At 45.0% G+C, this 72,089-nt stretch overlaps 1 long non-coding RNA gene across 2 annotated transcripts; it reads left to right on the top strand.

Moving 5' to 3' along the window:
- Window positions 1-52,772: 52,772 nt before the first annotated feature.
- Window positions 52,773-53,436, top strand: LOC125556539 (uncharacterized). Of its 2 annotated transcripts, none has more exons than XR_007305122.2 (2): window positions 52,773-53,048; window positions 53,160-53,436. It is a non-coding gene; the product is annotated as an uncharacterized LOC125556539 (long non-coding RNA). The 2 variants fall into 2 exon arrangements; XR_015602594.1 differs by having other exon boundaries at window positions 52,773-53,056.
- The last annotated feature ends 18,653 nt before the right edge of the window (window positions 53,437-72,089 follow it).

Genomic DNA, 72,089 nt, shown 5'->3' with positions numbered 1-72,089 from the left:
GGCGACCCTCCATTCTTGATGTTTGAGATCACTTCCTGACAGTCTGAAGCTATCTCCAATTCCTGCAAATTTAGGTCCCAAGCAAGGGCTAGAGCCTCGCTGCAAGCTAGCGCCTCCAGGCTAGCTGGATCGATTAAGCCTTCATACACCACTGCCGAGGCTCCCAGATAGTTTCCCGTCTTATTTCTACAAACCACTGCAGCAACTCCTCTCTCTCCCAAGGTGGAAACAACACCATCACAGTTCAGCTTTGCAGCCTCACCCGACGGTGGTAGCCAAGCCCTAGCACGGGGCCGCTCCACTCGCCCCAACTGTCGACTTGGCGTTCTAACAGCTATGATCTTTAGATCTTCCAAGTACCACTTTATGGAACACATTGTTGATAACGGACTCTGAAATTCATTTTCATGGATAACCTTTCGTCGAGCCCACCATATCGCCCACATGGTCACCAGAGCGCTCGCCAGGTCGTGTTGGTTTGTGGACTCGAAAAGCCAGAATAGCCATTGCCTAGCATGTTCATTTCGGTTCGATATCACATGCTCAGGTAGTTCATCATCACCCAGAGCCCAAGCGCACCTGGCCATTCGACAACTTAGTAGTGAGTGTCTCCATGAGTCTACCTCCGCATTATATATAGAACAGATAGGATTGTCTGCCGTTTTCCTCTGGTGTCGAACCAGTCCTGTGGGAAGCGAGGTGTGCGCGAGCCGCCACACGAACACACGAATTTTGGATGGCACTTGTACTTTCCGCAACTGTGTCCATGAACTCCTGTCAGCTGTAACGTTGGAGTGTCCCGGCCGGTGCTCGAGCTAATCTTCCCTCTGGGCCTTGATTGCTGTAATTATTTGATACGCTGATCGAACTGAGAAAACACCACGCCGATCATAGTGCCAAGCCCAGAAGTCCTCCTGTACCCAATTGCTGATGGGTATGTTGAGGATCACTTCAATGTCCGGGGCAATAAAATGATCCATGAGGGTTTGTCTATCCCAAGAGCGAGTCATAGGATTAATTAGTTCCGACACCAACAAAGGTGGGTTAGCTGTTTTAGCACAGAACAGCCATAGTTTGTAGTCCCTTGGTATCCAGTTGTCAGACCAAATCCGGGTAGTCGAACCTGAACCAATTCTTTTAATCAGCCCAAGAGACAAAATATCCCTCCCTTCCAAAAGCGAACGCCAGACCTGGGAGGGGGCCTGACCCAAAGTAGCATCAAGGATGTTAGCATTTGGATAATAGCGGGCTCTAAGAACCCGTGCGCTCAGCGTCTCAGGCTCATTTAATAATCTCCAAACTTGTCGGGCGAGTAAGGCCAAGTTGAGAAGTTCTACATCCCGAAAGCCTAAACCTCCCATAAATTCTGGTTTAGTCATTGTATTCCATGACACCCAAGTTGTTTTCCTTTGTCCATTCCTACTTCCCCATCAGAACTTCCGAATTATGCCATTAATGTGTTCACAAAGCCCGCGTGGTAATTTGAAGCACGCCATCGAATATGTAGGAATAGATTGAGCCACTGATTTAATTAGCACTTCTTTACCTCCCATTGATAAACACTTCTCCATCCACCCTTGAACTCGCTTCCAGATTTTGTCCTGTAGATATCTGAAGGATCCTTCCTTTGCTCTACCCACATCAGAAGGCTACCTATATTGGTTATCTAGTTGTACCGGATGAGAATAAGCATAGTATAAGCCAATGTCTGTCTACACAATTATCTTCACCGTTCCTGCAATCGGACTAAACGGGCCGTGCTAACTGGGCCGGCCTGGTAACACGCAGGAACGGCACGGCACGGCCAGGGCTAAATGGGCCAGGCATGGCACACGGCACGCCATGGGCCATTCATGGGCCTAGAGGTTGGGCACGTGGGCCGGCACGACACAGCCTGTTTATTTTTTACACACACATATATATAAAACCTAAATTATAGTCTAATAGGCCAAAAATACAGCCTGATAGGCTAAAAAATAGGTGGCCCAAGGTGCTAAACGTGCCACGGGCTGGCCCGTTTAATAGGCTGTGCCTGGGCCAAGGGGCAGCGCCCGTGGGCCGGCACGGCACGACCCGGTTATTAAACTGCCACGGCGGGCCGTGCCTGGCCGGCCCGCTTAGCCAGGTCTGCTCCATACCATGTGTTTTTCTTCAGCTAGCTTAATTTCAGAAATCGAATGTTCATTTTAAATGGTTGTGGACTTAACCTACTGTTGGCGAGTTAATTCAAGCTTCACTCCCCTTACTCAGATCGGTACATTATTCTCCTTTTGAGAAAGCTTCATTGACGTGAAACAATTCTTTCTGACATTCAGATCTGGAATGTTATAATATGGAGCAAATTGCATGGAGATTTAAATCGGAGTAGAAAGCACAGCTTTGTTTCAATCAGTATCTTTGAAAAATTAATATTTGATAAAAGCTGAGATAATGATCCTTAGCTTATACAGTCATGTTCCGGGAAGATAGATGGCATGATGACACTCTCAAACTCAGGTTTCCAGATCTTTATTCCTACAGTAGGGATATCTACACATAGAAGCAGACATCAGGACAGCCCCCCGCGTCGCTCCCGCTTCGGGCGACTCGGGAAGGCTGCTACCCTAGCCGCGGCCGAGCTCCGATCTACTCCCTCCTCTCATCCCGTCGCCGCCTCGTGAGGACGCCGGGCTAAGCCCAGGGGCAGATGGTGGTGGTGGGGGTCTCTCCTTCTCTCCTGCGGCTTGGGGTGGGGCGGGGCCCCCGACATATGGAGGTGCGGCTGGTCGGGTCCTGCGGCGCGGCTGCCTGACTGCCTCACGGCGGCGGCGGGCGGCTCCGTTGTCGATCGGATCTCAGATTGGCGGCGGCGGCATGGAGGGCCTGGTGGATGGATCGGCTGTACGTATCCGGTCAGATATGATTTGGCCGGTGCGGCCTGCTCCATGCGCGGCGGCAGTGATTGGTGGCAGTCGCATGTACACGAGGCTGGATGGAGGTTCCTCGAGAGGATCCGGGTGAAAACCCTACTGTTGGCTCATTGCCAAGGCCGACGATGGCGGCGTTTTCTACGTCGTCCCATTTTTGAAGGCATCGTGGTGGAGAAGCTCTAGACCCCTATCTACCACCTCCGGGGGAAACCCTAGATCGGTCGGTCAGATGACGGCGATCTTCTTGTGCCGTATCCCTCTTGGGGGGCATCAATTCTTGGAGGTATGCATAGCCTCGACGGACCAGTGGACGACATCTGCGGCGGAGCGGCATTTCATGTGACGCATCGACGCCGTGGTGCAGCAGGGCCTCGGTGACGAATGTGTCATGATGGACGCGCGTAGGTAAATGTGGATATACAGGACAAAAGAAGAACACGTTTAACTCCGGGGTTATCAGATTAACATACGAGCTCCATCAACTATTATTTCTAATTGGGTAAATTTGGTACCAAGCTTTTATAAACCAGCCCTTACTGAAGATCGATTATCCCTCTATTTACCACTACCTAGTGATCCGAGTTCTCTAAAGCCCATCGCCTTCCTCTAACAAGATTCTCAAAATATGTGACTATAACTGAAGAAATGAGAAGATTTTCTATATACTGCAGACTGTACTACCAAGCAAGCAAAGAAAAAAAAACAGTTTGAAGGGCCTGTTCGGCAACCCGCCGACTCCTAAAAATACGAGGAGCTACGAAGTGAAGGAACTACAACTTCATCTTTTTTAACTACAGCTCCGCCAACTCCCGGAGCGAAGCGGCGGAGTGGACGGACTCCGAACAGGGCGGAAGTTTCAGTACTTTCAGATCCCTAAAAACCTTATTAAGCTTGGTATTTACAAATACATTTATTTTGAAAGAGCAAATCCTTTCATACATCGAACTTGATTTCTTTAGGTACGACGGGGAACACTTGCTAGTGTCCAGCATAACCTACGTTACGACTGCACAAGACACCTAGTCAGGGAACACATAATTAACCTGTACACCACCATACTGGGAGCAGCTCTATGCATGTTGTTGTCGTGGCCGCACGCAACTCCATTGACTGCGCCTTCCACGCATTGGGATCCCCGCAAGTAGAAGCATAATAAGAGGAATGATTGTAAATCCACGCATTGGGTCCTCTGAAATCCATGCATCCGATGGAAATCGGCAGGGACAAACACCTGCTTGTAAAATCTCTAGGAGCCAAAAATTAAAACAGCATCACACTCGAATTGGCCAGTGGCGGTGGATCCCTCGTCGGCGGCAGCGGCAGCGGCAGCCGAGCCCGCGTCCTCGCCCACAACCTGGTATGCGGGAGCGGCGGCGCCCGTGCCGGCCGAGTCCAGCGCCCCAACGGTGCGTCTTCCAGTGCCGCCCACTTGACACAGCGCTGCATCCGCTCAATAGCGAGTGATGTGAAGGCGGTTTCGCTCGAGCGAGGGAGGGAATGATGCCGACCACGCTGGTTGTCGTTCCTCTGGGAGGAGGGCGAGGCGCGGCGAAGACGCTAGCAGGGGGAGGGGAGGCGGTGACACGTGTGGTGTGGGAGCACGGCTGTGGGCGGCGTCAAGGCAGGCCAGGGAGGATCAGTTAGCGAACTTGTTGTTGATCGGTTAGCGGGATTGGTTCTGGGCCGAGCGGCGGGTGCGTGCGGGCGGGCCGAGCGGTTGAGATGATTTGGATCTGCCCCCTGTTGTGCTTTTATAAAGATAGTAAATAAGCACGGCTAATTATTATTTTGAAGAAGAGAGCTAAAGTCAATTTCCTTTTCTACTTCTACATGCACGAGGTTGGGTACAGGTTTTAAACCGTGGGGAAAGAGAGTTCATCTCTTGTATGTTACCTAATTGTAAAAAAGGAGTAGCACGATATTTTTTTTGAGTCTAAACACACTCAACTTTATTGATTATAAAAGTCCATGGGAATACAATGTAGACCTGGTGGATTAAGGAGCCACACATGGCGTCCTAAATAAAGGCCTAGAGTATGTTTAGCGAGGCTATCTGTCTCAAGATTAGTTTATCTTCCTTCGAAGATGAAGGAACAGCGAGAGAACTGCTGAGATGTAAGATTGATCTCCTTAATAATGCTAGAGTGTAGCCCACCCATGTCTTCGTGGATATCTTTGATCACACCTGTCAAGTCTGAAACTATCTGTATGTCTTCAAGGGATAAGTCAAGAACAAGTGACAGTGCTTCTCGACAAGCCAAAGCCTCTAATGATGTTCGGTCAATCACACCTTGATATTTTATCGCCGAAGAGCCTAGATATTTTTCATTGGAATCCCTGCAAACTGCGCCGTAAATCCCTTCCATTGTGTTGCGTGACACAGCACCATCAACACGAATTTTTGCAGTTCCTGCAAGCGGTGGGATCCATGCATGTGTGATGTTGCCCCAGAGGTGTTTGAACAGTTGCACACTTTTATTTGATCTGAGTCATAATTATCTGGGCCAATTAAATCCATGGTCTTTATTTTTTCCTTGAACTATTTTGGGCCTTTTGACTGTTTTTCTTTTGCTGAGGATTTTTTAGATTCATCTACAGCGTAATAATTGTCGGTCCCATAAGATAAATGGTACATAATTCTTGATTAACATGTGATTTTAAGGACTCTCTAATTAGTATAAGTATATATAAGTATAGAAGTGTAGATATAGATATAGATAGATATAGATGTCGTGACGCTCGTGGACATGCACACCATTGAGTTGTCATGCTTTATCCAATCCTTTTAGCCGTGAACATGTATACATTTTTTAGACTAGTCATAGTTGGGGTAACTTAGAGTATTAACATGCATATGTTATTAGTCTATATTACTACCTCTACAATGGGTAGTAACATATGTGTTGTGTCATGCATCACTTCATTTATTACATTATAGACTCATCTTTTCTTGATATGTGTGATGTTATAGTAACTAGCTATGTTATCACATGCCTCTTTTTTTTATTAATTACATGCCACATCATCTATTTTGCCTAGATAAGTATGATGTTACCATCTATATTACTCCTATTATGAATAGTCTTAGAGGTCTTTGGGCTCTCTTTCCTCGAGATTTGACTGCTGGGCTTAATTAACTTGCGACAGATGGTGCAACTGCCATGTGTATTCCAATGTTTGAATTTGTAGGCGGGATTAGGGGAGGCTGGTGAAGTGCATTGCACCTGTCAGTCGGTCGGTCATCAGCCCGTAACGTGCAACAGTGCGTGCTTTGTGATAAGGTTTCTGATGGAATAGTGCCAGGTGGTCCTTTATGCCAAAAATTCAGGCACTATGATATAATATGATATCAAATCCTCCTTTTCCTTATAAGATGGCAGTGGTGCCCGCCGGAGTAGGCTGAGCCCATATGCCTGAATTTCTCCGTCGTGTCTATGGCCGGATGGAACTACCCTAGTCTTTTTTTAGGGTTAATATTGCCACTTTATTCAATGATCAAAGTTCGGAATCTCATCTGAAATTACATTCAGGACAAAGTCAGGGGGAGACCCCATCCAAATCTTACAGAGTTCATCACCTACACCTACTTTCGCAAACTTATCCGTGGCAACATTCGCAGAACGCCTAACCATACCACCTTTACCTCAGAAAAAGAATGCATCAAGGACTTTCTTTCCTGCACCCTCGGTCCAGCTGTGGACAGATCTCTTGTTGAGTGATTCAACTTTTGCACCACCCCTTGACAGTCAAGCTCCACTTGCACCTCCTCCGCATTGATTTCTCTTGCCAGCCGAAGAGCTTGCTTGCATGCCAAGAGTTCTGTCAACTCTGGATCAGCAATATTGTGAAAATAATGGCACATACCTGCCCTGAAAGCCCCATTGTGATCCCTAAGAACAGCACCTCCAGCGCCCTTATCACCCGCTTTCGAGACTGCTCCATCGGAATTTATTTTGATCCACCCCTCGTTCGGCGGCTCCCATTTTTGTTTCTCTTTCTGAGGCGGGTTTTGATCCTTTGCTAGATGAACTTCCTTCCATTGTTGCATATGAGCCGTTACAGCCGAAACCACTTCGTGAGGGGCTTTGATTCTTTTCCCATCCCTTGCCTCGTTTCTGGCCAGCCAAAGGCCATAGATAGCCTGCACCACTCCTTCCTTCTCCTCATCGGAAGCATCAGCAAACCAGCCAATTAACCAGCGAGCTGCAACACCCTGGGACTTCATCGGGTATGGCGGGGTCGCCCCGGGCACTCCCCTCTCTGCTTGAAACAACTGCCAAAAGAGTCTTGAGTGCTGACAATCCCAAAACCGGTGGTAAATTGTCTCTTCCCTTCCACGCACGCCACAGAAAACTCCTGGCTTGATCCTTCGTCGGTGAAGCTCCGATCCAACAGCCAAACCATTTCTTAGTAGTCTCCACATATGGATCTTTGCCTTGCCAGGCGCATTGGTGTCCCACATTGCCATGTATCCCTTATGCATGTTAACTAAACTAGATGACTCCGGCCTTCCGTTTCTTGCCTTCAAGATGTTCATTTTCATGTGGTAGGCGGATCTGACTGTGACACAACCATTCTTCGTGAAGTTCCACGCCAAGTAGTCCTTTATTCCTGCGCCTCCCACTGCTATTTGTTTGATATCCATCGCATCACCTGAAGAGAACATAGCATCTAGCAAAGCATGATTCCAGCTGCACCCATCAGGAGACAGTAGGTCGGCCACCTTAGTCACACCCGGTATGAAAACTTGGCCCAAAGGTCTCAAAGATCCACTTCTGGGTATCCAATTTGCGTGGTGGATGCTGACTTTTGATCCGTCTCCAATGCGCCACACTGTACCCTCTCGCAAGAGATCTCTCCCATGCAATATACTCCTGAACGTGAACGAGGCCGAGGACGGGCATGTGGCTGACATGATTGAATCGTCCTTAAAATATCGCGCTTTGAGTACCCTTGCACACAAAGATGATGGGCATTGTAAGATCCTCCACGCCTGCTTAGCAAGAAGCACCTGATTGAAAGCTTCTGGGCCTCGAAATCCCATTCCACCTTCTCGTTTGGCTGCACACATTTTTTGCCATGAGATCCAATGCACCTTCCGCTCACCATTTTTTGCACCCCACCAGAATTTTGAAGAGATAGAGGTTAAATTCCGGCACGTCTTCTTTGCGAGGTGGAAACAACTCATGGTGAACGTAGGTACTGCTTGGAGCCCCGACTTGATAAGAACTTCCCTAGCCTTCTTGGAGAGACCCTGCCCTTTCCAACCACTCACCTTGCCCTTTGAGCTCTCTATGACATATTTGAAAGTGCCATCTTTTGACCTTCCAACCAGTGTTGGTAGTCCTAGATACTTCTCACTAAGAGCTTCTGATTCTACCCCCAAAATTGATTTGAGTTCCTCTTTGGTGGCCTCTTGACATCCCTTACCAAAAAATATGGAAGACTTCTGCAAATTTACCTTATGTCCCGAAGCCTCTTCATATATATATGCAAAATTTCCTTCAAAGTCTCCATGTTTTCCCTTGATCCTTCTAAGAACACTATGCTATCATCAGCGAATAGTAAGTGTGTTACATGGGGGCCAGTGCCTCCAAAACTTACCCCACTGAGCTTGCCATCACGTTGTGCCTTCCTCAAGAGAGCTGAAAAACCTTCAACGCAAAATAGAAATAGATATGGAGATAACGGGTCTCCCTATCACAGCCCACGGGAAGGGAAAAAACTCCTCGAGTATCCGCCGTTTAGCTTGACAGAGAAACTAGCCATCGTCACACACCTCATTATCATCTCCGTCCATTCCGGAGGAAAACCAAAACGATCCATTATTTTCTTTAGGAACGCCCATTCCACCCTACCGTAAGCCTTCATCATATCGAGCTTCACTGCACACAAAACTTTCTTTCGCTTCCTTTTCCGAATGGCATGTACACATTCATATGCTACTAGCACATTATCCGTGATAAGCCGTCCAGGAACGAAAGCACTCTGTTCCTCCGAGATAAGAATTGTAAGAATAGCCTTCAATCTGTTAGCCAACACCTTCGTGGCTATTTTGTACAAAACATTGCAGAGGCTTATCGGCCTGAACTGAGAAAGTAACTCCGGTGAGTTTACCTTCGGTATCATAACAATAACAGTAGCGTTAAAACCATCCGGAGGAGAAACTCCGTTTAAAAAATCATGCACTGCTCGGCACACATCCTCTTTCACCAACGACCAGTGTCGTTGGTAGAAAAGTGCAGGGAGGCCATCTGGCCCCGGTGCTTTCGTCGGTCCCATTTGGAAGAGCGCGGTTTCAATTTCCTTATCCTCTATGGGCGCCTTGAGTACCTCATTTATCTGATCGTAACCACCGTGTCAATGTTCTGGAGAAGCACATCAGCCCCAGTTGTTCCCTGGGAGGTGAATAAGTGTTCGTAAAATGTTGCTGCCATCTCACGCATATCAACATAAAAAATGCATCGTGTACCATCCTCCCTCCACAGCGCTCTTACCATATTTTTCCTCTTCCGATGGGATGCCCTATTTTGAAAATAATGAGTATTCCGATCGCCCGCTCTAAGCCAATCCACTCTCAATCTCTGCCTATACATTATTTCCTCCCTCTCTCAGTTGCTCTTCCACATCCCGGGATTTCATGCTGGAGCCCTGTGGCGACCGCTCTATTTTTTGCCTCCAGCAGCTGCGCCTTGAGCTGTTTACTTTGTCGTCGGATAGAGCCAAAGACCACTCGGGCCCATTGTTGCATGGAACCCGTCATACTGCTTAGTCTCTGCCAAACTGCAGCCAGCCCCTCCTCACCCGTACCCGCCCCCATGCCACGCTTATGTAATCATTGCCTCGTATTGCTCATGGCGCGTCCATGCCTCCTCGTACCTGAATGGCCGATTCTCGCTTCTTCCACGGGATGGAGCCGTCTCCAACGTGCGAATCACAAGGGCCTGGTGGTCAGATTCCTCACATAAAATGTGCTCCACTAACGTCTTGGGGAAGAGTGATAAAAACGCCTCATTGCATGTTGCTCGTGAAGGAAATATGCCCTAGAGGCAATAATAGTTATTATTTATTTTCTTGTTTCATGATAAATGTTTATTATTCATGCTAGAATTGTATTAACCGGAAACATAATACATGTGTGAATACATAGACAAACATAGTGTCACTAGTATGCCTCTATTTGACTAGCTCATTGATCAAAGATGGTTATGTTTCCTAACCATAGACATGAGTTGTTATTTGATCAATGGGATCACATCATTAGGAGATGTTATTTGACTAGCTCATTGATCAAAGATGGTTATGTTTTCTAGCCATATCATATCACTTATATTGATTGCATGTGATGTTTATCATTTATGCATCTTATTCTGCTTTGTTTGATGGTAGCATTATAAGATGATCTTTCACTAAATTTCAAGATAAAAGTGTTCTCCCTGAGTATGCACCGTTGCCAAAGTTCGTCGTGCCGAGACACCACGTGATGATCGGGTGTGATAAGCTCTACGTCCATCTACAATGGGTGCAAGCCAGTTTTTGCACACGCAGAATACTCGGGTTAAACTTGACGAGCCTAGCATATGCAGATATGGCCTCGGAACACTGAGATCGAAAGGTCGAGCGTGAATCATATAGTAGATATGATCAACATAGTGATGTTCATCATTGAAAACTACTCCATTTCACGTGATGACCGGTTATGGTTTAGTTGATATGGATCACGTGATCACTTAGATGATTAGAGGGATGTCTATCTGAGTGGGAGTTCTTAAGTAATATGATTAATTGAACTTAAATTTATCATGAACTTAGTACCTGATAGTATTTTTGCTTATCTATGTTGTTGTAGCCTGTGCTGTTGTTCCGTTGAATTTTAATGCGTTCCTTGAGAAAGCAAAGTTGAAAGATGATGGTAGCAATTACACGGACTGGGTCCGTAACTTGAGGATTATCCTCATTGTTGCACAGAAGAATTACGTCCTGGAAGCACCGCTGGGTGCCAGACCTGCTGCAGATGCTGCTGACAACGTTAAGAACGTTTGGCAGAGTAAAACTGATGACTACTCGATAGTTCAGTGTGCCATGCTTTACGGCTTAGAACCGGGACTTCAATGACGTTTTGAACATCATGGAGCATATGAGATGTTTCAGGAGTTGAAGTTAATATTTCAAGCAAATGTCCGAATTGAGAGATATGAAGTCTCCAATAAGTTCTATAGCTGCAAGATGGAGGAGAATAGTTCTGTCAGTGAGCATATACTCAAAATGTCTGGGTATCATAATCACTTGACTCAACTGGGAGTTAATCTTCCTGCTGATAGTGTCATTGACAGAGTTCTTCAATCACTGCCACCAAGCTACAAAAGCTTCATGATGAACTATAATATGCTAGGGATGAATAAGACTATTCCCGAGCTCTTCACAATGCTGAAGGCCGCGGAAGTAGAAATCAAGAAGGAGCATCAAGTGTTGATGGTCAATAAGACCACCAGTTTCAAGAAGAAGGGCAAAGGGAAGAAGAAGAGGAACTTCAAGAACAACGACAAACAAGTTGTTGCTCAGGAGAAGAAACCCAAGTCTGGACCTAAGCCTGAAACTGAGTGCTTCTACTGCAAACAGACTGGTCACTGGAAGCGGAACTGCCCCGAGTATTTGGCGGATAAAAAGGATGGCAAAGTAAACAAAGGTATATGTGATATACATGTTATTGATGTGTACCTTACCAGAGCTCGCAGCAGCACCTGGGTATTTGATACTGGTTCTGTTGCTAATATTTGCAACTCGAAACAGGGACTACGGATTAAGCGAAGACTGGCTAAGGACGAGGTGACGATGCACGTGGGAAATGGTTCCAAAGTCGATGTGATCGTCGTCGGCACGCTACCTCTACATCTACCTTTGGGATTAGTTTTAGACTTAATAATTGTTATTTGGTGCCAGCGTTGAGCATGAACATTATATCTGGATCTTATTTGATGCGAGATGGTTATTCATTTAAATCTGAGAATATGGTTGTTCTATTTATATGAGTAATATCTTTTATGGTCATGCACCCTTAAAGAGTGGTCCATTCTTGTTGAATCTGGATAGTAGTGATACACATATTCATAATGTTGCAGCCAAAAGATGCAGAGTTGATAATGATAGTGCAACTTATTTGTGGCACTGCCGTTTGGGTCATATTGGTATAAAGCGCATGAAGAAACTCCATACTAATGGACTTTTGGAATCACTTGAATATGAATCACTTGGTACTTGCAAACCATGCCTTATGGGCAAGATGACTAAAACGCCGTTCTCCGGAACTATGGAGCGAACAACAGATTTGTTGGAAATCATACATACTGATGTATATGGTCCGATGAATATTGAAGCTCGCCGCGGGTATCGTTATTTTCTCACCTTCACAGATGATTTGAGCAGATATGGGTATATCTACTTAATGAAACATAAGTCCGAAACAATTGAAAAGTTCAAAGAATTTCAGAGTGAAGTGGAAAATCATCGTAACAAAAAAATAAAGTTTCTGTGATCTGATCGTGGAGGAGAATATTTGAGTTACGAGTTTGGTCTACATTTGAAACAATGCGGAATAGTTTCGCAACTCACTTCACCCGGAACACCACAGCGTAATGGTGTGTCTGAACGTCGTAATCGTACTTTACTAGATATGGTGTGATCTATGATGTCTCTTACTGATTTAGCGCTATCGTTTTTGGGGTTATGATTTAGAGATGGCTGCATTCACGTTAAATAGGGCACCATCAAAATTCGTTGAGATGACGCCTTATGAACTATGGTTTGGCAAGAAACCAAAGTTGTCGTTTCTTAAAGTTTGGGGCTGCGATGCTTATGTGAAAAAACTTCAACCTGATAAGCTCGAACCCAAATCGGAGAAATGTGTCTTCATAGGATACCCAAAGGAAACTATTGGGTACACCTTCTATCACAGATTTGAAGGCAAAATATTCGTTTCTAAGTATGGATCCTTTCTAGAGAAGGAGTTTCTCTCGAAAGAAGTGAGTGGGAGGAAAGTAGAACTTGATGAGGTAACTATACCTGCTCCCTTATTGGAGAGTAGTTCATCACAGAAATCGGTTCCTGTGACATCTACACCAATTAGTGAGGAAGCTAATGATGATGATCATGAAACTTTAGATCAAGTTACTACTAAACCTCGTAGGTCCACCATAGCAAGATCCACACCAGAGTGGTACGGTAATCATGTTCTGGAGATCATGTTACTTGACCATGACGAACCTACGAACTATGAAGAAGCGATGATGAGCCCAGATTCCGCAAAATGGCTTGAGGCCATGAAGTCTGAGATGGGATCCATGTATGAGAACAAAGTGTGGACTTTGGTTGACTTGCCCGATGATCGACAAGCCATCGAGAACAAATGGATCTTCAAGAAGAAGACAGACGCTGACGGTAATGTTACTGTCTACAAAGCTCGACTTGTTGCAAAAGGTTTTCAACAAGTTCAAGGAGTTGACTACGATGATACTTTCTCACCCGTAGCGATGCTTAAATCCGTCCGAATCATGTTCGCAATTGCCGCATTTTATGATTATGTAATTTGGCAAATGGATGTAAAGACTTCATTCCTGAATGGATTTCTGGAAGAAGAGTTGTATATGATGCAACCTAAAGGTTTTATCGATCCAAAGGGAGCTAACAAAGTGTGCAAACTCCAGCGATCCATTGATGGACTGGTGCAAGCATCTTGGAGTTGGAATAAACGTTTTCATAGTTTGATCAAAGCATGTGGTTTTATAAAGACTTTTGGAGAAACCTGTATTTACAAGAAAGTGAGTGGGAGCTCTGTAACATTTCTAATATTATATGTGGATGACATATTATTGATTGGAAATGATATAGAATTTCTGGACAGCATAAAAGGATACTTGAATAAAAGTTTTTCAATGAAAGACCTCGGTGAAGCTGCTTATATATTGGGCATCAAGATCTATAGAAATAGATCAAGACGCTTAATTGGACTTTCACAAAGCACATACCTTGATAAAGTTTTGAGAAGTTCAAAATGGATCAAGCTAAGAAAGGGTTCTTGCCTGTGTTACAAGGTGTGAAGTTGAGTAAGACTCAATGCTCGACCACTGCAGAAGATAGAGAGAAAATGAAAAGTATTCCCTATGCTTCAGCCATAGGCTCTATCATATATGCAATGTTGTGTAGCAGACCTGATGTGTGCCTTGCTATAAGCCTAGCAGGGAGGTATCAAAGTAATCCAGGAGTGGATCACTGGACAGCGGTTAAGAACATCCTGAAGTACTTGAAAAGGACCAAGGATATGTTTCTCGTTTATGGAGGTGACAAAGAGCTCATCGTAAATGGTTACGTTGATGCAAGCTTTGACACTGATCCGGACGATTCTAAATTGCAAACCGGATACGTGTTTATATTAAACGGTGGAGCTGTCAGTTGGAGCAGTTCTAAACAGAGCGTCGTGGCGGGATCTACATGTGAAGCGGAGTACATTGCTGCTTCGGAAGCAGCGAATGAAGGAGTCTGGATGAAGGAGTTCATATCCGAACTAGGTGTCATACCTAGTGCATCGAGTCCAATAAAAAAATCTTTTGTGACAATACTGGTGCAATTGCCTTGGCAAAGGAATCCAGATTTTACAAGAGAACCAAGCACATCAAGAGACGCTTCAACTCCATTCGGGATCAAGTCCAGATGGGAGACATAGAGATTTGCAAGATACATACGGATCTGAATGTTACAGACCCGTTGACTAAGCCTCTTCCACGAGCAAAACATGATCAGCACCAAGGCTCCATGGGTATTAAAATCATTACTGTGTAATCTAGATTATTGACTCTAGTGCAAGTGGGAGACTGAAAGAAATATGCCCTAGAGGCAATAATAAAGTTATTATTTATTTCCTTATTTCATGATAAATGCTTATTATTCATGCTAGAATTGTATTAACCGGAAACATAATACATGTGTGAATACATAGACAAACATAGTGTCACTAGTATGCCTCTATACTTGACTAGCTCATTGATCAAAGATGGTTATGTTTCCTAACCATAGACATGAGTTGTTATTTGATCAATGGGATCACATCATTAGGAGAATGATGTGATTGACTTGACCCATTCCGTTAGCTTAGCACTTGATCGTTTGTTTAGTGCTATTGCTTTCTTCATGACTTATACATATTCTTATGACTATGAGATTATGCAACTCCTGAATACTGGAGGAACACTTTGTGTGCTACCAAACGTCACAACTTAACTGGGTGATTATAAAGGTGCTCTACAGGTGTCTCCAATGGTACTTGTTGAGTTGGCATAGATCAAGATTAGGATTTGTCACTCCGATTGTCGGAGAGGTATCTCTGGGCCCTCTCGGTAATACACATCACTATAAGCCTTGCAAGTATGATAACTAATGAGTTAGTTATGGGATGATGTATTACGGAACGAGTAAAGAGACTTGCCGGTAACGAGATTGAACTAGGTATTGGATACCGACGATCGAATCTCGGGCAAGTAACATACCAATGACAAAGAGAACAACGTATAGTGTTGTGCGGTTTGACCGATAAAGATCTTCGTAGAATATGTAGGAACCAATATGAGCATCCAGCTTCCGCTATTGGTTATTGACCGAAGATGTATCTCGGTCATGTCTACATAGTTCTCGAACCTGTAGGGTCCGCACGCTTAAAGTTCTGTGACGATCGGTTTTATGAGTTTATATGTTTTGATGTACCGAAGGTAGTTCGGAGTTCCAGATAAGATCACGGACATGACAAGGAGTCTCGAAATGGTCGAGACATAAAGATTGATATATTGGAAGCCTACATTTGGACATCGGAATAGTTCCGGGTGAAATCGGGATTTTACCGGAGTACCGGAGGGGTTACCGGAACCTCCCGGGGGCTAATGGGCCTTGCTGGGCCATAAGGGAAAGAGAGAGGGGCCGGCCAAGGGCAGGCAGCGTGCCCCCTTCCTCCTGTCCGAATTGGACTAGGAGAAGGAGGGCGACGCCCCCCTTTCCTTCTCTTTCTCTCCCGGCCTTTCCTCCTCCTAGTAGGAGTAGGAAAGGGAGGAATCCTACTCCTACTAGGAGGAGGATTCCTCCTCTAGGCGTGCCAACAAGGGCCGGCCGGCCTCCCCCTTGCTCCTTTATATACAGGGGCAGGGGGCACCTCTAGACACACAAGTTGATCACAAAGATCTCTCTCCGGCCGTGTGCGGTGCCCCCCTCGACCATAATCCACCTCAGTCATACTGTAGCGGTGTTTAGGCGAAGCCCTACTGCGGTAGCTTCATCAACATCGTCACCACGCCGTTGTGCTGAAGAAATTCTTCCCCGAGCTCTACTGGATCGTGAGTTCGCGGGACGTCACCGAGCTGAACGTGTGCTAAACGCGGAGTGCCATACGTTTGGTACTGAGGATCGGTCGGTCGTGAAGATGTACGACTACATCAACCGCGTTGTCATAACGCTTCCGCTTAACGGTCTACGAGGGTACGTGGACGACACTCTTCCCTCTCGTTGCTATGCATCACCATGATCCTGCGTGTGCGTAGGAATTTTTTTGAAATTACTACGTTCCCCAACAGCTCGGTCAAGTCGTACTTGTATATTTTCCTGCCCCTCCCTTTTGTTGTCCCATGTATAAGGATATCCTGAGAACCCCAGATCCGCCAAGCCACAGTCGGCTAGACAATCACAGAAATCCTCCATTTGTGCAAAGCTTCTCGAGTTACCACCAATCTGGTCAGTTTGGAAGAGGGCTTCGTTGAAATCACCTACACAAATCCACGGGAGATCATCTTGTGCCCGGAGGTACCTGATAGCATCCCATGACTTTTAACGAAGCTCCGTTCGGGGTTCCCCATAGAATCCAGTGACCCTACAGGTTTCCCCCTCGCAAACAACCTCCGCATCCAGAAAATATTGGCACCACGGTCGAACGGTAACCTGGATGTGCTCTCTCCACCATAGAGCTAGCCCTCCACTCCTCCCCTTGCAATCCACTGCTACACCACTCTGAAAACCCAAACTCCATCTCAACCTCTCCATAGCACTAGCCTTCTTTTTTGTCTCACTAAGAAACACCACCACTGGGTTGTAGGACAGTACCAGGTCTCGTAATTCCCCGACTGTCGAGTCCAACCCCAAGCCTCGACAGTTCCAGGCCAGCAGATTCATTGATCTCGGCGGCCCTGGGCACCAGGGTCCACCGCTCTATCATTGTTTTCCTGGATACGATCAAACACATAAGTTGTCTTTTGCCTTGTATCACGGACAAAGCCCTCATCTTCTCCCAATCTGAGCTTGTCTCCCTTTGCTATCCACATCTGTTTAGGTCTCCTCTTCCCGCCTTCCTCCTCACGCCAAGCATGGTAGTTCGTCCTCTGCCACTCCTCATAATTATGCCTGGGTCTCCTCACGTAGTGGCCCTTCCTCCTGTTACGGGTACCATGCATGTCGGGTTCCCCCAGTGGGTTATTCTGACCCGCATCCGCTGCATGGTAGATTGCAGGAATAGATTCTTTTTCCTTTCCCCTCCATTCCCCATTCGTCTCCCTCTGCCCGTCCCTCAATCTCTGCTGGCCATTTTCCATTAGTTTCCTCCTCATATCCTGCTCCCGTCTCTTCTCTAGACTCTCTCTCATATCCTGTCCTCGTGAATCCTCTTGCCTATATTTGTCTTTCTTTGGGATGTTCACCTCGCCCCTACACTGCCCGGACCTGTAGGCTGTCGCCAGTGCGAGCGTCTGCCGTGCATAAGAATTCAGATTGTAGGTTCCTCTTGGTTGGTATGTCTCTGGTTCTTGGCTGTTCATAGTACCTCATGGGAGTCTCACCAGTGCGAGAACTACCCATACTGTTGTTGCTGGAACTACCCTAGTCGTCTGGCTCTCTCAGACTGGCTCGCACCAGCACAATGCGTCTGGCCCCGCGCGCGAGCTTGGAAGGTACCGAGATCACTCTAACCGGCCGGGCACCACTGCAATCGTGTGTCATGGTGTGCTTGGCACTTCTATGGACCCGGTTGCTGGGTTCCTCTGGCCGGCGAAAGAAGGAGATGAGCACCATAGGCCACCAGCTGGCTAGGGTCATGTGTCGTGGGGGTGTGGTCGCTTCTTCTATGGACCGTGATGTTGGGTTTCTCTGGTCGGTGGAAGGAGATGTGCTTCTACTATTGGTAAATTTACAGGGTGGATACAAATGAAATACAAACTTAATCACTTTGAGAAAGCATCTTTGTGACAACGGGTCATCTATTTTACATAAGAGACGAGCATGGGCGATGTAGAGACAAACATCCATCAAACAATTCACCTAAATTTTCGGTTATATTAGTTGCTTCTTTTCTTGGTCTCTTGAAATAGTTCACTTGACTTCCATTTTAAGTTTTATATAGTTTTCTTAACTGGCAGGTTGGAGTTGGTCTCTGCGCCAATTGACGCAACGAGTGGTCTAGTAAAATTAATTATCCCTAGTTTATACCACGCGGAGGCAGACCAATCCGACTGGTGAAGTAAAGTTTGAGTATGCCAATCCTAGATGTTCATATATGAAATTTATGAGAGCAAGATTGCACTGTTTAAACCAATTCACAATGTTCATTTGAGAAGCAGGTATGAGATCTCATTTGCACCAAATCAAACCAAGTGAATCTAGATGAGCATGTGAGATAATTGAATCATGCGCAAATGTACAATCAACGACATTTTTTTGTTCTTCGATGATTCTGTTACCGAACTTAACTTGAGCCGTCACATTTACTATGCCCTAGAAGTTTCTATCAATATGGTTGCCTAATATACACTAGAAAAAACTATTAAAATATATGTTAGTGTATATGATTTAGAAATATCTACCATGTTATTCAATAATACTAAAAGATATATGAACACACAAAAAGAAATGCAAATATACATGTACACTATATAATTTATGCAATATTAGAAAATTAGTTAGAAATTTTTTTAACAAGAAAGATAATTTTGGGACACTATACAATTTAAATTTTACAAAATCATAATTTTCAATGATATATATTAAAATTATATAAAAATGAATTGTATAACTATTATTTGGAAATACTATTATGCGGTCGAGTAATAGAAAACTTATATTAATTAAAATTGTAATATTGTAAAATTAGTTTATGATAAGTATAAAAGTTTAATATAAAAAAACAATTATTTTGTATCGCGCCGGGCCCTTATTTCATTTATGAACAGTAGCCGAATAGCCCTACTAGAGGTTGATGGATAATTTGTTTACCACTAGATCACCTACCCCATTAGCCTATCCATTATTCTACTACTAGCCCAACTAACCATATCCCCTCTCTCATATATAGTACTTGCTGACATTATTCTACTACCGTGTGATCCACAAATTTTTACCTTTCTTCTTTGTTGCTTCTTCTCCACGACATTCTGCTCCTTCAAAATACATTGTCAGAGATCCTGAAACAATAATAATGATGCCACTTGCATTAGTACAGATAAAACCCTATAAATGCATGAATGCACTAAGCTATAACTACTTACACGAAGCTTAAACATCCTAAATTAGGGCGACAGTAAAACGCCGGTCACAATGATCGAGGTTGCATAGATGATATTCTTATGCATCTGGCTAAGAAAGTAACTGCAGAGGAAGTGGAGGACAATAATGTAGCACAACTCAACCAACATACAGATTGCAAGCATATTAATCCAAGCTGTTTTGTAGACGACATCATGTGAGTAGGCAACCATGCAAAATAGTGTAAGGCAACATAGGAATAGTGAGTGCTAGGAGCACCTGCTTCACCATAGGCCACATTCTTTTGAATTCTCTAATCTTGTGATTGTAAAACATAGTCGTCGCAAACACATTCAACATGTTTATAGAACCTACGCATACCACCGTAAAGATTCTAACACACTCAATAAATGTCTGCCAAATAACAACCAAACTAAGCATTTTTGACCTTATGTAGAGAGGATGAGTGAGTTTGTATAAAGGAAACCACTAGGGATCAGACTACTGATCTCTTGCTTCCCATCATACTAGTCCGTGGCTATAGGAATAACATCACGTAATCATCCGATCTGATATGATGGTTAAGGTGCCACTAGTAGAAAACGGCCCATTTGTCCCGGTTTCAGAGGCCCATTAGCCCCGGTTCAGGAACCGGGACTAAAGCCCAAAACCTTTAGTCCCGGTTCGCTTACGAACCGGGACAAAAGGGCTCCATGTGGCTGTTGCGGGGCGCCCAGGCAGGAGGACCAATGCAGTATTGGCAGGCCCAGTTACTCTCTTGCCCGAACTTATGCGAAGTAAAAATTTATCGAACTCGATCAGCACTATAAAAAAAAACCTAAGTATTTTATTGATCAGGCGGCATCCAGATTTGAACCGGGGATAAAGGATTTGCAGTCCCCTACCTTACCGCTTGGCCATGCCGCCAAAAAATCCGATCAAAAATCTAGAAAACAGTAAGTATTCATCCACGTTTTCTTACGAAAAGCCGCTCACGAGGTCCGGCCGGTGCCCTGGCCTCATGAACCGGGACCGATGCCCCTATGGGTCCCAGTTCGTGAGCGAACCGAGATTAATGGGCTTTTCAGGCCTGGACCTAAGTCTTGTTTTCTACGAGTGTGTTGAGTTGTTCCGTTCTAATTAAGTACCTCTAGTATCTGCTCCCAGCAAGCGCAGCCAGAACATCCAGGCTGATAGGCACCCCCATACTCAACCTATATGTGGGGCGGATATAGGGATGCCCGAACACATCCTCACGTTAGACTGGCAGATGGGCCCATAGAATACATCGGTTCAGCGGGCATCTCCTTTGGTTTAGGTGAGTACGCATTTATGCCCTTGCTCTGGCGCGTTGTCCGAGGGACCAAGTCCGGTTATTTAAGTCGGGCAGGGACGCAACCCTAGCCCCGTCCCATTCCCATCCCTCCCGCCCGTGCTGCACTGCCCCTCCTTCCCTATTCCACTACAAATCTGAGGTCCAGTGACGCCGACACCGCCATGGTCCGCAGCAAAATATCACCCACTACAAGCTTCTGATCCCGGAGCACACCGGGCGGTGATCCACGCCCGCGCCGCACGCATTGCAGCCGGGATGCCTCCTGACAGCCCGGACAAGTAAGTCAGAGCAAGAGGAGGTGGCGGCAAAGATAGAAGAGTCGGAGCAGGAGAAGGAGGATCCGTCGTCAGATGAGCAGGACACACCAGCACTCGAGAGGTCGGATTCAAGATGGAGGATGCGCTCGCAAAGTTGAAGCTCACCCAAGTGGAGGAGGCGGCCGAGCAGCAGGCCATCCTCGACTACATCCAGTCTAAGGTAGAGGTGGAGGTGAACTGCTGCTTCTTCCACAAGGTAGACATTTATCTTGAGGAGGACTTCGCCTCTGAGGAGGCGTTGGCGTTTTGCCCGGACGCCAATGACCATGAGGCTGGCTGCTGCAACACGAACGTCATCCACATATCCAATGAGAGTAGTGTAGTTGTTAGTTTGGTAGTTTGCTAGATCCTATTATGTTTGATGTATGTGGATCATGAATGTTGCATGACGCTGTATGAAAATATGGATCGTCAAATGAGTGTGGTTGTGCAGTGTGAAATATGGGGTCATCTGGCGCTTCCCACGGACATAACCGAATGCGTCCGCCAACATTTTGGGCTCACTTTTGTTACGTGTGGTTGTAGATGCTTTTAGGGTGTTGTAGCTTGGTTTTACTCCACCTAAGTCCATAAGGAATGCATGCATATTATCTAGTGGACTAGGAAGAGTGTTAGAAATCCGCCCCCTATACGTCCACGGACTCGCCCGGGTATGCCTGCAGACAGCGGAATGGGTCCTCATTTGTCCTTCCAAGACAACCACGCTCCTCATATGTCAACCCTCGTATCCATGCAAACGTTGGGTAACGCAGCAGAAAACATTTTTTCCGTAATAAAAACACGCCCAGGTCCACTATGAAGATGCATACAAGGTTTGATCTGATCATTACTGACTCGCGGCATAGTGGAAGGAGAGTCGATGGAGATCGTCGGTGCAAATTCCCGCAGCTAGGATTTTACGACCTCCCAACTGCGATGATGTTCTCCCTCCGACAGTCCCTCTTCCACCTCTATTTATAGTGGGAGCAAAGGATAGGGCTAAGGGGAAAATACCAAAAAGACCTTGGATAGTTTTCACCCCAAAGCCAGCAAAAGTGGCAGGAAGCCCCTTGGGTGCCCCTCCCCCACACCATGGACGGTTTGGGCTTCCTCATGGGGCCCCACCCACCCCAAACATGCACAAAAAAGCCATCAAACATGGCAATAGTGTTGCCCGCATCATCCCACAAATCATGGATCTTGTTCCCTCATACTGAGAAAAGATTTTTCCGCGACCGTTTAATTTGGAAAAAAATCGCGAAGGTCCAGAAACACTTCCGCACCCCCTAAAATAATATTGGACGCGTTATGAAAGTTTTTTGGTATGATGATTTTATATTTGAAACATTCTTGGTCACTCCAAAACATTCTTGTTGTCTTCGAAATTTTTCGAGTAACTTTCTCTCGGACTCCATCTCTATTATTTAGCATATAGATGACCCTGTGATTCAGTAGGTTTAGTGAAGTATAAACATGACTAGAACTCTCTCAGATCAATGATCAATAGCGGAACCGTGGATAGCCATATTGACCCATATAACCACATGAATGAATATTCAAGTGAACCTGTAATTATCAAATGTTGTTCCTTTTGGTTTGTGATACGCTACAACTACCCAAGGTGAGATTGTAGCGACCCGACCTCAGATGGTCAAGTCTTTGTGCTTCAGTGTCATCCCTGGATCGGTAATGCTGACGCACACAGTACTCGAAGGATTTACAATAGAGTAGCAATCACACACTTATTACATCGGATGTCTCAAGAGAGAACTTATTACAATAATATGGCTTAAGGCCATCTAACATGATAACAGCGGAAGGTTTGGAAGATAAAGTGAGTCCATCAACTCCAACGACATAGCTAAGCTGCACGGCAACGACCTAACGAACCTTACTCCTCGTCTGAAAAGTCTGCAACATAATACGTTGCAGCCCGAAAACGGGTCAGCACATGGAATATGCTGGCAATATAACACAGTAGAGCAAGAATAGAATAATGCTATCACTACATGCATATATGGCTGGTGGAAAGCTCTATGGTTACAATTTTGTGAAAACCAAATTTTTCCCTACAACAAAGGAATAGATTTTAATTTAACTATCATTGTGGTTGAACAACATTGAGAAGGTTCCTCCAACTGAATCCCAATTAAAATGATTAACAACCCAACAATATTAATTAAACATGATGAGATACATGTGATAACCCAAGTACTAGATACTCAAGAATTGTCCATAACCGGGGACACGGCTAACCATGATTAGATTGTACACTCTGCAGAGGTTTGTGCACTTTTCCCCACAAGAATCGATCGCCTCCGTTGGATTTCTCGCACTACAGGGTGTTTGAGAAACGGATGACCGAGACACAGTCTTTCAGAAACATTAACTCTCTACTCCGGTCAGACCATACCAAACCTACACCCCACTACCTGCTGATCTACCTCTTCAAGAGCTTCACGTAACTTACTCAACTATGCTAGAGCCCATAATAGCTTGTGGCTACACACGAAAGTTTCTATCCTGAATCATCTCAGTTCCCTTTCATCCTAGGTGGCGGTCCATAGGAAGATCACACGGGTACTCCGGGATTTCCAAAACTACAGGCAACACTTGGTACTCCAGGTGCCTCAATCCACCCAGATGTTTGATTAAGTTGCCACCTTAAGTTGAACCATTAATTAACAAACTCACATCTGTCATGGATTTCACTCAAACCCAAACCACGTCTACGAGCATAACATAGCATAGTAATATAAGCAAGCATAGAAGTAACTCCCAAGGGTTTGAATATAACAGGGCAATAGGTTCTACCTCATCAACTACTTCACAACCCACAAGTTAATGACATCCTAATCATGCAATGTTTGAGGATTGGAACTAATGCATAAAGCTGGGTGATAAAGGGGTATGATCAAAGTGTTACTTGCCTTGCTGACGATCCACGAATCCTAGAGACTCGTAGTAACACGCTTCGCACTCCGGAAATTCTATCGCAAGCAAACAAAAGCATACATAAGTAACAAGCAATGATGCACAAGCAAAACTCAAATAAAAGAGGTTGACCAGAAAGTTCAACTTAAGAACTCCAGTTCGCAAAAAGAATCAAATCAAACGGAGCAATGAAACTCAAACGGCGAAAGAAAGAAGCTTCGTTTACTAATCTAAAACTAGGTCAAATTTTACAGTAGCAAAAACTTGTTTGAGTTGGTTAAACGGAAAGAGGGTTTCAAGATGAAACTCCAGGCGCTTGAATCGCCTGATTCCGATAAACGAGCGAAAAGATAAATAGAAACTAAGATCGGATCAGAAATCACGATCAGAAAAATCGCGGAATAAATCCGATAAAAAGAAAAAACGATGAACAGATTAACGAATGGACGTTCGTTATCTGGATCTAAACGAAGAACGCGTTCGTTAAAACGAATGAACAAGCGAACGCTCGCTAAATAAATAAATCGGAGAAAAACCGATCTATTAAAAAAAATGAAAACTAGGGTTTCGAAAAAAATCTAATGGTTTTTTTTTGAAAAACCGACGGCTCAGATCCGGCGGATACCTCCGGCGAGAGGTCCGGCGAGGCGGGGTGCGGGGCGGCGGGGCTTGGCGGCGGCGGCGGCAAGCGGCGGCGGCGGGGTTGGCGGCGGTGGTGGTGGTGTTGGGGCTCGGGGCGGCGGCGTATATAAAGGGGGAGGGGGCGGCGACTTGGAGGAGGGGGCAAGGCGCGGTGGAGGCGGTGTCCAACTCGGACTCCGGTCCGAGTGGCGGCGGCGGCGGCGCGCGCGCGCAGGAGGTGGCTGGGCCGGCCTTGCTTGGCTGGGCCTTAGGCCCAGTCTGGCGCGAAACTTAAAAAATAATAATTCTGCCAACAGAAATAAAATCCTAAAAAAATAAATAAAAATCTAAAAATGCCAAAACAAATTTTCACCGTCTAAATAAAATATTTAGAACAAGATGAACATTTTCTTGGCCCTAAAATGCAATTTTGAAAACATGCAATTTTTTTCTAATGCAAATAAAATCCGAATAAAATAAAAATAAAAATAAATTTAATGATTTTAATATTTTTCCTCCAATATTTCATTTATTTTGGAGAAGTCATATTACCTCCTCTCTTTAATTTTTAATGTGAAATATTTTTCGAAGAGAAATATTTAAAATCAAATCCTCGTTTCATTATTTGATAAAAGAATCAAATATGAAAACCGGGAAATCCCCAACTCTCTCCGAGGGTCCTTGAGTTGCTTAGGATTTTGAGGATTACTGAACGAAAAAGCAATAAAACATGATATGCAATGATGATCTAATGTATAACATTCCAAATTGAAAATTTGGGATGTTACAAACCTACCCCACTTAAGTTGAATCTCGCCCTCGAGATTCGGGCTGGCTAGAAAATAGGTGCGGGTGGTCTTTGCGGAGATCATCTGCTCATTCCCAGGTGGCTTCATCCTCGGTATGGTGGCTCCACTGAACTTTGTAGAACTTGATAACCTTACTGCGGGTGACTCTGTTGGCAAACTCAAGAATCTTAACTGGTTTCTCCTCATAAGTCAAATCACTGTCCAACTGAATCGCCTCCAGGGGTACTGTATCTCTTAGCGGTATATCTGCCATCTCTGCATGACACTTCTTCAATTGTGAAACGTGAAACACGTTGTCGGTGTCAAAACCGGCGGATCTCGGGTAGGGGGTCCCGAACTGTGCGTCTAAGGCGGATGGTAACAGGAGGCAGGGGACACGATGTTTTACCCAGGTTCGGGCCCTCTTGATGGAGGTAAAACCCTGTGTCCTGCTTGATTTATTTTTGATGATATGGGTATTACAAGAGTTGATCTACCACGAGATCATAGAGGCTAAACCCTAGAAGCTAGCCTATGGAATGATTGTTGTATATGATCTATCGAGTAGTCTGTCCTCGGTTTATATAATGCACTAGAGGCCTAGGATAACAAGAGTCCTAGCCGAATACGCCGGTGGGGAGGAGTCCTTGTCTTGATCACCAAGTCTTGTGGAATCTTCCATGTATGTGACAACTGTACGAACTGGCCCATGAGTATACGGCCATGGGGGTCCTCGGCCCAATCTAACAGATCGGGAGATGACGTGGTGAGAACCCCCTAGTCCAGGACACTGTCAGTAGCCCCCTGAACCGGTCTTCAAGTTAGGGACGCTCCTTGATTCTTCTGAATTGTTCTTCATCTTCGGTTGTCGATCTTGAAAACTGGTTCAACAAATCTTCTCATCTTTGATCTTGAGGATCGCCGAAATGCATTCGGCGAGTTTACACGTCGGGTATCCGAGGAGCCCCTTTAAGTTTCCGGCCTTTATCAATGCCTTGTTATTTTTATGCCACACCTCGGGTTTGAAGTTGTTCCCGGGCGGCAGCGTCCTCTTGCGTCCGAGCTCCAACGCCGGACTGCATTCGAGGTATCTTTTGCAGCCGAGCACCAATGCTGGACCGCTTTCCGAGCTCCAACGCCGGAATCTATCCGAGCTCCAACGCCGGACTGTATCCGAGCTCCAACGCCAGACTATGTCCAAGCTCCAACACCGGACTATCATAAATCAGCTTGGTTCAAAAAGGTTGAAGGAGTTTAGCCGAGCTTAATGCCAGAAATGCCCTCTATGGAGCCATCCGCGAGCGCCCGAGCTTTATGCTGGACTGCTTCCGAGGTGGTGCACCACCCCGACTGTGGGCCGATTTTTTGTCAATATTTTTTATTGGTGCAATTTATTCTCCGCCGAGATATATAGCCAGTAGCCCTCAAGGTGTGTATCGGTTTAAAACCCGAGATGCACCTGAAGGATGACGTAAGACCGTTGATCCTAGTAGCCGCTGAGACTCAGGTTGATTTGTAAAATCGGCCTGAGGATCAAGTCCTAGCTCAGCAGGATACTTCGGGACACAAAAAGCGGCGTGCTCAGTCCTCGAGACTCAGGTTGGGTGCGGCCGACCAACCTGAGGATCAAACCTCAGAAACTGTATTGCACTTAAAATTTTCTGCATTGGATAAGCAATGCAGTAGCCCCCGAGACACTGGTCGGGTGGCAACACCAGATCAGGGGATCGATGTGCCCCTTTAATATTTGTAAACAATAAGCCCGAAGCCCAGTAGCCTCCGAGCCTTATTGCAGGCACGGGTGGCCGAATTAAGTATCAATATCCATAGTAAAATCACAAATTATGTGTAATGACTCTATGTATCCAAGTACTTTACGTCATTAATGCTCGGATCCGCATTGTGCAAAACTTTGTTGACCGACCATCGGCTTCCACCTCCTCGGCCAGTAGCCGAGGAGTGTTTGTCCTACTTTATAAAGCCTTTATGAGGGCAAAGATTTACGACAAACCAGGCAATCTGGCCATACGGTTTTATAAACAAAGGTACGCAGAGAGATATGTTATATTACTGTTTAACATAAGAAATGTCTTCCAAAGAAAATAGTCCCGCTATCGGTTCCTTTCTTTGGGTTGTCATGCTAAGCATGATCATGAAACCTCAGCTCCAATGTAAGAGCAAAATATCAAGGATTTAGTTTGGGAGGCCAGTTAATAGCCCCCGGTAGTGTTCGGCGACAGTCGAGGTCAAGCCGTAAACACTTCGACCATTGTTATGAATGGCCCGTCATTTAACATAGTCATCGGATCCCCGACCAGTTTACGCTTATTGTGACAGTCAGTTTTTGGCTTTCTCCACTGAGGTGCTTAACCAAGTGAGCTGGAAGCACAATCACAGTGGTTCTCCCTTTGCACACCTAGCCGAGCAGAGCGGAACGTAGGAGGCAAGTGCAGGAGCCGGGCAACCCAACTATTGACCGAAGACACAATTCGACACCGATGCATATATATCAATATCCGAGAATGTTTTTGTCGAATCCCTAAAGGTGTCCGGCATTGCACTGTGAGACTTGTGCTGGAAACACACAAATAGTTTAAAAGTGCCATAAGCTTGGAAAACCAAAAACGTCAGCAAAAACTTGACGTCCGAACAAGATCAAGTGTTCGGTGCCAATCCGAAAATTGGAAGAGAAAGAAAAAATTGTGCTTCTGTTGTGTTTTGACAACGACCAAGAAGGAAACACATTTACAGCTTATATATAAATTTTAAGAGCCCCCAAGTGACTTGGGTAAGAATTTTATGTATAATGATTGTATGTACCGAAGTACTTATATCATATCTTTGTTCAACTGAACTTTAAACGCGTCTTAACCGACCGTCGACTTCTCCCTCTTCGGTTAAGGACCGAAAAGTGTTATGTACTCCACCTGTCGAGAATATCGACAGTGTTTCCGATAACCAGGCTACCGGGCCATAAGGCTGTAACAGACAAAGCACGCTCAGGGAACTTATGCTATATTACAGACGAAGTGTAAGAAGCATCTTCGAAGAAAATAGTACCCCCATCGATACCTTTCTTCGGTGCTCATTATTACTATGAGACTTGTGCAATAGATTTTTTGTACTCATGAGTACGTTGTGTGCCGACCATGATTGAAAACAATAAGAGCGCTAGCTTTCGGTTTCACCCAGTCTGAGGTCAGAGCTCGGAGGACCCGGTCGTGACAATCGCAGAGGTGCTCCCATTACTCCCTAGCCGAACAATCGGGAACATAGGGGTAAGCACAGGAGCCAGGCAACCCAGCTTGCAAATCGCTTAAGTTAATATGGTGCATATTGTGGCGTAATACACAAACAAGGAACGAAGCCGTACAAGTATAATCATATGCAAGAAGAAAAGCTTCATAAAGGAAGCCCCCAAATAAACGGGGTATTTGAATATGTGTGTCACAAACAAAGTTTGGACAAGGAAATTTTTTACAAGCAACTTTTTCCCAAAAAAGTTAATGTGTTCGGCATTGATGACGCGGTCCGAGCTTGATGCGAGACAAGGTTCCATCCCCCAAGCCGGTCCCGAGGTGGCGGAGCGGAGAGCTCGACATGCCGAAGTGGTGACATAGCACGGTCAATGCAGACCGGCAGAGTGATGCCGAAGTCCCCGGATCATTTTCCTATGCACAAAAAGTAATGCAAACCGGAGATAATAGTAATAATAATTATTAAAAAAAATCGTTGCATAGTAAATAATTTATGCAAAGTGAGTAATAAAAGAAATATGGCCTGGCGCCGAAGTCAATGTCGATGCAGGGCGTCAACGTGATGCGGTAAAGGCGTGGCAAAGCCTGAATTCACAGGTCGGTCCGGGTTCCGGATGCGGCGTTCGCCGGACTATGTACGGAAACTGACCGAACCACCATGCGACCGTCGTTAATGCGGCCATCATTTGATAGACCTGTGTACAGATGATGGACAAACCAGAGTAATAATTTCTTGGGAAAAATAAACCCAAACAAGCAAAAAATACTAGGATTAATAGCACCTGGTTTATTTGTTGTAGCAATCCGAAGAAAAGCGACTCCCAAAATCGGGAATCGATCCGCACACCCATTGCCTGATGTGTGATAAAGCGATGGCCTGGCGATGCTAGCAAATGTTGGCTCGCCGAGGAAAAGCCCGTGGTTCGGCTAATGCGATGAAGCTGGTCGGCTGGTGACGCGGAAGTCTCCGAAGTAAGTTGATGAAGAGATGGTCTAGCCAAGGAGACGGAGCAGGTCGGTAAGGAGACGTTGCAGCTGCCGTGTCAGCCGAGGTGTTGAAGCAGTTCGGCATGATGAATATCGGCTTGAAGAAGCAACAGTGCGGCCATGCCGACGCAGGTCGTAACTTGTGACGCGGACAATGCCGGTTTGATAAAGTGACCATGCGGCGATGCCTGTGTTCCCGCTCCGTGTAATCCGTGGGGCGGCGGTGTTGGTGATGATTTATCCTTCGCGATGCCAAACTCTTGTTCGGCTTTCCGAGATGATGATCGAAGGGATTGAGTTTAGCTCAATAATGCGGCGACGTGTGTAGCGCAGGTCGGCAGCCATGGAGCAATACCGCCGGACTGGTTTGACACCAGCGTGATGGTGAGATTACCTCGAAGGCGGCTTAAAATTTTATGGGTACGTGTTTAAAAACAACGCACAATACCATAAAAGAATTTTTTTTAAAAAGGTTGTCCAATATCACGTTCATAAAGAAACATGAATTCGGGTCGGATCCGTATTCGCACAGAAAACAGATCCGAAAATTGGTCCACTCATCGGAAGTTTCCCGGAGTTTGAACCGTTGGATCGAGCTGAAATTTGGAGGAGTGGTAGATATGCGATTTCCGCAGTAGATGAACGGTTGGATCTTCCAAAGGATATCCGAGCTGGGCTCTAGAGACCACGCCCTACACTCGTCCAGATTCCCGTCCAGATTTGACAGGGCTCCGGTATATCGTAGATTGTCGGAGATTCCTCCGTCGAAACTCGACGAAATTTTCCAGGGTTGTTGTAGACTCAATTGCACACAATTCCACCAAAGGGATCGTCAAAGTGATGCTCTAAGAGGTGGTGGCAGCGGATACAAGTTTGCTGTTCGGAAAAACAGCACGGTCGCCCGAGGGCAATGTTGACGTTGAGCCCCCAAGCTCCATGGATGATTCCTCCATGATCTTGATAGAGATCGGAGTTGAAGTTGATGAAGGCCCTCGTCCGAACATGATGATCGGAGATGGAGCATGATCCTCGGTCGAGCCGACGACGAAGATGCCGGCATCGCAGTTGACCTGCAGACGAGCCATCGATCCTTTTGCCGATAACACAGCGGAACTCTCAATGAAAGCACCAATGTCGGTGTCAAAACCGGCGGATCTCGGGTAGGGGGTCCCGAACTGTGCGTCTAAGGCGGATGGTAACAAGAGGCAGGGGACACGATATTTTACCCAGGTTCGGGCCCTCTTGATGGAGGTAAAACCCTACGTCCTGCTTGATTTATTCTTGATGATATGGGTATTACAAGAGTTGATCTACCACGAGATCGTAGAGGCTAAACCCTAGAAGCTAGCCTATGGAATGATTGTTGTATATGATCTATCGAGTAGCCTGGCCTCGGTTTATATAATGCACCAGAGGCCTAGGATAACAAGAGTCCTAGCCGAATACGCCGGTGGGGAGGAGTCCTTGTCTTGATCACCAAGTCTTGTGGAATCTTCCATGTATGCGGCAACGGTCCGAACTGGCCCATGAGTATACGGCCATGGGGGTCCTTGACCCAATCTAACAGATCGAGAGATGACGTGGTGAGAACCCCCTAGTCCAGGACACCGTCACACTTCATGAACTCCCGACAATCCCTCGGGTAACTCCAACTTGTAGGCAATTTCTCCCATCCGTTCCAAAATACGATACGGTCCTACAAATCTCAGGGCTAACTTTCCCTTAACTCCAAAACGTTTCACTCCTCGCAAGGGTGATACTTGCAGATATGCTTGGTCTCCAATTTCATAGGTTACCTCCTTGCGTTTTGAGTCTGCATAATTCTTCTGCCTGGACTGAGCAATCTTCAGTCTGTCACGAATCAATTTAACCTTCTCCTCAAACTCCTTGATCAAGTCTGGTCCAAACAACTGTCGGTCTCCTACCTCATCCCACATTAACGGTGTTCTGCACCTTCGTCCATACAGGGCTTCAAACGGTGCCATCTTCAAACTGGCTTGATAGCTATTGTTGTATGAAAACTCTACGTATGGCAAATTGTCATCCCAACTAGATCTATAATCTAGCGCACAGGCTCTTAACATGTCCTCCAGAATTTGGTTGACTCTCTTTGTTTGTCCATCCGTCTGCGGGTGAAATGCTGTACTAAATTCCAATCTCGTTCCCAAAGTCTGGTGCAACTGGTGCCAAAACTTTGAGGTAAACTGTGTTCCTCGATCTGATATGATGCTCCTCGGAACTCCATGCAGACATACGATCCTGGACATATATATCTTGTCCAACTTTGCACTTGTATAGGTGGTTTTCACTGGGATTGAGCTACTTTGGTCAAGCGATCAACTACTACCCATATGGAATCATATCCCACTTTGGTCCTGGGCAATCCGGTGATAAAGTCCATGCCCAGTTTATCCCACTTCCATTTGGGTATCGGCATAGGCTGTAACAGTCTTGCTGGCTTCTGATGCTCTGCCTTCACGCGCTGACATACATCACATACGGCTACATACTCGGCAATATCCTTCTTCATACCGGTCCACCAGAAATGTTCCTTCAAATCCAAATACATCTTGGTGTTTCCGGGGTGTATCGAGTATGGTGAGTCATGGGCCTCTTGAAGTATTAACTTCCTGATCTCCTGGTTATTGGGCACATAGATTCGGTCCTCAAACCCTAAGGTATCATGCTCATCCTCACGAAAACCTTTGGCCTTTCCTTTGCCCATCTTCTCCTTTATCTCGGCAATCTCTTTGTCATCCTTCTGAGCTTCCTGAACCTTGTCCAGCAATGTCGACTGGACCTCCATTGTTGCAATGAATCCTCTAGGAACAATCTCCAATCGAAGTTCCATGATGTCCTCTGCTAATTCCTTCGGCAGTCCCTTACTTTCAAGGATATTAGCATAACTCTTTCGGCTCAAAGCGTCTGCTACGACATTAGCCTTTCCTAGATGATAGTGTAGCTTCATGTCATAATCCTTTATAAGCTCCAACCATCTCCTCTGTCGAAGGTTCAGCTCCTTCTGGGTGAAAATGTACTTCAAACTCTTATGGTCCGTGTACACATCACAATGGTTTCCAATAAGGTAATGTCTCCAGGTCTTCAATGCATGCACTACGGCTGCTAACTCCAAATCATGCGTGGCATAGTTCAACTCATGAGGTTTTAGTTGTCGTGAGGCATACGAAACAACTCTCCTGTCTTGCATAAGCACATATCCAAGTCCTAAGCGTGAGGCATCGCAGTACACTTGGAACTCCTTATGTATATCTGGCAGTGTTAGCACTGGCGCTGTAGTCAAACGTTTCTTCAACTCCTGGAAACTTGCCTCGCAATCTTCTGTCCATTTAAACTTAGTATCCTTCTTCAACAGTTCAGTCATTGGCTTTGCAATCTTGGAAAAATTCTCGATGAATCTCCGGTAGTATCCTGCGAGTCCAAGAAAGCTGCGGATCTCGCTAACTGAGGTGGGTGCCAACCATTCAGTGACGGACTGAACTTTGCTAGGGTCTACTGCGATACCTTCTCCCGATATAACATGTCCAAGGAACCCGACTTCCTTCAACCAAAATTTGCATTTGCTAAACTTAGCATACAACTGGTGTTCCCTGAGTTTCTCGAGAACTAAGCGCAAATGCTCCTTGTGCTCCTCCTCGTTCTTAGAGTATACCATAATATCATCAATAAACACCACAACAAACTTCTCCAAATACTCCATGAACACCTTGTTCATCATGCTCATGAAATAGGCGGGGGCGTTAGTCAGTCCAAATGACATGACCGTCTACTCGTATAATTGATATCGTGTTGTGAACGCTGTCTTCGGTATATCCTTCTCTCATATCTTCAACTGATGATACCCCGATCACAAATCGACCGTCGAAAACACTTTAGCTCCTTGCAACTGATCAAACAGATCGTTGATCATCGGTAGTGGGTACTTGTTCTTAATTGTCACTTCATTTAATGCTCGATAATCAACAACCATCCTCAGGGATTTATCCTTCTTCTCAACCAAAAGTACTGGGGCTCCCCAAGGTGATGAACTTCATCGGATGTATCCTTTCTCCAATAACTCCTTGATCTGTTTCTTAATTTCTTCCAGATCATTTGCGGGCATCCGATAGGGTCTCTTGGATATTGGTCCTGTACCTGGCAACAGCTCTATCAAAAACTCAATGTCTCTATCCGGTGGCATGCCTGGTAACTCCTCTGGAAAAACATCTGGGTAATCCTTCACTACAGGCACTTCCTCCTGAACAACTCCCGTAAGGGCATTCACTTGACTCCTCCTAGGCACATGTCTAGATACATACTTAATCCTTTTTCTTTCCGGGGTGGTGAGATAAATCGACTTACTAGCACAGTCAATGCTTCCTCCAAACTTTGACATCCAGTCCATACCTAATATCACATCCAATCCTTGTGACTCCAAGATAATTAGGTCGGACGGAAAAACATGTGTACCAATGGTTAGGGGTATCTGGTCACACCATCGGCTAGCCATATACTCTGCTCCGGGTGAACTCACTAAAAGAGGGGTCCTAAGGGTTTGGGTTGGTAGTTTAAACTTATCCACGAATCCCCTTGATATGTATGAATGCGATGCACCAGTATCGAAGAGAACAAGAGCGGTAAATGACTTAACCAAAAACTTACCTATTACCGCGTCCGGCTGCTCTTCAACCTCCTCCATGTTAACGTGGTTCACTTGTCCTTTGTTGAATGGATTTGGCTTCTTCCCAGCGCTCCCATTTCCATTTCCATTCTTTCCTTCGGGGCACTCCGTGGTGTAGTGTCCAGTCTTCCCGCACTTGAAACAAGTAACATGACTTAAGTCCCTTTTGGCGGGTGTGGCTGGGTTGGGGCGGTTATGATTATTGTTGGTTCCGTTCTCATTCCCATTCTTAGAACCATTGTGGTTATGCGATCCTCCTCCAGTGTGGTTGTGACCTCCATGGTTATGAATAAGTCCTCCCGAGTTCGGGGTTAGGCGAGGCTTCTGCTGAGCTCCTGAGTTATACTTCCCTTGTCCATACTTTCTCTTGCGGCTCTCAATCTGCTGATGCTTCCCTTCAATCATAAGAGCCTTATCTACCAACTCCTGGTAGTTGTTGACGGTTGCTACCATCAACTGCATACTCATCTCATCATTCAGCCCTTCCATAAACTTCTCCTGCTTCGCGGCATCTGTGGCCACATCATCAGGGGCGTAGCGAGATAACTTGCTAAACTCATCCATGTATTGAGCCACAGTACGGTTCCCCTGTCGTAAGTTGCGGAACTCCCGCTTCTTCATTTGCATAGCTCCAGTGGAGACATGGGCTGTGCGGAAAGCTTGCTGAAACTGGTCCCAAGTGACATTGGCTATAGGAAAAGTGGCTGTGTAATTCTCCCACCATGAGGCTGCTGGTCCATCCAATTGATGTGCAACAAAGTGCACTCTCTCAGCATCTGTGCAACCTGCGGTGGTCAACTCCCTTCCAATACGACGTAGCCAATCGTTCGCAACTATGGGCTCGATGCTACTAGAAAACACCGGCGGCTGTAACCTTAGAAAACGGGCTAGGTTGTCCACGGGCGGCGTGTTGTTGTTGTTGTTGTTGTTGTTGTTGCCCTGATTCTGAACTAGCAATTGCATCAACGCATTCTGCTGTTGGATCAAATGGGTGAGCTCCGGTGGGAAGGCAAAATCGATGTCACGTCTCGGAGGCATTTGAGGGGTTTAGATGGAAGATATTAGAATAGAAAAGAGGTCTAATGAGAAAACACTACCCATATGCACATGAGACAAACACAATCATTTCACTCAATCAATCAAGCAAGGGCATACAAATGATCTAGAACTATCGCACAAGTGCTCAACTACTACTAAATGCATGGGGGAATACTAGTAATATATGGTAGTCATCTAGAAATTTTGATCGGTGGAAGACTCCATGATGTCTGCTCCAGCTTCGTCTTCAAAGTCATCATCACTAGGATCGGAATCGGTGTCGTCGATGATGATGTAGTTGTCCGGGCAAGTGGGATCTTCGTCTTCGTCTCCCGGTGCTGGTCTTGCCATGAATACTCCGATCTTCTTGACTAGGTCGTCATTCTTCTCCAGTAGTGTCTTGATTTCCTCCTCATATCCATCGCGTGTAAACTTGAGTTCTTCCTCCAGTTCGATGATCCTAGTGTTCGCCTTCTTCAAGTCCGTCATGTCTGCGCACATCTGGTTTTCCTGACGTCGGATGTGCGGGTTTAATTCCTGGATGAAAGCTGTAATGGATCTATCCGTCCTGGTGTTGATTACTTCCCATTACTCGTCTCGGCGCCCACATATTTGGTAAATAGTGTCCTTAAGCTCCCTGTTGTAAACTTCTCCAATGCGTCCCATGGTAATGTGGGCTGGCATGCTCTTGCCTAGACTCCAGGTGGGTGCTTCGAAAGAAAACTCTATGGGTTTACAAGTTGGCGAGAACGTCCTTCCTGGAACTTGTACTTGAATCATTAAGCGCTCCTCTTCAGGTAAAGTGGCGTTGTATGTCCCGGTGAAGCTTGGTATTCCAATGTTCAAGTACCTAGTGACTTCCTTCAAGTGGCGTCCAAAAGGTGTGTCTTCATCCGGTTGTGCAAACTTGTTCTTCATCTCTGTCATCCTAAAGAGTAGAAAATGGAGAGGAGTCAGAAATGAGTAGAGAAGTGTGACCTAGGGTTTATCTTAGTGGTCATGTCCTACACTCAGCATGTGCTCTGATACCATCTTGTAGCGACCCGACCTCAGATGGTCAAGTCTCTGTGCTTCAGTGTCATCCTTGGATCGGTAATGCTGACACACACAGTACTCGAAGGATTTATAACAGAGTAGCAATCACACACTTATTACATCGAATGTCTCAAGAGAGAACTTATTACAATAATATGGCTTAAGGCCATCTAATACGATAACAGCGGAAGGCTTGGAAGATAAAGTGAGTCCATCAACTCCAACGGCATAGCTGAGCTGCACGGCAACGACCTAACGAACCTTACTCGTCGTCTGAAAAGTCTGCAACATAATACGTTGCAGGGTCAGCACATGGAATATGTTGGCAATATAACACAGTAGAGCAAGAATAGAATAATGCTATCACTACATGCATATATGGCTGGTGGAAAGCTCTATGGTTAAAATTTTGCGAAAAGCCAATTTTTCCCTACAACAAAGGAATAGATTTTAATTTAACTATCATGGTGGTTGAACAACATTGAGAAGGTTCCTCCAACTCAATCCCAATTAAAGTGATTAACCACTACTAGGGAAAAGCCTAGCAGCAGCGCGGGTTTTCGGCCTTCTAGTAGCGCGGGGGCCAGCGCTACTAATAAGGCGCTACAGCTAACGTATAGCAGTAGCGCTGGTCCACCCGCACTACTGCTACACAAGTGTTGCAGCAGCGCTCTTAAAGGAACCTCGCTACTGCTAATAGCTATAGCGCGCTTCCCCTGTGCGCGCTACTGCTACAACCGCGCTGCTGCTAACTTTTCTCCACTCGCTACTGCTAATTCTAGTAGTTTTTTTGTTTTTTTGGCATATTTGTTTTGTATTTGAACAGGCTTTATAGAAGAATCTTTAGCACATACAAATGTCATCATGATAAACATACAAATGCCCGCGAGACCACAAATGTAATCATAGCATATACATACAAATAGTCTCGTCATAATCATCATCCAACACAAAGTGGTATCTTGTCATCATCTCGAAAATAGCGATACATGCAAGTCTCGAATACTTGCAACTACAACGTCATCCATCTAAACAAAGGTATACGCGAGAAGAGCTATCACTATGAGTGAGAGCAGAACTATGCAATACATGAGATGGCGGTTACGAGTCCTCTCTCGCGCTAGCGTGAACCTCAAGTAACTAGCTTCTCCTTCTTGTCTGCTTTTGAAGCCTTTATGGCTGGCGTCCGAGAACCCATTCACTTGCGCCTGACACTCATGCCACTCGTTGTACACCCCCGGAACCTTTCCTTTGTACACGACATAGCAGTTCCATCTCGCCATCAAGAAACTAGGTACCTGTTAGAGATGCATGTTCATGAAGAGGATGTACAATCATATATATGCAACAAAATATACTAGAGAACACCGAAAAAGAAAGGGTTAGCAACTAGATGCAACATACAGTATGCAAATTAATTAACTAGAGGTACGCAGGTCATCGTACGCAAACTAACAAAGTAGCGTTACGCAAGTTCGGCAGGAATCATGGACATCACAAAGTTGCATCGCTACAAATAGTATACAAGTTCAACCGACACATATCATCATCATTGGCATCATAAATCACTAGAAGTTCCATCCTTCCATATCATCGAGGATGGACCCTAGCTTCTTGAACGGCGTGAGGTCTAGACATTGCATGCCTATGCGAGTTCGGACGTCAGCTCGCGATATAGGGCCGTGGTGGAACATCCCCTTCTCATCGACGACTTCTTTCATGATGATCGTCGCAATGTCACTTTGGATGCGAAAGAAGTCATCTCTAAGTTTATAATCCGCTTCTCCATGAGATTCTAGCCACTTGTGGATATGATCATCATTTCTACTTCTCATGCGAAGCTTTTGGTGATCCTTGTTGAACTGAATCATGAGACGGAGGATGTAGAATCCATCCTTCTTGCTTGGTTTTGGGACTTGGATGCAGGAGAAGTTAGTTTTATGCGCGAAACCCATCTTCTTGTTCCTTTGTTTCGTGATCTACATGTGGCCACCTCTAAAGCTGAAGCCTTGGAGAGCATCATCTAGAATATTCATTATGTGGGTGTAGTCTTTTTTCTCGTAGTCTCTGGAAGGGTCAAAATACACGGCGTGGGAGACTTGCGGATAAAGAACGATAAGGACGGCGCGCCCATTGCTGCGGGGAAAAGACACCTCAAATTATTCCCCATAGAGAGAGAAGGAATGATTGAAATGTATGAAAGGGTTGTTCGAAACTGACTTACTTTGGATGATAAGGCACGAGGACAATTTCGGCATGACCTTTGCTAAAAAATGGACATATCGAGCGCTTGAAATTCACCGGAACGGAAATGAATCAACATTCCGGCGTAACATAGGCAACTCGGATCATTTACCAAAACATGACATGTCCAAAACATGACATATCCACATATCACATGTCCAATTCAAATTTGCATATAAATTCAGCAAATTTTGAAACCTATCTAAATTCATAACTAAATAGATAACCTAATTAACATAACTAAAACCTAAGTAAATTAACCCTAGCTAGCAGAGAGAGAGAGAGAGAGGGGGGGTGGTTTACAGAGGGTGCAGGGCGAGGAGGCAGGCCCGACGACGGCCAAGGTTGGGAGGGGAGGAAGCAGAGGAGGGAGGCGAGGGCCGACGGGTCGGGGGCGAGCACCGCCGGGGTCGGGCGCGGCGGGGTCAGGGGCGAGCGCGCCGGGGTCGGGCGCGGCGGGGTCAGGGGCGAGCGCACCGGGGTCGGGGGCGGGCGCGGCGGTGCGACGGGGCCGGGGAAGAGAGAGTGGGGATTTGGGAGAAAAGAGGCGGGATGAAGCAGGGAGAGGGAGAATTTTGGGTTAAGTGGATGTAGCAGTAGCGCGTTTACACGAAACGCGCTACTACTATTACGAGCAGCTATAGCGATTTTCTGCAGAAACCGCTACTGCTACCTTGACTAGCTGTAGCTCTTTTTCACTAAAGCGCTACTTCTATAACCAGTTTCTCTTTTTCTTTTCCTCAGCATAATAGGAACATATATATTACATCATTGGACCCTTGCATAATAATGGCTAAGTGTGTATACAAAATAGGAACATATATATATTACATCATTGGACCCATGCATAATAATGGCTAATTAAGTGTGTATACAAAATAGGAACATATATATATATATATTACATCATTTGACCGATTCCTCAGCGCTGACGTTTTCGTTTTTGAGTCAGCTTCTTTCCCTTCTTGTTCGTCAAAGAATAATTGAGCCCCTCATTGTGACTTTGCCTTTTCCATGGAGTACGATTTTTCTTTGGTAATGTAGTATTGATTCTTCTTTTGACGTATACTTCATCATCATCGTCATGTTCCCTCATTGGGTTGCCGTACTGATCATAGTCTTCCTCGTTGGCGACTCCATCCATTCCAATGATGTTTCTTTTGCATTTCCTCACGACAACACGACAGGGATTGCATGGGTCTGTTATGAAGAAGCATTGTGTCACGTGCTTAGCGTGTACCCATGGCTCATTTTTTGCGATAGCGTTCATGGTAGCGCTCTTGGCGTCGGGTATAGTCATGGTAGTGAAAATCCGGCTTTCTCTTTCGACATTCTTAGCCCATCTAACACGGAACATCGTCGTGTTGTGCAGTCCAGAGTAGTCAAGCTCCCAGATCTCCTCGACCCTTCCATAAAATCGTTCAGTTGCGCCGTTGTCGCTGCTGGTCATGCATTCCATCGTCACCCCTGAGTTCTGATATTCATCACTGTCCATATCTTTGGCCTCCGTGTAGAACATGTATCCGTTGATATCATATGCCTAATAGGTTACGAGGTTGGGCGAGGGGCCATGTGCTAAGGCGTATATGAGCAATCCGTCCTTAGAGCCCTCCTCCGGGGGATTAGCAATAATATGCTCTTTGAACCAATGCAGGAAAGTGGAGCTGTGCTCTCTAGTAACTTTAGCGTCCGTCCTGCATACCCCCCGGTCATGATACTTCTTTGCGATAATTTCTTTGTGCAGTGCCACGAAAGGATCTACCTCGTCTAGGTGTTGTAGCACTACCAAGTTTGCTCTGTCAAAGTCACTGCGTCGATCTGAGTATGCCACGTGCAGTTCCCTGTGACTGTTGCAGTGACCTTCTCCTTCGAGCCTCCCATCGTGCTTGTTAACGGGCAAACCAACACTAACACTAGGCGGCTGGTCTGCACCATATAGAAAATTCTCACAGAAAGAGATGCACTCTTGTGTCAAATAGCCCTGGACGATGCTTCCATCCGGATGGGACATGTTATGAACGAATCCTTTGATGATCCCATTCATCCTCTCAAACGGCATCATGTTGTGCAGGAATGACGGCCCCAGGTCTATTATGTCATCCACAATATGGACACACAGATGCACCATCACGTCAAAGAACGTGGGCGGGAAGTACATCTCAAGCTCATTCAGTATCACAACGATCTCTTCCTGTAGACTTCGGAGCTGCTTCACACTGATCGACTTTCGAGAGATGACGTTGAAAAAGTTGCAGAGAGCAATAAGTGTGTCACGGACGTGCTTGTCCATTATCCCTCTAAGGGCAACAGGTAATATCTGCGTCATCATCACATGACAGTCATGAGACTTCATCCCGCTGAACCTTTTCTTGTCCGTGTCTAGATATCTACTTATCTTGCCACAGTAACCGGAACTAACTTTGACTCCGGTAAGGCACTTAAAGAATTGATTGATCTCATCCCGACTTAAGGTGAAGCAAGAAGGGGGGCAATAATCCTCATTCTTTATTTTCTTGCCCTTCTTCTCCCGTGCCTCTGTCTCCGTCTCTGTCTCGTCTGACATTTTACGGGGCGGCATGTGCATATCTTCCCTGATTTTCAAATCTTGCAAGTCTTTTCTTGCCTTCGGCCCATCCTTGGTCTTATCCGGCATGTTCATCAGTGTTGCGAGCAAGCTCTCAAGGACATTCTTACAGATATGCATTTGATCAAGGCAATGAGGTGTATCGAGTTTGTGCCAGTACTCCAAGTCCCAGAACACAGACCTCATCTTCCATACCTTCAGCAGCGGCTCCGGCGCCTTTCTCATCGTCTTTCCTGGCGCGGGGCACTCCTTCCGGTTTTCAACAGCTCATCGATTTCGGCACCGCTCTGCTTATGTGGAGGTCCTCGATGCTCAGCGTGACCATTGAATAGATCTCCATGGTTTCTCCACGGGTCGTCCTGTTCGAGCCATCTTCGATGCCCCATGCACACGATTTTCCCAGACCCGCCATCTTTCCATGACGTTAGCTGCTGAGACGTCGTATCATCCATGCACCGCGTGCATCCGCAATATCCATGGCACACCTGGCCTGCCACATATCCGTAACCAAGATAGTCGTGCACTGTCATGATCAGCGCGGCTCTCATGTTGAAATACTCGCCTTTGCTGGCATCCCATGTCTTGGCCGGTGTTTTCCATAACGTGTCTAACTCCTCCTGAAGTAGCCCCAGATACAAATTAATATTATTTCCTGGTTGTTTCGGCCCTTGAATAAGCATGCTCATGTGAATGTACTTCGATTTCATGCACAACCAGGGGGGAGGTTGTACATCCATACAAACACGGGCCATGTGCTATGGTTGGTGCTCTGGTTGCCAAACGGATTCATGCCATCGGTACACGCACCGAGCACGATGTTCCTTGCATCACATTCAAAATACCGATAGAAGCTGTTCAACGCTCTCCACTGGCTTCCATCCTTGATGTGTCTCAGCTTCGGATCATCTCCATCGTCGGGCTTCTTCTCCGTGTGCCAGCGCATTAGCTTTGCTTCCTTGGGATCTACAAAATACCTCTGGAGACGGGAAGTGATCGGTAAGTACCATACCACTTTCTGGGGGCATTTCTTCCCGGCCTTCTTGTATCGAGAAGCATTGCACACCGGACAACTTGTTTTTTCCGCGTGCTCCTTCCGATAAATTATGCAATCGTTGATGCATGCATGGTATCTAACGTGTGGCAGATCAAGAGGGCACACGATCTTCTTGGCCTCATCAACACTACTAGGACATAGATTACCCTCGGGAAGAACATCCTTTAGGTACTTGAGATGCTCATCGAGGCTAGTGTCGATCCATTTGTTTTTAGCCTTCGTCTTCAGCAGTTGGAGCGTGAAACTCAAGCCGGTCACCTCAGGATTGCAACCATCATACAATGGAGTGTTCGAGTCTACCACCAGTTGCTCCAGCTTAGCCTCCTCTCTAGAAGCAGCTCTCTCAGTACTTGTCTCCTTGCGAAGCAATGCTTAAACATGAGGGTCCCGCACGATTGAATTTAGTACCGACGAACTCTGCTGCGTGGAGTCCATGTCGTTCTCTCCGCCGCCATGTCCGGCCCCTTCTCCGCCGCCATGTCCGGCCTCTTCCCCGCCGCCATTATCGATCATCTCTTCGTCTTGCCCCGTGTCATCATTGCCTGCCCCGTCGGCATCCTCAACATCATCATCCTCATGTTCAGTTATCCACCGAGTATAGCCATCCATGAAACCAGTCATGAGCAGGTGCGCTTCGACACGACCATCGACATGGGGGTCAAGCCAAACTATTCCTTTGCATTTTCGACACGGACATAAAACCTCGGTCACGTTATTTTCCTTCATGTCCTGCACCGCCGACCGCAACCACCTGTCCACCATCGTTCCACTGACCATTGTCAACTCTGCACGGTAATAATAAACAAATTGATTATAAAAATGCGTGCATTCATCAAAGTCATACAAAAATTCGGCATGACCTTCCTTAAAAATAGGACATATATAGATCTAGAGTTTGCCCGGAATTCGCCGAAACGGAAATAAATCGACATTTCGGCAAAACATAGGCAACTCAAATGCACAATTTGGCGTCAACTCATGCCACACACACAATTTCCATAAAAATATCACACACACATGCATAAACATATTTCCATTTTGCAAAAGCATGAAATATTAATCACACCTCTATCTCGAGATCGAGCACACGGTGGAGATGATGATGTAGGGATGTCAAAAGTGCACAAAGCTCTTCTTGACAAAGAAAGATCTAGTTAGGGGGCAAATAGGTCACTTAACTAAATGCTACATCTACCTAGCTAGCTAATTTGGGAGGAGACAACTTCAACTAGTGGAGGGGGGAGGAAAAAGAGAAAGGAGATGAATTAATGGAGGTGGTGTAGTTATAGCTAGGAGTAATGAAGAGAGAGAAAGGTAGGTAGAAGAGGGAGAGTAATGGGGGGAGAAGTATTGAGGAAGAAGAAGAGTGAGAGAGGGAGGATGTGGGAGGTAGGGGAAAGGGAGGGGACGAGATGGGGAGGGGGAGGTGGAAAAGGTGGTGGGTGCTGCGTCTTAGCAGTAGCGCGGGAGAGAAAGCGCGCTGCTGCTAAGAGCGTAGCAACAGCGCACTTTCCTGTCACGCGCTACTGCTAAACGGGCCAACCCTGTGCACAATTTCAAAATTAGCAGCAACGAGGTGACAAAAAAGCGCACTGCTACTATGGCATTAGCAGCAGCGGGCTCCCTGGCGCCGCGCTACTGGTAAACTTATGTCGTTGTGTACTGTCGGTGGATTTTTGTAGCAGCGCGGTTTAAGCGTCACGCGCTACTGCTAAGTTTGCACCAGTAGTGAGCTTTCCGTAGCCGCGCTGCTACTACTTAGCGGCAGCGCCTGTTTTTATGCCGCGCTGCTGCTAAGATTCTGTGTATAAGGTTTTCCCTAGTAGTGAACAACCCAACAATATTAATTAAACATGATGAGATACATGTGATAACCCAAGTACTAGATACTCAAGAATTGTCCATAACCGGGGACACGGCTAACCATAATTAGATTGTACACTCTGCAGAGGTTTGTGTACTTTTCCCCACAAGACTCAATCGCCTCCGTTGGATTTCTCGCACTACAGGGTGTTTGAGAAACGGATGACCGAGACATAGTCTTTCAAAAATATTAACTCTCTACTCCGGTCAGACCATACCAAACCAACATCCCACTACGTGCTGATCTGCCTCTTCAAGAGCTTTACGTAACTTACTCAACTATGCTAGAGCCCATAATAGCTTGTGGCTACACACGGAAGTTTCTAGCATGAATCATCTCAGTTCCCTTTGAGCCTGGGTGGCGGTCCATAGGAAGATCACACGGGTACTCCGGGATTTCCAAAAATACAGGGAACACTGGGTACTCCAGGTGCCTCAATCCACCCAGATGTTTGATTAAGTTGCCACCTTAAGTTGAACCATTAATTAACAAACTCACATCTGTCATGGATTTCACTCAAACCCAAACCACGTCTACGAGCATAGCAGAGCATAGTAATATAAGCAAGCATAGAAGTAACTCCCAAGGGTTTGAATATAACAGGGCAATAGGTTCTACCTCATCAACTACTTCCCAACCCACAAGTTAATGACATCCTAATCATGCAATGTTTGAGGATTGGAACTAATGCATAAAAACTGGGTGATAAAGGGCTATGATCAAAGTGTTACTTGCCTTGCTGACGATCCGCGAATCCTAGAGACCCATAGTAACACGCTTCGCACTCCGGGAATTCTATCGCAAGCAAACAATAGCATACATAAGTAACAAGCAACGATGCACAAGAAAAACTCAAATAAAAGAGGTTGACCAGAAAGTTCAACTTAAGAACTCCGGTTCGCAAAAAGAATCAAATCAAACGGAGCAACGAAACTCAAACGGCAAAAGAAAGAAGATTCGTTTACTAATCTGAAACTAGGTCAAATTTTACAGTAGCAAAAACTTGTTTGAGTTGGTTAAACGGAAAGAGGGTTTCGAGATGAAACTCCAGGCGCTTGAATCGCCTGATTCCGATAAACGGGCGAAAAGATAAACAGAAACTAAGATCGTATCAGAAATCACGATCAGAAAAATCACGGAATAAACCCGAGAAAAAGAAAAACGATGAACAGATTAACGAATGGACGTTCGTTATCTGGATCTTAACGAAGAACGCGTTCGGTTAAACGAACGAACGAGCGAACGCTCGCTAAATAAATAAACCGGAGAAAAACCGATCTATTAAAAAAACGAAAAGTAGGGTTTCGAAAAAAATAAACCGAACGTTTTTTTAAAAAAACCGATGGCTCGAATCCGGCAGATACCTCCGGCGAGAGGTCCGGCGAGGCGGGGTGCGGGGTGGCGGGGCTTGGCGGCGGCGGCGGCAAGCGGCGGCGGGGTTGGCGGCGGTGGTAGTGGTGTTGGGGCTCGGGGCAGCGGCGTATATAAAGGGGGCGGGGGCGGCGACTTGGAGGAGGGGGCAAGGCGCGGCGGAGGCGGAGTCCAACTCGGACTCCGGTCCGAGTGGCGGCGGCGCGCGCGCGCAGGAGGCTGCGGTGGCTGGGCCGGCCTTGCTCGGCCGGGCCTTATGCCCAGTCGGGCGCGAAACTTTTTTTAAATAATTCCGCCGACAGAAATAAAATCCTAGAAAAATAAATAAAAATCTAAAAATGCCAAAACAAATTTTCACTGTCTAAATAAAATATTTAGAACAAGATGAACATTTTCTTGGCCCTAAAATGCAATTTTGAAAACATATTTTTTTTTCTAAAGCAAATAAAATCCGAATAATATCAAAATAAAAATCAATTTAATGATTTTAATATTTTTCCTCCAATATTTCATTTATTTTGGAGAAGTCATATTACCTCCTCTCTTTAATTTTTAATGTGAAATATTTTTTGGAGAGAAATAATTAAAATCAAATCCTCGTTTGATTATTTGATAAAAGAATCAAATATGAAAACCGGGAAATCCCCAACTCTCTCCGAGGGTCCTTGAGTTGCTTAGGATTTCGAGGATTACTGAACGAAAAAGCAATAAAACATGATATGCAATGATGATCTAATGTATAACATTCCAAATTGAAAATTTGGGATGTTACAGAGATTTAATGGCAACTCTGTGAATCAACAACTTGCTCACTATGTCTGTTTCCTTGTTACCAGTTTTGTTCCCTTTTCTTGTTTCCGCATTCCGGTATCCTTGTGATCAAATCACACTGTGCCTGGCCAGACAAATATGGATACTGTAACACCAAGAGGGCCCAAAGAATATCTCTTCATCGTTGGAGAAGCAAATCCCAATCTTGAGTTATCAATGTTGGGGAATGTAGCATGCAATTTAAAAAAAAACCTACCCCCACGCAAGATCTATCTAGGAGATGCATAGCAACGAGAGGAGGAGAGTATGTCCACGTACCTTCGTAGACCGAAAGCGGAAGCGTTTTTAATGCAGTTGATGTAGTCGAACTTCTTCTCGATCCGACCGATCAAGCACCGAACGTACAGTACCTCCAAGTTCTGCACATGTTCAGCTCGATGACGTCCCTCGAACTCTTGATCCAGCAAAGTGTTGAGGGAGAGTTTCGTCAGCACGACGGCATGGTGACGGTGATGGTGAAATGATCCACGCAGGGCTTCGCCTAAGCAGTACGTGAATATGACCGGAGGCGTAAACTGTGGAGGGGGCGCCGCACACGGCTAGGAACAATTAATGTGTCTTGTAGGTGCCCCCACGTATATAAAGGAGGGAGGGGAGGATGCCAGACCTAGGCGCACCCTAGTAGGAGGAATCCTACTTGGGCTCCTAGTTGGATTCGCCCCCCTTTCCTTTTATTGAAAGAGAGACGAGTGAGAGAGACCACAAATGATTCAACTGTGTATTCTTTATTGATGATTGAAGCTTATATACAATTGAATGGTTGCCTCCGAGGGAGGCGACGGTTTGCTGAAGGTGTCTCTCCAGGCTGTAACCGACATGACGGTTGCTAGTAATGTGGAATCGCACGAGTGGGAAAGAGCGGGGATAATCCCCTAATAACCGCATGGGTTATTATTCTCAACACCCCCCATAATCAACGCTTGATTGCATAAGGATCCATCATCATTGGTTAAGTCTCCTCCAAAAACCCTGTAGGAAAAATGTGAGGAGTAGTGCAGGCTATGCTGGTAAAACTCCTTCAAACCCAGTGGGAAAATAAGGAGAAAATGATCCAACATATAATGATTATTGCCTCCGTTAACTCAATATGAAGTATATTCATAGAATTTAGAGTACAATAAATATGTCGTATATACTTTCCTAAAAACCCTAGAGGGGAAAACATAAAGTATGACATATGATCTCATGTTGATATTACCTCATTAAAAACCTTTATGAGAACCTGTAAAGTAAATTCATGAAGGAAAAAGAGTATAATATGATGCTTTGGACAGAAACAATTCAGGAAGGTACCCTCCTGATTCTTGCAAATTTCGAAGCCCTCACATACCAATTCCATGAACATATTTCTAGAATGTAGAAGTTGGTAGAGACTTCATAACATATCAGTCACATGATTTAACTTGCAAGATATGCAATATACTGATATTGCTTATTAAGTAACTTGTTTGCATCCGTGCAACACAAGAAACATTATCTTTGAGATAATGGTTGGTGGATGTATCCGTGAGGTCTATTTTGAAGACTCGTCATGAGAGGGCTATCACACCTAGTAGGAACACTAAGCTTATCTACGATCTGACATAGTGGGGATCTGATCGATGTATCCAATGATATCGGTGCTCACATTTCTGTGAAACTGAAAAACCAGGACAAGATGTTTGATGCCTTGGAGATATCGAAAGATATTCTTGAGTACCAACCAATTGTGTTTGGTGGATCCAATGGCTTATGGAACGTTGAGTCCCAATATCTCATTTTCATCATCTCTTGGTTTAAATAGATCTTTCTCTATGTCTGGAGAATGAACTACCATGAGAGTTATGGATGGATAAGATTTTTCCACAATGAATTTATCCAATATATTTTGGATATAGACAACGTAGTATACCATAATGTATGAATGAAGGTGCTCAAGTTGTAGTAACGAGCGGTATTTTGGTTTATCGAAATCCTTCATTTTAAACTCTGTCATTTAGATGATTACATGTGTCATCATTGCAGACACACAAACATGGATAACCATCATTGTAGGAGTAATCCTTGTGTATAAGGAACTCACTACGTCGGTTGTACCAAATGTACCGACGATAATAATAAGTCATATGGGGACTTATTGATTTTACACAGTGTATGTTGCATTTTGTACTTCGATTCAGAATTGAGGTTCTGTCGGGAACCATCTATATCTGAATCTAGTGATCTACATGGGTATGTAATCACTACATCTATCAACTACAGAAATAGATGATTTTCTACTGCCAATGATATAAGTTATCGGAAAGAGATTCCACCTCTGGAGAATAGTTGGATATCTGCGTGAACCCTTGTGCTACAATACTTGCTCTATGTTTCACCACCTCGTTGTTCTCAATTCTGTTTCCATAAGAAAACTGGTGTAGGTATTGCTTATGAATACCTTCTCATTATTGAGCAAGATTATTTCTACCTAAATTATACCCTTTGCTTGAGTTCAGTCTGAGTGTTGTTCACACTTTACCATGGCCATGGTCTTTAAATTTGATGAATCATTCGAAAGGTTTCGCAATCTAGTTGAGAAATGTATGTCGACAATTGTAGACTTTTGGTTATATGTTTCTCCAGAATCTATATATCAATATAGACTTGATGGAAATATCGTTACCAATGGTGACTGCTCGCGATTTCCCAATGTGATTGAGTCGGGTTTTCCAATGTCCCGGTCATTGTGTGCACTATGCCTTGGGTTGGTGGAGGTTTCCCGTCCACTGGGTGTATACTACCCATTAGGTGTTTGTCAACGTGAAGTTGACTTGCATTTACTGATTCACAGGCCATGATATACTTGCTTGCGAGAAGCTAAATCCTGATGTATTTCTGCCATACATCTCCCCCTACTGCTTTGAATGGGGAGTGGAGTGGATCTTGCTGGTACCTCCACTCTTTAAGGCATACTTTTGCAGGATTGTAGGATTGTGTGACACCTTTATAGTGAGTAAATGAATCTGGCAGGTTATTTGCAATGTGTTGCAAATCTTCTGAACGCATAGTTCAGATCTTTGAGTACGTGGATTTGAGGCAGAAATGTGTTGAACATTCCACTAATTTCCTGGCATTCTTTATGGTACTTGAAATCTCCCCCTAATGCCTGGAAATGTTCCTCATTGAATCAGCATATTGGCCTTGAATAACTCCCCATGTGAGGGGCTTGAGGTATTGACGGAAATACAATTATTCCTCACATAGATCCCAACTATATGTTGAGGGGCCAATGATGTATGCCCGGTGGTGATATCGGTATGCAACCGAATTACCGCAGATAGGAAATACCTGGTAGATACCCACATATCAAAGATAGAGGGGAACAAGATTATGCAGTTCTTTCATGAGCGTGTAAAACTGCATGACTCCAACGTAAAGTTGGTAAGTTGCAATTCCAAAGTAAAGATAATGCAATGAGCTTAACTCTTTGGATAGGATTCTACCAAACCATTTTGAGTCTAGACATTAGGACAAATTGCTAAACTTCAATCAAAAGGCCATAGAGAAGGCCCTCAAGGAGAATTCTGCAATGTTATCCGGTTTGCTTGAAATCAATGTCAGGATAATGAGCCAATGGTTTCCTGTGAATAAAGCACACACTTAAGACCATCATGTAGATATGTATTTTAGAACCATGGAATACCTGAATAGTCTACTCAATGGCTGGGAAGAACGACTTACCTCGACTTGATGCATTCAAGGAGTCTGAGTGGTTCAGCGTAGACTTTAAGGTCTGCAAGCCTTAAAATTAGCTTCCCTTTGTCACTTGTAGTGCACATAAAATCCAAATGTTATTAGAATTTAGCATCATAATAAACATAAACTATTGGAATTGCTAATAGCTTTAGTTTCAACTCAATGTCTCGATGACCAAGGCGAGTATGCCAAGTTTGTCATGTACAAGACATTCTGGAAAACTATGTCGTACACAACATGTGCTACGGGTTGTGTCGTATGTGTAGTACAATCCAGATGATACACAGGGAATGTGCTTGCCATATCCGTTGCATATGGTAAAGAGAAGTTATTTCTCGTTATTGTCATCATAAGTCTCGCTATGGAAACTATTTTGACGGATACCTTCATAGTTTAGTAGGGTACGAGTTAAACCTGGGAAGCAGTAAAGCATCCCAACGTTACTCGAGTACCCACAGGGATGGTAAACATGACTCGAGTTGAGCCAACAAATACCTCGTCGCGTCTAATGATTTAAATATCTCCTTTCTGGAATTCCCTGAGTATAAAGTTTGTGGTGCATATGTCCAGAAGGCACATATCATTTTTCATCGGATTGACTCCCGTAGAAATCTATATATAGACATGAAGATTCTCAATATGAAAATCAGTGTAAAATATATAGAATACATACAAATGTATTTGTATCAAAGAGCTGATACAGTATATTGTGATATACAATATATGATGACAACAATAATCATGTTCTTATTAGAACATCATAAATGAACATAAATAAATAGATCACTAAGGAGACTAAGGGACTAAATGTATAGTCTTCAAACATGTCGGTTGATGCATATTCAAACCATCATGCTCTCCATACTCATAGGGTCTCGTGACAGCTTGATGGTGTCACGTTGAGGGTTTGAAGTGAGTTTCAAACAATTACCCTTGAGGTCCTTTGCATCCCGGTGGCGTGGCTTGGATTGCGCGCGCTATCCCATGAGATGCAAGACTGATCTTGATATCCATGACCTGCTTAAGTAAGTTGTGGCCATTGAGGGCAAGAGCCTCAAATTGTTATCCATCGATTACTTATAGAGGCAAGCTAGAGATAATTAATTTACAAGAAGTAAATTAAAAACGATCATGGTTTTGTAATACGAATGCAAAAATTTGACTCAAGTGTATAACTTGAAAATTCTCAACCTCAGTTGTGGAAACATAACACATAGATCATACAGATCTCACAGTAATAGAGATAGTCTGCACGTGGGCAGTAGATCCAACTCATTACCTTGTGTTTTCCTAATATAATGAGGGAGATGTTATTGTCAAAAATTTACAAGTTTGTTGTGCGGGAGAAATCAATCTCGACTGCTGTGACATGTTCATGAGGAATGGCAATGTGGTAAACACATAGAACATATCATCTCCGGTGAAAAACGGGTAATTTATTTATATTACAGATTGTGTAATATAAATACATCTTAATGTTGCAAAATTAATAGATCTCAAAGGTGGCTCAAAATCATTAGTGTGAAACTCAAATTGCTAAGGATGACACCTTGAATTTTGCATATGTATTTGCAAGAAATTGAAAATCTCAATTGCAAATAGATGTATTAATCTCGACATGTGGTTAACATGAAAATATATACATCATAAAATATTCCGGAATACCTCGTACTCAACGGAGAAACAGCACTACAGAGGTAATGAATTTACCTTTGCGAGAGATAAACAATCTCATTTGCAAATAATAGATGTGATGAATCTCAGCATGTAAGAAACATGGAAATATATTACATCACGTCTGGAATACAAGGTACTCTACAGAAAACCACTACTAATGTAATGAATAATAATGATGTTGCAAACTTGATGCTCAAGTGTAAAACTTGAATTGTATAGACCTCAAATTGAATGAGATGATCTTGTATCAAGTTGCAAGATAATTCAGTGGAGTGAATTAATATTTTGCGAGAGAAAATTGATCTCAATCGCAAATGTTGTGCGAGAAAACTTAATCTCAATCGCAAAACAATGTCATTGTACTAGTAGGACATATTATAGGAATTGCTAAAAAGCAAACACATTGAACATGCCACATATAATAACCACATATTTTCTGGAATGTTAAACTCAACAGGAAATGCAGTAATTAACAGGGTCTAAAACAGGAAAATTACACTGCTAGAACTGCTGTTAGATTTAAGCAAATAATGTAAATTAGCAGGAGCTCCTGGTGGCTCAACCGCATGCAAACATGCCACGTAGGGCAGCCCAGCCACGGGCAACTTGGTCAACCGAACGGATAAGGAAGAGTAGACAGGGATATCCACAGAAGGAGTAGATTCGATCCCCAATCCACATGACCAAGACCGGAGGGACTCCAACCGCGCTCTTCCTCGGAGGCACCTACGGTACGGCCGGTCGCCCGCATCATGGGCGACGGGAGGAACTCCAGCCACGCTATTCATCGTCAGAGGAGTCGCCGGGGAGGCGGATTAGGCACGGCCTGAGCGCTGCTGGGCCCCAAGTTCTCTCACGGGCAGTGCGGTTGGTCGACGGTGGGCTGCGGCTGCTCGACACTCTGAAGGTGGAGGCCACGAGGCGCCGGCGAGTGCTAGTGTGCGGCGAGGGCGCCGCGGCAGCTCGGGGCCGGGCGAGGCCTGGCGCGCGTGAGGGCGGCCACGGCCTGGCGCAGGGGCCCGGCCACGGGTGTGGCGCGGGCGCAGCCGGGCGGCGGGGGCGCTTGGCGCGACTGCATCAACATCGACGACTGCGACATCGGAGGAGCCGCTCACGACGCGCATGCCGAAGGGCGACCCTGTAGAGGGCCGGCGCCACCGATCTGCGCGGATCCGCGTTTCCGTCGCGGGACGCGAAGCCGGTGGTTTCGGTCGCTCAGTCGAGTGCAGGGTCGAGGCTAGACGCTGATGGGAAGATGGCGATGAGCGCTACCACCAGTCCAGCGAAGATGGTAATGAAGTGAGGCATCGTACCTTTTGTTGATTCACGTTCTATAAAGAGAAATTTGGATCGGCCGATGCCAATGCCCTTGTTGCTCATTCTCTCCTTCACTTCCTGCAAGGAATCGCCCTTGAAGAGTTAATTAGAGATCGAGAGATTCATGTCGTTGCTCTGCATGATGCAAGGCTGCCGCTTGGAAGCGTTTCCGCCGGGCTGAGGTCGTCCAATAAACGAGTGGCACACAGATGGATTCACTCCGCCGGGAGCGTGCTGGTAACGTGTTGAAAGAGAGACGATCGAGAGATACCACAAATGATTCAACTGTGTATTATTTATTGATGATCGAAGCTTATATACAATGGAACGGTTGCCTCCGAGGGAGGCGACGGTTCGCTGAAGGTGTCTCTCCAGGCTGTAACCGACATGACGGTTGCTAGTAATGTGGAACTGCACGAGTGGGAAATAGCGGGGATTATCCCCTAATAACCGAATGGGTTATTATTCTCAACACCTTTTACTGGAGGGGGAAAGGGGGAAAGAGAGAGAAGGGGGGGGGAAGGGGAAGGAAAGGGGGCGCCGCCCCTCTCCTAGTCCTATTCGGCCTCCTTATCTATGAGGGGCATGCCACCCCTTTGTAGGCTGGTTTGCCTCCCTCCTATGGCCCATATCTTCCCCCAGGCGGTTCCGGTAACCCCCGGTACTCCGATATGTACCCGATACATTTCGGAACACTTCCGGTTTCCGAATACTATCATCCAATATATCAATCTTTACCTCTCGACCATTTAGAGACTCCTCGTCATGTCAGTGATCTCATTCGGGACTCCGAACAACATTTGGTCACCAAATCACATAACTCATATAATACAAATCGTCATCGAACATTAAGCGTGCGGACCCTACGGGTTTTGAGAACTATGTAGACATGACCAAGATTCTTCTCCGGTCAATAACCAATAGCGGAACCTGGATGCTCATATTGGTTCCCACATATTCTACGAAGATCTTTATCGGTCAAACTGTATTAACAACATACATTATTCCCTTTGTCATCGGTATGTTACTGGCCCGAGATTTAATCGTCGGTATCTTCATACTGTTGGGGATCGTAGCAGAAATTTAAAATTTTCTACGCATCACCAAGATCAATCTATGAAGTAATCTAGCAACGAGGGGAAGGAGAGTGCATCTACATACCCTTGTAGATCGCTAAGCGGAAGCGTTGCAAGAACGCGGATGAAGGAGTCGTACTCGTAGCGATTCAGATCGCGGTTGATTCCGATCTAAGCACCGAACCACGGCGCCTCCGCGTTCAACACATGTGTAGCCCGGTGACGTCTCCTACGCCTTGATCCAGCAAGGGGAGAAGGAGAGGTTGGGAAAGACTCCATCCAGCAGCACCACGACGGCATGGTGGTGAAGGAGGAGCGTGGCAATCCTGCAGGGCTTCGCCAAGCACCGCGGGAGAAGAGGAGGACTTGGGAGAGGGGGAGGGCTGTGCCAGAACTTAGGTGCGGCTGCCCTCTCACCCCCCACATATATATAGGGGCAAGGGAGAGGGGGGTCGGCCCCTTCAGATCCAATCTGAGGAGGGGGCGGCGGCCAGGGGGGTTGCCTTGCCCCCCAAGGCAAGGGGGCGCCCCCCTTTAGGGTTCCCCCAAACCCTAGGCGCATGGGCCCTAGGGGGGAGGCGCTGTTGGGTTTCGTAGTAATTTCAAAATTTTCCTACGCACATGCAAGATCATGGTGATGCATAGCAACGAGAGGGGAGAGTATGATCTACGTACCCTTGTAGATCAACAACGGAAGCGTTGACACAACGTAGAGGAAGTAGTCGTACGTCTTCCCGATCCGACCGATCCAAGCACCGTTACTCCGCCACCTCCGAGTTCTTAGCACACGTACAGCTCGATGACGATCCCCGGGCTCCGATCCAGCAAAGCGTCGGGGAGGAGTTCCGTCAGCACGACGGCGTGGTGACGATCTTGATGTTCTACTGTCGCAGGGCTTCGCCTAAGCACTGCAACAATATGACCGAGGTGGAATATGGTGGAGGGGGGCACCGCACACGGCTAAGGAACGATCACGAGGATCAACTTGTGTGTCTATGGGGTGCCCCTTGCCTCAGTATATAAAGGATGGAGGAGGAGGAGGCCGGCCAAGGCCATTGGTGCGGCCAGGATGGGAGTCCTACTAGGACTCCAAGTCCTAGTAGGAGTCCATCAAGAGGGGAGGAAGGGAGAAGGAAGTGGAGGAGTAGGAAAGGTGGCCGGCCCCCTTTTCCCTAGTCCAATTCGGACTAGAGGGGAGGGGGGGCGCAGCAGCCTTTTTCCTCTTCCCACTAAAGCCCATCAAGGCCCATTACTTCTCCCGTAACTACCCGGTACTCCGAAAAATACCCGAATCACTCGAAACCTTTCCGATGTCCGAATATAGTCGTCCAATATATCGATCTTTACGTCTCGACCATTTCGAGACTCCTCGTCATGTCCCCGATCTCATCCGGGACTCCGAACTCCTTCGGTACATCAAAACTCATAATATAACTGTCATCGAAACCTTAAGCGTGCGGACCCTACGGTTCGAGAACAATGTAGACATGACCGAGACACGTCTCCGGTCAATAACCAATAGCGGGACCTGGATGCCCATATTGGCTCCTACATATTCTACGAAGATCTTTATCGGTCAGACCGCATAACAAGATACGTTGTTCCCTTTGTCATCGGTATGTTACTTGCCCGAGATTCGATCGTCGGTATCCAATACCTAGTTCAATCTCGTTACCGGCAAGTCTCTTACTCGTTCCGTAATACATCATCTCGCAACTAACTAATTAGTTGCAATGCTTGCAAGGCTTATGTGATGTGCATTACCGAGAGGGCCCAGAGATACCTCTCCGACAATCGGAGTGACAAATCCTAATCTCGAAATACGCCAACCCAACGTCTACCTTTGGAGACACCTGTAATGCTCCTTTATAATCACCCAGTTACGTTGTGACGTTTGGTAGCACCCAAAGTGTTCCTCCGGCAAACGGGAGTTGCATAATCTCATAGTCATAGGAACATGTATAAGTCATGAAGGAAGCAATAGCAACATACTAAACGATCGTGTGCTAAGCTAATGGAATGGGTCATGTCAATCAGATCATTCAACTAATGATGTGACCTCGTTAATCAAATAACAACACTTTGTTCATGGTTAGGAAACATAATCATCTTTGATTAACGAGCTAGTCAAGTAGAGGCATACTAGTGACACTCTGTTTGTCTATGTATTCACACATGTATTATGTTTCCGGTTAATACAATTCTAGCATGAATAATAAACATTTATCATGAAATAAGGAAATAAACAATAACTTTATTATTGCCTCTAGGGCATATTTCCTTCAGTCTCCCACTTGCACTAGAGTCAATAATCTAGATCACATCACCATGTGATTAACATCGATAGTTCACATCATCATGTGACCAACACCCAAAGGGTTTACTAGATTCAGTAATCTAGTTCACATCGCTATGTGATTAACACCCAAGGAGTACTAAGGTGTGATCATGTTTTGCTTGTGAGAGAATCTTAGTCAACGGGTCTGCCATATTCAAATCCGCATGTATTTTGCAAATTTCTATGTCAACAATGCTCTGCGTGGAGCTACTCTAGCTAATTGCTCCCACTTTCAATATGTATCTAGACCGAGACTTAGAGTCATCTAGATTAGCGTCAAAACTTGCATCGGCGTAACCCTTTACGACGAACCTTTTTCCACTTCCATAATCGAGAAACATATCCTTATTCCACTAAGGATAATTTTGACCGCTGTCCAGTGATCTACTCCTAGATCACTATTGTACTCTCTTGCCAAGCTCAGTGGTAGGGCATACAATAGATCTGGTATACAACATGGCATACTTTATAGAACCTATGACTGAGGCATAGGGAATGACTTTCATTCTCTTTCTATTTTCTGCCGTGGTCGGGCTTTGAGTCTTACTCAACTTCACACCTTGTAACACAGGCAAGAACTCTTTCTTTTGACTGTTCCATTTTGAACTACTTCAAAATCTTGTCAAGGTATGTACTCATTGAAAAAACTTATCAAGCGTCTTGATCTATCTCTATAGATCTTGAAGCTCAATATGTAAGCAGCTTCACCGAAGTCTTTCTTTGAAAAACTCCTTTCAAACACTCCTTTTATGCTTTACAGAATAATTCTACATTATTTTTGATCAACAATATGTCATTCACATATACTTATCAGAAATGCTGTAGTGCTCCCACTCACTTTCTCGTAAATACAGGCTTCATCGCAAGTCTGTATATAACTATATGCTTTGATCAACTCATCAAAGCGTATATTCCAACTCCGAGATGCTTGCACCAGTCCACAGATGGATCGCTGGAGTTTGCACATTTTGTTAGCACCTTTCGGATTGACAAAACCTTCTGGTTGCATCGTATACAACTCTTCTTTAGTAAATCCATTAAGGAATGCAGTTTTGTTTATCCATTTGCCAGATTTCATAAAACGCGGCAATTGCTAACATGATTCGGACAGACTTAAGCATAGATACGAGTGAGAAACTCTCATCGTAGTCAACACCTTGAACTTGTCGAAAACCTTTTGCGACAATTCTAGCTTTGTAGATAGTAACACTACTATCAGCGTCCGTCTTCCTCTTGAAGATCCATTTATTCTCAATTGCTTGCCGATCATTGGGCAAGTCAACCAAAGTCCATACTTTGTTCTCATACATGGATCCCATCTCAGATTTCATGGCTTCAAGCCACTTTGCGGAATCTGGGCTCACCATCGCTTCTTCATAGTTCGTAGGTTCATCATGATCTAGTAGCATGACTTCCAGAACAGGATTACCGTACCACTCTGGTGCGGATCTTACTCTGGTTGATCTACGAGGTTCAGTAGTATCTTGATCTGAAGTTTCATGATCATTATCATTAGCTTCCTCACTAACTGGTGTAGGTGTCACTGAAACAGTTTTCTGTGATGTACTACTTTCCAGTAAGGGAGCAGGTACTGTTACCTCGTCAAGTTCTACTTTATTCCCACTCACTTCTTTTGAGAGAAACTCCTTCTCTAGAAAAACTCCGAATTTAGCAACAAAAGTCTTGCCTTCGGATTTGTGATAGAAGGTGTACCCAACAGTCTCCTTTGGGTATCCTATGAAGACATATTTCTCCGATTTGGGTTCGAGCTTATCATGTTGAAACTTTTTCACATAAGCATCACAGTCCCAAACTTTAAGAAACGACAGCTTAGGTTTCTTGCCAAACCATAGTTCATATGGTGTCGTCTCAACGGATTTAGATGGTGCCCTATTTAACGTGAATGCAGCTGTCTCTAATGCATAACTCCAAAACGATAGTGGTAGATCGGTAACAGACATCATAGATCGCACTATATCCAATAAAGTACGGTTATGATGTTCGGACACCATTATGCTATGGTGTTCCACGTGGCATGAGTTTGTGAAACTATTCCACATTGTTTTAATTGAAGACCAAACTCGTAACTCAAATATTTTACCTCTCCGATCATATCGTAGAAACTTTTATTTTCTTGTCACGATGATTTTCCACTTCACTCTGAAATTCTTTGAACTGTTCAAATGTTTCAGACTTATGTTTCATCAAGTAGATATCCCCATATCTGCTCAAATCATCTGTGAAAGTCAGAAAATAATGATACCTGCTGCAAGCCTTAATATTCATCGGACCACATACATCAGTATGTATGATCTCCAACAAATCTGTTGCTTGCTTCATTGTTCCGGAGAACGGCGTTTTAGTCATCTTGCCCAAAAGGCATGGTTCGCAAGCATCAAGTGATTCATAATCAAGTGATTCCAAAATCCCATCAGCATGGAGTTTCTTCATGCGCTTTACACCAATATGACCTAAACGGCAGTGCTACAAACAAGTTGCACTATCATTATTAACTTTGCATCTTTTGGTTTCAATATTATGATTATGTGTATCACCACGATCGAGATCCAACGAACTATTTTCATTGGGTGTGTAACCATATAAGGTTTTATTCATGTAAAGAGAACAACAATTTATTCTCTTACTTAAATGAATAACCGTATTACAATAAACATGATCAAATCATATTCATGCTCAACGCAAACACCAAATAACACTTATTCAGGTTCAACACTAATCCCGAAAGTATTGGGAGTGTGCGATGATGATCATATCAATCTTGGAACCACTTCCAACACACATCGTCACTTCACCCTTAACTAGTCTCTGTTTATTCTGCAACTCCCGTTTCGAGTTACTAATCTTAGCAACTGAACTAGTATCAAATACTGAGGGGTTGCTATAAACACTAGTAAAGTACACATCAATAACATGTATATCAAATATACTTATGTTCACTTTGCCATCCTTCTTATCTGCCAATCACTTGGGGTAGTTCCGCTTCCAGTGACCAGTCCCTTTGCAGTAGAAATGCTTAGTCTCAGGCTTAGGACCAGACTTGGGCTTCTTCACTTGAGCAGCAACTTGCTTGCTGTTCTTCTTGAAGTTCCCCTTCTTCTCTCTGCCCTTTTCTTGAAACTAGTGGTCTTGTCTACCATCAACATTTGATGTTTTTCTCGATTTCTACCTTCGTCAATTTCCGCATTACGAAGAGCTTGGGAATCGTTTCCGTTATCCCTTGCATGTCATAGTTCATCACGAAGTTCTACTAACTTGGTGATGGTGACTAGAGAATTCTGTCAATCACTATCTTATCTGGAAGATTAACTCCCACTTGATTCAAGCGATTGTAGTACTCAGACAATCTGGGCACATGCTCATTAGTTGAGCGATTCTCCTCCATCTTTTAGCTATAGAACTTGTTGGAGACTTCATCTCTCTCAACTCGGGTATTTGCTTGAAATATTAACTTCAATTCCTGGAACATCTCATATGGTCCATGACGTTCAAAACGTCTTTGAAGTCCCGATTCTAAGCCGTTAAGCATGGTGCACTAAACTATCAAGTAGTCATCATATTGAGCTAGCCAAACGTTCATAACGTCTGCATCTGCTCCTGCAATAAGTCTGTCACCTAGCGGTGCATCAAGGACATAATTCTTCTGTGCAGCAATGAGGATAAACCTCAGATCACGGATCCAATCCGCCTCATTGCTACTAACATCTTTCAACACAATTTTTCTCTAGGAACATATCAAAATAAACATATGAAAGCAACAACGCAAGCTATTGATCTACAACATAATTTGCAAAATACTACCAGGACTAAGTTCATGATAAATTTAAGTTCAATTAATCAGATTACTTAAGAACTCCCACTTAGATAGACATCCCTCTAATCCTCTAAGTGATCACGTGATCCAAATCAACTAAACCATAACCGATCATCACGTGAGATGGAGTAGTTTTCAATGGTGAACATCGTTATGTTGATCATATCTACTATATGATTCACGCTCGACCTTTCGGTCTCCGTGTTCCGAGGCCATATCTGCATATGCTAGGCTCGTCAAGTTTAACCTGAGTATTCCGCGTGTGCAAAACTGGCTTGCACCCGTTGTAGATGGACGTAGAGCTTATCACACCCGATCATCACGTGGTGTCTGGGCACGACGAACTTTGGCAACGGTGCATACTCAGGGAGAACACTTCTTGATAATTAGTGAGAGATCATCTTAAAATGCTACCGTCAAACTAAGCAAAATAAGATGCATAAAAAGATAAACATCACATGCAATCAATATAAGTGATATGATATGGCCATCATCATCTTGTGCTTGTGATCTCCATCTCCGAAGTACCGTCATGATTTCTATCGTCACCGGCATGACACCATGATCTCCATCATCTTGATCTATATCAATGTGTCGTCACATGGTCGTCTCGCCAACTATTGCTCTTGCAACTATTGCTATCATATAGCAATAAAGTAAAGCAGTTATTTGGCGCTTGCATCTTATGCAATAAAGAGACAACCATAAGGCTTTTGCCAGTTGCTGATAACTTTAACAAAACATGATCATCTCATACAACAACTTATATCTCATCACGTTTTGACCATATCACATCACAACTTGCCCTGCAAAAACAAGTTAGACGTCCTCTACTTTGTTGTTGCAAGTTTTACGTGGCTGCTACGGGCTTAAGCAAGAACCAATCTCACCTACGCATCAAAACCACAACGATAGTTTGTCAAATAGACTCCGTTTTAACCTTCGCAAGGACCGAGCGTCGCCACACTTGGTTCAACTAAAGTTGGAGAAACAGTCACCCGCAAGTCACCTTTGTGCAAAGCACGTCGGGGAAACCGGTCTCGTGTAAGCGTACGCGTAATGTCGGTCCGGGCCGGTTCATCCAACAATACCGCCGAACCAAAGTATGACATGCTGGTAGGCAGTATGACTTATATCGCGCACAACTCACTTGTGTTCTACTCGTGCATATAACATCAAACCATAAAACCTAGGCTCGGATGCCACTGTTAGGTTTCGTAGTAATTTCAAAATTTTGCTACGCACACGCAAGATCATGGTGATGCATAGCAACGAGAGGGGAGAGTATGATCTACGTACCCTTGTAGATCAACAACGGAAGCGTTGACACAACGTAGAGGAAGTAGTCGTACGTCTTCCCGATCCGACCGATCCAAGCACCGTTACTCCGCCACCTCCGAGTTCTTAGCACACGTACAGCTCGATGACGATCCCCGGGCTCCGATCCAGCAAAGCGTCGGGGAGGAGTTCCGTCAGCACGACGGCGTGGTGACGATCTTGATGTTCTACTGTCGCAGGGCTTCGCCTAAGCACTGCAACAATATGACCGAGGTGGAATATGGTGGAGGGGGGCACCGCACACGGCTAAGGAACGATCACGAGGATCAACTTGTGTGTTATGGGGTGCCCCTTGCCTCAGTATATAAAGGATGGAGGAGGAGGAGGCCGGCCAAGGCCATTGGTGCGGCCAGGATGGGAGTCCTACTAGGACTCCAAGTCCTAGTAGGAGTCCATCAAGAGGGGAGGAAGGGAGAAAGAAGTGGAGGAGTAGGAAAGGTGGCCGGCCCCCTTTTCCCTAGTCCAATTCGGACTAGAGGGGAGGGGGGGCGCAGCAGCCTTTTTCCTCTTCCCACTAAAGCCCATCAAGGCCCATTACTTCTCCCGTAACTACCCGGTACTCCGAAAAATACCCGAATCACTCGGAACCTTTCCGATGTCCGAATATAGTCGTCCAATATATCGATCTTTACGTGTCGACCATTTCGAGACTCCTCGTCATGTCCCCGATCTCATCCGGGACTCCGAACTCCTTCGGTACATCAAAACTCATAATATAACTGTCATCGAAACCTTAAGCGTGCGGACCCTACGGTTCGAGAACAATGTAGACATGACCGAGACACGTCTCCGGTCAATAACCAATAGCGGGACCTGGATGCCCATATTGGCTCCTACATATTCTACGAAGATCTTTATCGGTCAGACCGCATAACAACATACGTTGTTCCCTTTGTCATCGGTATGTTACTTGCCCGAGATTCGATCGTCAGTATCCAATACCTAGTTCAATCTCGTTACCGGCAAGTCTCTTTACTCGTTCCGTAATACATCATCTCGCAACTAACTAATTAGTTGCAATGCTTGCAAGGCTTATGTGATGTGCATTACCGAGAGGGCCCAGAGATACCTCTCCGACAATCGGAGTGACAAATCCTAATCTCGAAATACGCCAACCCAACGTCTACCTTTGGAGACACCTGTAATGCTCCTTTATAATCACCCAGTTACGTTGTGACGTTTGGTAGCACCCAAAGTGTTCCTCCGGCAAACGGGAGTTGCATAATCTCATAGTCATAGGAACATGTATAAGTCATGAAGGAAGCAATAGCAACATACTAAACGATCGTGTGCTAAGCTAATGGAATGGGTCATGTCAATCAGATCATTCAACTAACGATGTGACCTCGTTAATCAAATAACAACACTTTGTTCATGGTTAGGAAACATAATCATCTTTGATTAACGAGCTAGTCAAGTAGAGGCATACTAGTGACACTCTGTTTGTCTATGTATTCACACATGTGTTATGTTTCCGGTTAATACAATTCTAGCATGAATAATAAACATTTATCATGAAATGAGGAAATAAATAATAACTTTATTATTGCCTCTAGGGCATATTTCCTTCAGGCGCCCAGCCCACTAAGGGGCTGGTCCCTCTCCACACACAGCCCTAGGGCCCTTCGGGGCAGGTGGACCCTCCCGGTGGACCCCCGGAACCCCTCCGGTGCTCCCGGTACAATACCGGTAACCTCCGAATTATTCCGGTGACCGTATGATGACTTCCCATATATAAATCTTTACCTCCGGACCATTCCGGAACTCCTCGTGACGTCCGGGATCTCATACGGGACTCCGAACAACATTCGGTAACCACGTACATCTATTCCCTATAACCCTAGCGTCATCGAACCTTAAGTGTGTAGACCCTACGGGCTCGGGAGTCATGCAGACATGGCCGAGACAACTCTCCGGTCAATAACCAACAGTGGGATGTGGATACCCATGTTGGCTCCCACATGCTCCACGATGATCTCATCGGATGAACCACGATGTCAAGGATTCAATCAATCCCGTTTACAATTCCCTTTGTCTATCGGTACGATACTTGCCCGAGATTCGATCGTTGGTATCCCGATACCTTGTTCAATCTCGTTACCGGCAAGTCTCTTTACTCGTTCCGTAACACATCATCCCGTGATCAACTCCTTGATCACATTGTGCACATTATGATGATGTCCTACCGAGTGGGCCCAGAGATACCTCTCCGTTTACATGGAGTGACAAATCCCAGTCTCGATTCATGCGAACCCAACAGACACTTTCGGAGATACCTGTAGTGAACCTTTATAGCCACCCAGTTACGTTGTGATGTTTGGCACACCCAAAGCACTCCTACGGTATCCAGGAGTTGCACAATCTCATGGTTTAAGGAAATGATACTTGACATTAGAAAAGCTTTAGCATACGAACTACACGATCTTTGTGCTAGGCTTAGGATTGGGTCTTGTCCATCACATCATTCTCCTAATGATGTGATCCCGTTATCAACGACATCCAATGTCCATGGTCAGGAAACCATAACCATCTATTGATCAATGAGCTAGTCAACTAGAGGCTTACTAGGGACATGGTGTTGTCTATGTATCCACACATGTATCTGAGTTTCCTATCAATACAATTCTAGCATGGATAATAAACGATTATCATGAACAATGAAATATAATATAATAATAACTAATTTATTATTGCCTCTAGGGCATATTTCCAACAGTCTCCCACTTGCACTAGAGTCAATAATCTAGTTCACATCGCCATGTGATTAACACTCACAGGTCACATCGCCATGTGACCAACATCCAAAGAGTTTACTAGACTCAATAATCTAGTTCACATCACTATGTGATTAACACTCAATGAGTTCTGGGTTTGATCATGTTATGTTTGTGAGAGAGGTTGTAGTCAACGGGTCTTGCCATATTCAGATCCCTATGAATTTCACAAAACTTTATGTCATATCATAGATGCTGCTACCACGTTCCACTTGGAGCTATTCCAAATTGTTGCTCCATTATATGTATCCGGTATCTCTACTCAGAGCTATCCGGATAGGTGTTAAGCTTGCATCGACGTAACTCTTTACGTCGAACTCTTTATCACCTCCATAACCGAGAAACATTTCCTTATTCCTCTAAGGATAATTTTGACCGCTATCTGGTGATCCACTCCTAGATCACCTCTGTACCCTCTTGCCAGACATGTGGGAAGGCACACATCTGGTGTGGTACTCAGCATGGCATACCGTATAGAGCCTATGACAAAAGCATAGGGGACGACCTTCGTCCTTCCTCTTTCTTCTATCGTGGTCAATCTTCGAGTCTTACTCAACTTCACACCTTACAACTCAGGTAAGAACCCCTTCTTTGACTGATCTATTTTGAACTCCTTCAAAAACATGTAAAGGTGTGCGTTCTTTGAAAGTATCATCAGGCGTTTTGATCTATCTCTATAGATCTTGATGCCCAATATGTAAGCAGCTTTATCCAAGTCTCCTTTGAAAAACACTCTTCAAACAACCATTTATGCTTTCCAGAAATTCTACATCATTTCGAATCAACAATATGTCATCCACATATACTTATCAGAAATGTTGTAGTGCTCCCACTCACTTTCTTGTAAATACAAGTTTCTAGCAAACACTGTATAAACCTAAAAGCTTTGATCACTCCATCAAAGCATATATTCTGACTCCGAGATGCTTGCTCTAGTCCATAGAAGGATCGCTGGAGCCAGCATACCTTTTAGCATCCTTAGGATCGACAAAACTTTGATTGTATCACATACAAATCTTTCTTACGAAAACTGGTAAGAAAAATCGTTTTGACATCCATCTGTTAGATTTCATAATTGAAAAATACAGCTAATGCTAACATGATTCCGACAGACTCAAGCATCGCTACGGGTGAGAAATTCTCATCGTAGTCAACTCCTTGAACTTGTGAAAAGACTCTTTCCCACAAGTCGAGCTTCATAGACGGTAACATTACCGCCCACGTCCGTCTTCTTCTTAAAGATCCATTTATCTCAATGGCTTGCCGATCATCGGGCAAGTCCACCAAAGTCCATACTTTGTTCTGATACATGGATCCTATCTCGGATTTCATGGCTTCTAACCATTTGTCAGAATACGGGCCCACCATCGCTTCTCCATAGCTCGTAGGTTCATTGTTGTCTAACAACATGATATCTAAGACATGATTACCGTACCACTCAGGAGTAGTACATATCCTTGTCGACCTATGAGGTTCGATAGCAACTTGATCCGAAGCTTCATGATCACTGTCATTAACTTCCTCTTTACCAGACGTAGGTGCCACAGAAAACATCTTTCTGTGTTGCATCACTCTCTGGTTGAAGTAAAGGTTCGACAACCTCATCAAGTTCTATCTTCCTCCCACTCAATTCTTTCGAGAGAAACTCCTTCTCGAGAAAGGACCCTTTCTTAGCGACAAACAATTTGCCCTTGGATCTGAGATAGAAGGTATACCCAACTGTCACCTTTGGGTATCCTATGAAGATGTGTTTGTCCGCTTTGGGTTCGAGCTTGTCTAGCTGAAGCCTTAAGCATCGCAGCCCCAAACATTAAGAAAGGACAACTTTGGTTTCTTGCCAAACCAATGTTCATACGGCGTCGTCTCAACAAACTTAGATGGTGTCCTATCTAAAGTGAATGCAGCTGTCTCTAACGCATAACCTCAAAATGAAAACGGTAGATTGATAAGAAACATCATAGATCGCACCATATCTCATAGTGTTCGATTACGACGTCCGGACACCATTACCTTGTGGTGTTCCAAATGGCTTCAAATGTGAAACAATTCCATAATGTCTGAAGTGATTGCCAAACTCATAACTCAGAAAATCCCCTTTTGATCAGATTGTAGGAACATGATCTTATTGTTATGATGATTCTTAACTTCACTCTGAAATCGCTTGAATTTTTCAAACGTTTTAGACTTGTGCTTCAATAAGTAGATATACCTATATCTACCCAAATCGTCAGTGAAGATGAGAAAAATAGCGATATCCACCGCACGCTTCAATTCTCATTGGATCACACGCATCAGCATGCATGATTTCCAACAAGTCACTTGCCCGTTTCATTGTACCTGAAAACGGGGTCTTAGTCATCCTGCCCATGAGGCATGGCTCGCATGTGTCAAGTGATTCAAAATCAAGTGACTCCAAACATCCATCGACATGGAGTTTCTTCATGCATCTTACGCCAATATGATCTAAGCGGCAGTGCCACGAGAAAGTGGTACTATCATTATTAACTCTACATCTTTTGGCGTGAACATGTGTATTACCACGACCGAGATTCAATGAACCATTCACATAGGGTGCATGACCATGAAAGGTATTATTCATGTAAACAGAATAACCATTATTCTCTAATTTAAATGAATAACCGTATTGCAATGAACATGATCTAATCACATTCATGCTCAACGTAGACACCTGATAACATTTATCTAGGTTCAATACTAATCCCAAAGGCAGATGGAGCGTGCGATGGTGATCTCATCAAATTTGGAAACACTTCCAATACACATCGTCACCTCGCCCTTAGCTAGTCTCCGTTTAGTTCGTAGCTTTTGCTTCAAGTCACCAATAATAGCAACTGAACCGGTATCCAATACCTAGGTGCTACCAGGAGTACTAGTGAGGTACACATTAATAACACGTATATACATTGTTGAAGTTTCCAGCCTTCTTATCTACCATGCATTTGGGGTAATTCCGCTACCAGTGACCGTTCCCCTTACAATAGAAGCACTTAGTCTCGGGTTTGGGTTCAACCTTGGGTTCCTTCACTGGAGCGGCAACTGGTTTGCCATCCATGAAGTTTCCCTTCTAGCCCTTGCCCTTCTTGAAACCAGTGGTCTTGTTAAACCATCAACACTTGATGCTCCTTCTTGATTTCTACCTTTTGCGGTCTTAAGCACCGCGAACAGCTCCGGGATCAACTCCATCCCTCGCATGTCATAGTTCATCACGAAGATCTAGTAGCTTAGTGATAGTGGCTAGAGAACTCTAATCACTATCTTATCCAGAAGTTTAACTCCCACTTGATTTAAGTGATTGTAGCACCCAGACATTCTGAGCACATGCTCACTAGCTGAGCTATTCTCCTCCATCTTGTTGGCAAAAGAACTTGTCAGAGGTCTCACACCTCTCAACACGGGCATGAGCCTGAAATCCCAATTTTAGCTCTTGGAACATCTCATATGTTCTATGGTGTTCAAAACTTCATCGAAATCCCGATTATAAGCCGTAAAGTATGGTGCACTAAACTATCAAGTAGTCATTAGGATGTGTCTGTCAGGTGTTCACAACATCCACAGACGACGTTGTAGGGGTTTGCACATCGAGTGGTGCATCAAAGACGTAAGCCTTCTGTGTAGCAGTGAGGACACTCCTCGGACTACGGACCTAGTCCGCATCATTGCTTACAATATCTTTCAACTTAATCTTTCTCTAGGAACGTATTGAAACAGGGAGCTACAACGTGAGCTATTTATCTACAACATATTTGCAAAGACAATTTAGACTATGTTCATGATAATTGAGTTCATCTAATCGAATTATTTAATGAACTCCCACTCAGATAGACATCCCTCTAGTCATCTAAGTGAAACATGATCCGAATCGACTAGGCCGTGTCCGATCATCACGTGAGACGGACTAGTCATCAACGGTGAACATCTCATGTTGATCGTATCTTCTATACGACTCATGTTCGACCTTTCGGTCTTCCGTGTTCCGAGGCCATGTCTGTACATGCTAGGCTTGTCAAGTCAACCTAAGTGTTTCGCATGTGTCCCGAGGCCATGTCTGTACATGCTAGGCTCGTCAACACCCGTTGTATTCGAAGTTAGAATCTATCACACCCGATCATCACGTGGTGCTTAGAAACAACGAACCTTCACAACGGTGCACAGTTAGGGGGAACACTTTTCTTGAAATTTTAGTGAGGGATCATCTTATTTAAGCTACCGTCGTTCTAAGCAAATAAGATGTAAAACATGATAAACATCACATGCAATCAAATAGTGACATGATATGGCCAATATCATTTTGCTCCTTTTGATCTCCATCTTCGGGGCTCCATGATCATCGTTGTCACCGGCATGACACCATGATCTCCATCATCATGATCTCCATCATCGTGTCTTCTTGAAGTTGTCTCATCATCTATTACTTCTACTACTATGGCTAACGCTTTAGCAATAAAGTAAAGTAATTACATGACGTTTAAGTTGACACGCAGGTCATAAATAAATTAAGACAACTCCTATGGCTCCTGCCGGTTGTTATACTCATCGACATGCAAGTCGTGATTCCTATTACAAGAACATGATCAATCTCATACATCACATATATCATTCATCACATCCTTTTGGCCATATCACATCACAAGGCATATGCTGCAAAAACAAGTTAGACGTCCTCTAATTGTTGTTGCAAGTTTTTACGTGGCTGCTATAGGTTTCTAGCAAGAACGTTTCTTACCTACGCCATAACCACAACGTGATATGCCAATTTCTATTTACCCTTCATAAGGACCCTTTTCATCGAATCCGATCCGACTAAAGTGGGAGAGACAGACACCCGCTAGCCACCTTATGCAACTAGTGCATGTCAGTCGGTGGAACCAGTCTCACGTAAGAGTACGTGTAAGGTCGGTCCGGGCCGCTTCATCCCACGATGCCGCCGAATCAACATAAGACTAGTAACGGCAAGTAAATTGACAATATCGACGCCCACAACTGCCTTGTGTTCTACTCGTGCATAGAAACTACGCATAGACCTAGCTCATGATGCCACTGTTGGGGATCGTAGTAGAAATTTAAAATTTTCTACGCATCACCAAGATCAATCTATGGAGTAATCTAGCAACGAGGGGAAGGAGAGTGCATCTACATACCCTTGTAGATCGCTAAGCGGAAGCGTTGCAAGAACGCGGATGAAGGAGTCATACTCGTAGCGATTCAGATCGCGGTTGATTCCGATCTAAGCGCCGAACCACGACGCCTCCGCGTTCAACACACGTGCAGCCCGGTGACGTCTCCTATGCCTTGATCCAGCAAGGGGAGAAGGAGAGGTTGGGCACGACTCCATCCAGCAGCAGCACGACGGCATGGTGGTGAAGGAGGAGCGTGGCAATCCTGCAGGGCTTCACCAAGCACCGCGGGAGAAGAGGAAGACTTGGGAGAGGGGGAGGGCTGCGCCAGAACTTCGGTGCGGCTGCCCTCTCACCCCCCACATATATATAGGGGCAAGGGAGAGGGGGGCCGGCCCCCTCAGATCCAATCTGAGGAGGGGGCGGCGGCCAGGGGGGTTGCCTTGCCCCCAAGGCAAGGGGGGCGCCCCCCTTTAGGGTTCCCCCAAACCCTAGGCGCATGGGCCCTAGGGGGGAGGCGCCCAGCCCACTAAGGGGCTGGTCCCTCTCCACACACAGCCCATAGGGCCCTTCGGGGCAGGTGGACCCTCCCGGTGGACCCCCGGAACCCCTCCGGTGGTCCCGGTACAATACCGGTAACCCCCGAATTATTCCGGTGACCGTATGATGACTTCCCATATATAAATCTTTACCTCCGGACCATTCTGGAACTCCTCGTGACGTCCGGGATCTCATCCGGGACTCCGAACAACATTCGGTAACCACGTACATCTATTCCCTATAACCCTAGCGTCATCGAACCTTAAGTGTGTAGACCCTACGGGCTCGGGAGTCATGCAGACATGGCCGAGACAACTCTTCGGTCAATAACCAACAGCGGGATCTGGATACCCATGTTGGCTCCCACATGCTCCACGATGATCTCATCGGATGAACCACGATGTCAAGGATTCAATCAATCCCGTATACAATTCCCTTTGTCTATCGGTACGATACTTGCCCGAGATTCGATCGTCGGTATCCCGATACCTTGTTCAATCTCGTTACCGGCAAGTCTCTTTACTTGTTCCGTAACACATCATCCCGTGATCAATTCCTTGATCACATTGTGCACATTATGATGATGTCCTACCGAGTGGGCCCAGAGATACCTCTCCGTTTACACGGAGTGACAAATCCCAGTCTCGATTCGTGCCAACCCAACAGACACTTTCGGAGATACCTGTAGTGAACCTTTATAGCCACCCAGTTACGTTGTGACGTTTGGCACACCCAAAGCACTCCTACGGTATCCAGGAGTTGCACAATCTCATGGTCTAAGGAAATGATACTTGACATTAGAAAAGCTTTAGCATACGAACTACACGATCTTTGTGCTAGGCTTAGGATTGGGTCTCGTCCATCACATCATTCTCCTGATGATGTGATCCCGTTATCAACGACATCCAATGTCCATGGTCAGGAAACCGTAACCATCTATTGATCAACGAGCTAGTCAACTAGAGGCTTACTAAGGACATGGTGTTGTCTATGTATCCACACATGTATCTGAGTTTCCTATCAATACAATTCTAGCATGGATAATAAACAATTATCATGAACAATGAAATATAATATAATAACAACTAATTTATTATTGCCTCTAGCGCATATTTCCAACACATACCTAGTACAATCTCATTACCGGCAAGTCTCTTTACTTGTTCCGTAATGCATCATCCCGTAACTAACTCATTAGTCACATTGCTTGCAAGGCTTATCATGATGTGCATTACTGAGAGGGCCCAAAGATACCTCTCCGATACTCGGAGTGACAAATCCTAATCTCGATCTATGCCAAGCCAACAAACACCTTTGGAGATACCTGTAGAACATCTTTATAATCACCCAGTTACGTTGTGACGTTTGATAGTAGACAAGGTATTCCTCTGGCATCCGGGAGTTGCATAATATCATAGTCAAAGGTATATGTATAAGTCATGAAGAAAGCAATAGGAATAAAACTTAACGATCATTTTGCTAAGCTAACAGATGGGTCTTGTCCATCACATCATTCTCCTAATGATGAGATCTCGTTCATCAAATGACAACACATGTCTATGGTCAAGAAACTTAACCATCTTTGATTAACGAGCTAGTTTAGTAGAGGCTTACTAAGGACACTGTGTTTTGTCTATGTATCCACACATGTATCAAGTTTCCAGTTAATACAATTCTAGCATGAATAATTAACATTTATCACGATATAAGGAAATATGAATAACAACTTTATTATTGCCTCCAGGGCATATTTCCTTCAGTCTCCTGCTTGCACTAGAGTCAATAATCTAGATTACATTGTAGTGATTCTAATACCCATGGAGTCTTGGTGCTGATCATATTTTGCTCGTGGAAGAGGCTTAGTTAATGGGTCTGCCACATTCAGATATGTATGTATTTTGCAAATCTCTATGTCTCCCTCCTTGACTTGATCACAGATGGAGTTGAAGCGTCTCTTGATGTGTTTGGTTCTTTTGTGAAAT

This window comes from Triticum urartu, chromosome 5A (assembly GCF_056163025.1).
Source record: "Triticum urartu cultivar PI428250 chromosome 5A, HENAU_Tu73, whole genome shotgun sequence".
In the NCBI taxonomy this organism is placed as follows: Eukaryota; Viridiplantae; Streptophyta; class Magnoliopsida; order Poales; family Poaceae; genus Triticum; species Triticum urartu.
Note: the sequence above shows the minus strand (reverse complement) of the source record. Positions and strands in the feature narration are given on the sequence as shown.